Source organism: Mustelus asterias, unplaced genomic scaffold (assembly GCF_964213995.1).
Source record: "Mustelus asterias unplaced genomic scaffold, sMusAst1.hap1.1 HAP1_SCAFFOLD_145, whole genome shotgun sequence".
NCBI lineage: Eukaryota > Metazoa > Chordata > Chondrichthyes > Carcharhiniformes > Triakidae > Mustelus > Mustelus asterias.
In genome coordinates, this window is record NW_027590170.1 from 191,227 (window position 1) to 263,315 (window position 72,089).

Below are 72,089 nucleotides of genomic sequence, written 5' to 3' on the forward strand. Positions count from 1 at the left end.
TAGCCAAGCGTTCAATTGTATTAACTCCCTATTCCTAGCCTCACTGGCACGAGACATTGGGAGCAGCCCAGCTATTGCCACCCTGGAGGCCCTACCTTTTCGCCTATTTCCCAACTCCCTGAATTGCTCTCGTACGATCCCCCTGCTCTTCCTATCTACGTCATTTGCACCAATGTGTACAACGACATCCGTTTCTTTATCTTCCCCTTTTAATATGCCTCCTATCCGCTCGGAGACATCCAGTACCCCAACACCAGGTAGGCAGACTACCATCCTGGAGTCCCGTTCGCACCCACAGAATCGCCTGTCCATGCCTCGAACCGACGCATCCCCCACCACTATTGCTCTCCGAATTCCTCTCTTTCCTTTCCGGGCCACAGAACCTGATTCTGTGCCAGTGACCTGGTCACTGTGGCTAACCCCTGGAGAGTCATCCTCCTCCACACTATCCAAAGCAATATACTTGTTTTGGAGGGGGACAACCACAGGTGACCCCTCCATTAATTGCTCACTAAGAGCCAAGCCTTTCCTGCTATGAGAGACTTTAAAAAATAAATTGGCTCCAATTGGCGGGATCTGCCATGGGGAGTTGGTATCCTCATGATGGGCTCAGTGGCCTCCATTTGTGCTGCGCGACTACAAGAGCTCTCTGTCAACCAAACCAAATGCATGTCTTCCCATTGCGTTAACAAAGAGACAGAAGACACCCTTCATTAAAGACTGCAAATTTATTCAATATTATAAGCGATGCATATGAAAAAATAACAAGGTGACAGATATGCACAAAGGTGTGATTAACGAACCAGAAGAGCATAAGACGGAGGAGTAGAAGTAGACCATTCGGCCCACAGGAGCTGCTTCGCCTTTCAATGAAATCATGGTTGGTTTGATATTATCCTCAACTCCACTTTACCACCTTAGCCCCATAACTCTCGCTTCCCCTGACTAACCGGATGATCTTAAATGTGTACGAATGTCCCATCTGTAAAATAACCTGAGAGCAATAACCTGATTTTAGGCTAAGCTCATGGCGAGATGTTCAAAAACTCTTGTTCATCTTACTTGTGAAATGCCGTGTCATGATAAAGCTCTGCACGGTGGCAAGTGGTGGCTCGATTATCTCTAAGGGCCCAGATGTACAGGCTGGGGTTTGGTGCCTCCGTGGCACTGGGAGGAAAATCTGGAGTCCAAGATTAAGTACGGGAGAGAGAATATCACCTTGGCAACAATCTAAAAGTTTGATGAAAATCCAGTCAGACCCTTGCTGATTCAATGTATCTTACGCTCTTAAATTGCATGCATTAAAGTACAATGTTTAAAATAACTACCAGAGTAAAACAACCAAAAGGAACATGTGAGGTGCCATTACCTAGATTGCCCTGTAAAGGGCTGCCATTGTCACTATGGGCTGAGTGGCTGCTTTCTCCGGAATAGGATTCTACTATTCTAAGCAAAGAATATAAAAATCGAAGTTCTATACGTCCTAAAATTGAAAATGCTGTTTTCAAAAATGTCTCCGACACTAATGCAAGCAGACACCATGTCAATGCTAGCTCCACGCTGTTGCTGAAATGCATAATTGAAATGTTTATGTAGCATAAGCAGTAGAATTCACGCAGAACCACGAATTTCAAATCAAAATAACAGTGGAAAAAAGTGACCGAAAAGAGGATCTTTTAAAGTTAAGTCGCCATTTAAAACAAGCGAGATTGAATTGCTTGAAGCGGAACTTCTGATCAGGAAGCCTCTGGATTTTGATACCCCAGTCAATGAGTTCACACCTGAATCCATTTCATCGTCCAATGCAGTTCTGTTTGGAATGGAAGGAGCAACAGTAGTAGCACATCAAAGAGTCAGCAAGCAAAGAACACCTTGTATCTTTAGGGTCTCCATTAACATTCTCCAATAATATTCTCAGAAGCCACTGCAATTGCACAAGAACCCCGACAGTGCAGAAGGATGCGATTTGGCCCATAGAGTCTGCACCGACTCTCCGAAAGAGCCACGCAGCTCAAGACCAAGGGATGGGCGGAAAAGGTTAGGCTAGTCAGTGACACCCATAATTAAACAAAAATCTGGAGAGGTTTAAGAAGTCAAGGCTGCGATTGGGAACGGGGGTTGGCGGGCGGGGGCGGGGGGGGGGGGGGGCGGCGGGGGCGGGGGGGGGGCGGTGGTGCGGTGGCAAGGGAGGGATGAAAAGCGATGAGGATGGGGCACTGGAGTAAGAGTTCGTTTGTCTAAATGCATCCAAGTTAATGCTCACTCCACGGGTTAGTTTCAGCGTCTGCCTTAACAGTGGCCTCGCGAGATCCCGTCAATGGTCATTGTTCATCACAGTTTGTCTTTCTTGGCACGCATTCAGGTGACCGACCTTACCTCAAAATAGCCACACCCTGGCCGTCATCATGACATTGAAGACAATGCTCTTGAAAAACAAAATTCTTAGCCCCATCACCGTCAAAGACAAAAAGTTCACCCTCAGTCGATCTGCCAAAATAAGAGAAACAAATGATAGATCTGGTTTAATGGATATATGATTTGGTATTGAAAAACAACTGTATACCTCTAATGTGATATTTTTTCCATTATCTAACAGCTTGACTTTCGTCCGTCTGTCCATCCCTGTCCGTCCGTCCGTCTGTCCATCTCTGTCCGTCCGTCCGTCTGTCCATCCCTGTCCGTCCGTCCGTCTGTCCATCTCTGTCTGTCCGTCCGTCTGTCCATCTCTGTCAGTCCGTCCGTCCGCCCGTCTGCCTGCCTGTCTATCTATCTTCATCTCTCTTTCACTCTGAGTTTCTCTCTCTCTCCCCGCCTCTCCTCCACTCTCGCTATCCCGCTCGATTGATATATCTCTCTCCCTCACTCTGTGTGACAATCTATCTTTTTCCCCATCTCACTATATGTTTATCATTCAATCTCCGGGTCTGTATCCGTGCCTATTTGTCCACTTATCAATCCGTCTATTTGCAAGTATTTTACTTTGATAAATGTTGAATAAAGCACATACCGTTTTCCGTGTCACTTGATTCTGTCAAGGAATCACTTCGACCTGTAGGGCATTTAGGTTTATCTGGAAGGGCAAAAATGACATTTGACTTATTAAGTGAGCAAGTGACATTACTGTAACCATGTTTGTTCTCAATATCACTTTGAATAATGTTGTTGTCATAACCAAAAGCCACGAAGAAAGTAAGAATCAAACAGCACGATTGGACTTGTTCACTTGATTATTCACAACGGAGAAACATTGGTAGCTCTGCCATTTAGTTCGGCCCAATTCTGAGTTCAAAGAGTGCAGGATCGATTCCCCATCAGGGATTAAAACCCAGGATCCAGAGCCGTTCCATCAGTGCAGTATTTCACTGTCTTCCGAAAACGTCGTGAAACCGAGGCCTGATTTCAGCTCTGCAGTGGATTGAATGATATCAGGGCATTTCTCCAGAGGAACGGGATTCTCCAGTACCCTGGTGAGTATTTAATACGTTCCTAAATTCGGTGATGTACCAGCAGTTACGGGCCCTGCACACTGCCCTGAATTATAATAGTTAGCTCTTATTATTTTTATTCATTTACGGAATGTGGACATCGCTGGCAGGTCAGCATTTATTGCCAATCCCTAACTGCCCCCTTCAGAAGATGGTTGTGAGTCTCCTGCTTGAACCTCTGCAGTCTGTCAGGGGTACGTACACACACAGTGCTGTTAGGGAAGAAGTTCCACCATTTTGACTCAGCGACAGTGAAGGAACTGCCGAAACATTTCCAAGTCAGGATGCTGAGTGACATGGAGGGTAACGTCCAGATGATGGTGTTCCCAGGTATCTGCTGCCCTTGTTCTCCGAGATGATAACGGTCGTGAGTTTGGAAGATTCAGCGGAAGGAGACTTGGAGAGTTACTGCTGTGTATCTTGTGGATGGCACACACTGCTGCCATTGTGCTTCGGTGGTGGAAGAAGTGGATGTTTGTGAATAGAGTACTTAATGCTTGAGCCGCACAGAGGCACAGTGGTTAGTACTGCTGCACCGCCACCCCCCCCCCCACGCCCCGCCACTCCCCTCCGCCCCCCGCCCCCCCGCCTCTCCCCCCCCCCCCCCCCAAAGTGTCAGGGACCTGTGTTCGATTCCCGGGCTTGGGTGGCTGTCTGTGCAGAGTCTGCACGTTTTCCTCGTGTCAGCGTGGGTTTGATCCGGGCGCTCCGGTTTCCTCCCACAGTCCGAAAGACGTGCTGATTAGATGCATTGGCCATGCTAAATTCTCCCTCAGTGTACCCGAACAGGCACAGAGTGTGGCGACTATGGGATTGTCACAATAAATTCATTGCAGTTTTAATGTAAGCCGACTTGTGACACTCATAAACACACTGTTAATCAAGCGGAGCTGCTTTGTCCTGGGTCGTGTCAAATGTCTGAGTGTTATTGGAGCTGCATTCATCGAGGCAAGTGGCGAATACACTACCACAGTCATGATTATGTCTTGTGGATGGGGCAGAGGATTTGGGGGATGAGGAGATACGTTACTCACCACAGGATTCCCAATCTCCGACATTCTCTTGCAGCCACAGCACTTATATGGATAGTCCAGTTCAGTTTCTGAGCAACGTTAACCATCAGGATGTTGATAGTGGGGGTTGACCTGATAGAAGTCTCAGGATTATGAGAGGCATGGACAGAGTGGATAGTTAGAAGCTTTTTCCCAGGGTGGAAGAGTCAATTACTCGGGGGCATAGATTTAAGGTGCGAGGGGCAAGGTTTAAAGGAGACGTACGAGGCAGAGTTTTTACACAGAAGGTGGGTGTCTGGAACTCGTTGCCGGGGGAGGTAGTGGAAGGAGATATGATAGTGAGTTTTAAGGGACATCTGGACAAATACATGAATAAGATGGGAATAGAGCGATATGGTCCCCGGAAGGGAAAGGGGTTTTAGTTAAGTCGGGCAGCATCGTCGGTGCAGGCTTGGAGGGCCGAAGGGCCTGTTCCTGTGCTGTAATTTTCTTTGTTCTTTGTTTCAGTCATGGTAATGCCATTAAATGTCAAGAGCCGGTTGTTAGCTTCTTTCCTGTTGGAGTTGGTCATTGCCTGGAACATGTGTGGCGCAAATGTTACTTGCAGCTTGTCAGTCAAAGCCTAGGTATTGTCCAGCTATTGGTGCATTTGTAATGCACTACTTCAAGATCTGAGGTGTCATGAATGGTGCTGAAAATTGTTCAGTCATCAGCGAACATCCCAACTTCTGACCTTACAATGGATTGAAGGTGATTGATGAAGCAACTGAAGCTGGTTAGGCCTGAGACACTGAGGAACTCCTGCAGTGAAGTCCCCAGACTAGGATAATTGACCGTCAATCATTAGTCAGCTAATCTTTCAAAAAGACTACACTTTGAGTGACGATGACACCGAGAGTCCTTAGGTCGTTAAGAGGATGGATAATATTTAGTGCAAGTTCTTCCTGTCATAAAACATTCTGAGAGGAGGCAGTGGCGCAGTGGCATTGTCACTGGACTGGTAATCCAACGACCCAGAATGCTGACCTGGGGATGGCAGCTGCGAAATTTGAACATTTTTTTTAAAATTGGAATTAAAAGTTTCATGATGACCCTGAAACCATTGTCGATTATCATTAAAACTCATCTGGTTCACTAACTTCCTTCAGCGAACGAAATCTGCCGTCCTTACATGGTCTGGCCGGCAAGTGACCCTTAAATGTCCTCTGCTGAAGGGCAATTTAGGACGGGCAATAAATGTTGGCCAAGCCAACGACACCCACATCACGGGAACGAAAATAAAATAAACTTACCAATTTCAGCTGTGGGCGGGATGTTTACTGAGTAATTTCGATTATCGTGAAATGCCTTGCACGTGATGTTTGGCGATTTCTCGGATTGGCGGAAAGAGAGAAAACCCGAGCTCCTGTAATTCCCGCTCTCCAATAGGACACTGGGTCTTGTCACATTGGCCTCCTGGCCCGATCCCGTGTACAGGGAGAGCATGATTGCGTTGGGCGAGAAGTCCGAGGCCAAGCAAACTGCAGCTGTGTCGATGCCGGTGGCTCCCCGTGGCACTGGCGGGTAAAAGACGCTCAATGTAGGCTCCACCGGGCCTTTCGCCTCTGAAAATTTAATAAATAAAAGGAAATAATCAGAATCCAACAGAGTGACCTCCTCCAACCTGCTGAGCCATTCGATTCGACCCGCATTTTTTCTATGTCTTAACCCTATGTGAGTTTCTCCATGAATTTACCGAATGCTGAGACTGGATAATTAGGGCTTTTTCGCTTGGCACAGAGAAGGCTGAGGAGTGACGCCTCTCTTTCTCTCTCCCTCTCTCTCTCTCACACACACACACACCTTCACACACTCACGTGCACACGCACACATGCCCAGGCATATAAGCAGATAGACGGACATGCATAGACACATATGCCCACAAACACACACACACACGCACACATATACATACACACACACACGGGTGAACATAGAAACATAGAACAGTACAGCACAGAACAGGCCCTTCGGCCCACGATGTTGTGCCGAGCTTTATCTGAAACCAAGATCAAGCTATCCCACTCCCTATCATCCTGGTGTGCTCCATCTGCCTATCCATTAACCGCTTAAATGTTCCTAAAGTGTCTGACTCCACTATCACTGCAGGCAGTCCATTCCACACCCCAACTACTCTCTGCGTAAAGAACCTACCTCTGATATCCTTCCTATATCTCCCACCATGAACCCTATAGTTATGCCCCCTTGTAATAGCTCCATCCACCCGAGGAAATAGTCTTTGAACGTTCACTCTATCTATCCCCTTCATCATTTTATCAACCTCTATTAAGTCTCCCCTCAGCCTCCTCCGCTCCAGAGAGAACAGCCCCAGCTCCCTCAACCTTTCCTCATAAGACCTACCCTCCAAACCAGGCAGCATCCTGGTAAATCTCCTCTGCACTCTTTCCAGCGCTTCCACATCCTTCTTATAGTGAGGTGACCAGAACTGCACACAATATTCCAAATGTGGTCTCACCAAGGTCCTGTACAGTTGCAGCATAACCCCACGGCTCTTAAACTCCACACACTATAGGCCTTCTTCACAGCTCTATCCACTTGAGTGGCAACCTTTAGAGATCTGTGGATATGGACCCCAAGATCTCTCTGTTCCTCCACAGTCTTCAGAACCGTACCTTTGACCCCGTAATCCACATTTAAATTAGTCCTACCAAAATGAATCACCTCACATTTATCAGGTGAGATCCTAAATGAATATTTCTCATCAGTCTTTACTGTTGAGAAAAGCATGGATGTTAGGGAACTTGGGGAAATAAATAGTGATGTCTTAAGGAGTGTACATATAACAGAGAAAGAGGTGCTGGAAGTCTTAAAGCGCATTGAGGTAGATAAATCCCCGGGAACTGATGAAGTGTATCCCAGGATATTGTGGGAGGCTAGGGAGGAATTTGCGGGTTCCCGAGCAGAGATATTTAAATCATTGTTAGTCATAGGTGAGGTGCCTGAAGATTGGAGGGTGGCAAATGTTGTGCCTTTGTTTAAAAAGGGCTGCAGGCCAAAGCCTGGGAACTACAGGCCAGTGAGTCTCACATCTGTGGTGGGTAAGTTGTTGGAACGTATTTTGAGAGACAGGATCTACAGGCATTTAGAAATGCAAGGACTGATTCGGGACAGTCAGCATGGCCTTGTGAGTTTGAGTTTTTGAAGGGATAGTCAAGAAGGCAGTTGATGTTGTCTACATGGAAGTTGGCAAGGCCTTTGACAAGTTTCCTCATGGTAGGTTGATTGTAAAGTAAAATCTCACAGGATCCAGCGTGAGGAAGCCAAATGGATACAAAATTGGCTTGATCACAGAAGCCAGAGGGTGGTTGTAGACGTTGTTTTTCAAACTGGAGGCCTGTGACCAGCGGAGTGCCTCAGGGATCAGTGTTGGGTCCAATGTTATTTGTCATCTATATTAATGATTTGGATGAAAATATAGGAGGCATGGTTGGTACGTTTGCAGGTGACACCAAGATTTGTGGCATAGTGGACAGTGCGGAAGGTTATTTCGGTTTGCAATGGGATCTTGATCAATTGGGCCAGTGGGCTGACGAGTGGCAGACAGAGTTTAATTTAGACAAATGCGAGGTGAGGCATTTTGGTAGATTGAACCAGGGCAGGACTCACTCAGTTAATGGTAGGGCGTTGGGGAGACATACAGAACAAAGAGATCTAGGGGTGCACGTTCATAGCTCCTTGAAAGTGGCGTCACAGGTGGACAGATTGGTGAAGACGGCATTCAGCATGCTTGGTTTCAATGGATATCGGAGTTGGAACGTCTTGTTGAAGTTGTACAAGACATTGTTAAGGCCACACTTTGAATACTGTGTACAGTTCTGATCACCCTATTATAGAAATGATATGATTAAACTAGAAAGAGTGCAGAAAAGATTTTCCAGGATGCTACTGGGACTTGATGGTTTGAGTTATAAGGAGAGGCTGGATAGACTGGGACTTTTTTCTCTGAGGGGGCTGAGAGGTGATCTCATAGAGGTCTATAAAATAATGAGGGGCATAGATCAGTCAGATAGTCAAAGGTAGGGGAGTCTGCAACTAGAGGGCATAGGTTTAAGGTGAGAGGGAGAGATACAAAAGTGTCCACAGGGGCATTTCTTTCACACAGAGGGTGGTGAGTGTCCGGAACAAGCTGCCAGAGGTAGTAGTAGAGGCAGGTACAATTTTGTCTTTTAAAAAGCATTTGGACAGTTACATGGGTACGATGGGTTTAGAGGGATATGGGCCAAATGCAGGCAATTGGGGCTAGCTTAGGGTTTATGAAAAAGGCGCCATGAAAAAGTTGGGCCAAAGGGCCTGTTTCCAAGTTGTAAACCTCTATGATTCTATGACACTATGACACACACATGCATCTGGAAGCATGCATACCCTCCCCCTCCCCCCCCCCAACACACACACACAGAGACACACACTGAGACATTGAGAGACACACACACCCAGCAGCACACACAAACACAGAGAGACTGGATTTGGGGACCAAATAAAATATTTCTGATGAGCACAACTAATGGTGAGGAGGATGCAAGGAGGACTTGAAGGGAATTGGGACAGGCTGAGTCAATGGGCAAGAACATGGCAGATGGAATAAAACTGAATATGTGTGAAGTTATCCATTCTGGCAGAAAAAAAAAGACATCAGAAAGGCAGAGTATTTCCTAAACAGTGCGAGATTGGACAGGGTTGTTGCCAGAGAGAGCTGGATGTCCTTGTTCATCGGTCAGTAAAAATTAGCATGTAGGCACAGCAAGACACATGGAAGGCAAATGCTACATATTTGTCCAATCAAATAGGAGCGCGAGAACGCGACAGAGCGCGCGTGTGTGTGTGTGTGTGTGTACCATGATCTGTTTGAATGTTGGAGCATTATTTTTGGGCCAAATGGCCTACTCCTGCTCTTATGTTCCTTTGAGACTGAAATACTTTTGCACGCCGCAGACACTCACACAGGCAAGAATTGACGTGCAGGCACACAGGCATACACACACACAAACATACACACACACACACATAGATCGAGAGACAATCAGACTGAGGTATTGAGAGACAGATATGCCCAGAAACAAACACAGAGACTGGAACACACTCAGAAACTTGATGTGGGGACCAAATAAAATAGTTCAAACCTTGCTGATGGCACTGGCATAATGGAGAGGAGGATGCAATGGGGGCTTCAGGAGATTTGGACAGGCTGAGTGAATGCGCAAAGACATGGCAGATCGGATAAAAAGTAACTAAGTATGAAGTTATCCACTATGGTTGGAGGGTAAAAAACAGAAATATAGAATATGTCCCACATGGTGCGAGGTTGAAAAGAGTTGACTTCCAGAGAGACCTGTTCACTAAAAGCTAGCATTCAGGTGCAGCAAACAGTGAGGAAGGCAAATGCTACGTTCGCGTGTCACAAAATATTAATGTGAGTGTGCGTGTGTTTGTGTGAGTGTTTGTGTGCATCTGTGTGACTGTTTTTGTGTGTGCTTTTGTATGGGTGGGTGCGTGTGTGCACGTCTGTGAACGTGTGTGCACGTCTGTGAACGTGTGTGAATGTGCCATGATCAGTTTGAATGTTCGATCAGTATTGATGGGCCAAATGGCCTATACCTGCTCCTATGTTGATTCGAGATTTGAATACATACACACGCCGCAGACACTCACACAGACAGGTATGGACATACAGACGTACAAACACACTCACGCATAAACAGACACACACACACACACACGCGCACACGCACACATGCACAAATACGCACACACATATATATCTATATAGAATGATATGCAGTATAGTTGTATTTATTAAGACAATGTGATAAAATGTGATAGAATGCTGAATATGCAAATGACACAATAAACAGCATTGTAAGCAGCGTAGCTGGAAGCATCAAATTGCAAAGAAATATTAATATTTTGTGAATGGATAAAACTAATGGATGTTTTCAGTGCAGGGAAATGTAAGTTAACGCACCTTAGAATTAAAAATCAAGGAACCATGTTGTTTATAATTGTCCATATGCTAAGACTAAGCATTGATCAACGAATGTCTTTATTCAAATTCTTTAGACAGGTAAAGAAGACAGAATGCATAAACACTGAGAGACCGAAAAATATATTCGAAGCTTAATATTCATGTTTGAATGTGAAGATCTGAGATCAGGATTGAAATAAAGAAGAGTCCGCAATCAGAACCGGCAACATTTTTGTTCTGGTTTTCATAAAATTAAAAATCAGCATTTAAGAATTCCTTGAACAGAGCAGGAGGAGAAGAAATTTTACTCTGTAAGCTGTATGTTCAGAGTACCCGATTAACAGTGTAGATGATGTTTAACTCTAAAACGCTGGAATTTAGTTAAGGAGTGACTTAATCATTCCCAAACGGAGAGGGTTGATAAACAGGAACATTTGCTGCTGGTTGGGGAGTTCAAGATTCAAGCAAATTGGATTTTAGACGATGTTTAATGTTTAAGACTTTCAGGAGCGAAATCAGGAAACATTTTTCAACTTAATACCTCACTTTCCTCCATTAAGACATTTCCTAAATCCAATCCTTTTTTGATGAAATCTAATATCGTGTGCAGTTTTGGTCCCCTTTCGAAGAAAAAATACACTTGCAATAGAAAGAGTGCAGAAAAAGTACACCAGACTGATTATTAGGATGGCAGGTTGTCGTTTCAGGAGAGGCGACTGCATCTGTATTCACTTGGAGTTTAGAACATGAGAGGCGATGTCATTGAAATATACAGAATTTTAGCAGGGATGAGCAGACTGGATGCAGGGATGTTGTTTCCTTTGACGGGGTGGGGTCTAGAAAAAGGGAGCAAAGTTTCAGTGTTCAGGCTTGGACATTTAATTCTGAGATGAGGACATTTTGTCTTGACTCAGAGGCTGGTAAAACTGTAATTCTCTACCACAGAAGTTTGTGGATGCGCAATCAGTGAATATATTTTAAAATGATATATATTTCTATACTCTAAAGGTGTCAAGAATTATGAGGAGAGGGCTAGTATGGTGTTGAGTTACAGGGTCAGCCACGTTCGTATCGAATGGCAGAGCAGGGTTTAAGTGTCGACTGATCCACTCGTGCTCCTATTTTCTATCTTTCTCTATATTATATATGTCCATGAAGGAAAGTGCTGGGTGATAGCGCTGAATATTAATTCTTTCATAAAACTCACAAGACGAAATTAATCACAGTGATATCTGACTCTGTAACAAACTTTTGATTGAAACTATCACTAAACATTCTTCATGCAACATCGTGGGATGGTTGCAGCGAAATGGCAATGTCATTGGATTAGTAGCGCAGAACCCCGGGCTCATTTCTCTGAAGGAATGGGTTCAATTCCCACCCCAGCACTCGGAGTAATTTCAAATAAATTGATCGAAGTGTAGCCTCCAGTAAAAACTCCGGCAACTATCGACGATTGCCGTAAAAAAACATTGCCGTTCAATGGTTGGCATCTTATCTTTGCAGAAAAAAGCTTTGAATAAGATCTCGGCCAGAGGGCTAATTCAGAGTTTATGAGTTTTGGGGTAATATATTCGCATGGAAAGAGGATTCGCCAATCGATAGGATACAGAGAGTTGGGATAAGAGGAGCATTTTCAGGATGACAATCTGTTACAAGTGGAGTGCCTCAGCGATCAATGCTCGGGCTACAATTATTTACAATATACATAATGACTTGGACGAGGGAAGTGAATTTATTATTGCCAAGTTTGCGAATGAAAACAGGACTTCTGCCATGGGTTGTAAATGCCCATTTAGATCAACAATGTCCTTTAGAGAAGGAAATATGTCGTCCAGTGGTTTGGATCCAAGAAGCGATGTCATGGAACCTGAAATTGCCCAGAGGGCAATTCGGATTTGATTTGATTTGATTTGATTTAATTCCCACATCCAAGAAGTAAAAGTAAAATTATGATATTTTTAGTCCAATATGACATTAATAAGGACTGGAGCTAAAAAAAGACTGGACACTGCAATTTAGGACGAGCTGAGGTGGATATTCAGCTGCGCAAATTCATTATATCAGTGCAATGTCCTCAATTACCTTCCCACATGATGCTGGCTCCCTGTCTATCACACAGCAGATAATGACATTAAGTAAGCTTATCCTTACTGGTCACATATTTCACTGCTGAATGTGGGTGTCTCACTGTGATTAATAAATATGCAGGAAGAATTTCCAAGACAGAAACTTCGCATTGCAGCAGCTGAGTCATATTTACCTCACAGAGGACAGAAGAAAAACATTTAATTTGCATTATTTCGGGAGCGCTGTATACAAATTTCACACAAAGTCAAGCCAAGGATGCACACATGTTTTTCGTGTGAGGTTAAGTGTCACTGACTTGCAAAGATTACAGGACGATATGGGCGAGCTGGCCAGACAGGTAGAGCAGTGCCAAACGGAATTTAAACCTGAAAAGTGTGAGGTGATGCATTTTGCGAGGGGTAAGAAGGCACGGGAATACGCCATGAACTGCAGGACGCGAGAAAGTGCAGAGGACCAGAGGGACCTTGGCATGCAAGTCCAAAGATCATTTATGCCGTAGCATTCAAGGCTGCAACCAAGTGCTGAAAAATGCGATTGGAATAGATATGGTTATAATGGCTGGAGCAGGCACAATGGGCCGCAGGACCTCTTCCTGTTCTGTAAAATTCAATGACGATGATTCTACTGTCCCCAAAGCAAGAGCGATGGGCTTAATGGTCTCCTCCATCGTTGCAGGAGTCTAATAATTTGCTGTTTGTAAATTCTAACACAGAGTTGTCAGAGGACGTTTTAATTTTTCACTCCACCCTCTCGCCTCCTGCTCCTCCTAATCAACTCAACAGCAGCAATTACAGGATAAAGATTCTTTACAGGTGTATGAGAATCGGACATTACTTTCGTAAACTATAACCAGACACAAAATGCAGAGAATAGTTTCACTTACTGGGTTCTACAGTGAGTTTGGTTCCACTGCCAAAGATAAGCTTTCTGGTTGCATAGTTTGCACAGTGATTCCAGATGGTACAAAATCGACATAACCCACATGAATAGCAATGTAAGGATTGCTTTTCATGCTAAAGGTTTTTGAGATTCGATTTGCTTCCACAGCTGGTTCATTATTTCGTCCAGAACAAAATGCAAAACAATATCCAAGAAAGGATGTTCTGGCTAAAGAGGGAGTGCACCGAAGGTTCACCGGACAGATAATGGAGTGGCAGGACTGACATATGAGGGGAGATTGAGTCGGCTAGGATTTTATTGTCTGGGGTTCAGAAGAAGGGAGGCAGGAGCAGAAGATCTCATTAAAGCCCATAATGCAGGATTAGACACGGTAAATGCAGGATGGCAGCAGGGTCCAGAACCGGGGTTCATAGTCAAAGAATATGGGACTGATATGAGGAGAATTTATTTTTCAACAAGAAAATGAAAAGCCTGTGTAATTCACAATTACAAAGTTTTAAACAGAACAGTTGTGCTTATTCGTCTCCCCTCTATCTTTTTGATCAATTCTCTGGGTGGAATCTTTCTATCCCGTTCACAGTACACAAATCTGCTTCTCAGTTCAATACCATATTACCAATTACCAATACCATATTATCCCAACTCCTATCCCATGTACCTCTAATGACTGGGTAGGCAGGGCTAGATCAAAACTGACTCAAAATTGTGCAATCTCTTCGCCTGCATGCCACATATTATATTGGCACTCTGCCCAACTTGACTAGACTACTTACAACAGAAAACTAGATCACAGAGGAGATGTGGGGTGAAAGAATAGAAACACACTGACTTTACACTCACTTGGTACAACTGTCACCTGGGTGCCATTGCCGAACGTTAGCTTATCGTAGCACAGTAACAATTCCTCAGACAGAAACCTTCTATTGAGATAACTGTTTCAGATTTCAGACAATTCACGGCAAAGACAAAGCTGGAACAGTCACTGATTCGCTGCAGGAAACAGATATTGCATATCTTCCCCCTCCCCACCATCACAGGCTAAATGGGCCGAATAGCCTCCTTGGATGCTCTAAGATTCTATCAATGTGAAGAATTTCTGAGCCAAGGCAGCCACTGGTCAAATATAGCCATCCACGTCCTCTCCCTGCAACAAGTATATTTTGCCTCTGAAACTTTGTTAGGTAACATAGGAACAAGGTTCTGCCTGCACTGCCAATCTCTGAAATGGCTTAACAGAAATTTGCAATATGGCTTTGCCAGTGACGCCTCAAAACCTGGCAGAAAAGAAATACAATTCAACGGATAGTCTTTAATTTGTTAGCTAAGCTTTCTCTCCTTACAGATGCTGCCTGATCTGCTGTGGTTTTTCCCAGCATTATCTGTTCTTATTGTCATAATCCTGTTATATTTCGAAGAGGTAAACAGACATGTTGAGTCTGAAAGATGCGTTTATGTTTACTTGAATCAACAGTTACTCGGGCTCATTTTCCAAAAGAGAGATATTTTTTATTCATTCGCGGGGCATGGGCACCGTTGGCTGGCCAGAATTTATTATCCATTCCCAATTGCCCTTGAGTGTCAACCAAATTGCACATGTAGGCCAGATCTAATAAGAATGGCAGATTTCTTTCTCTAAGGGACATTACTCAACGAGATGGGTTTTTCCAACACTGGTTTTCATCGTCAACAGTAGATTCTTAATTCCAGATTATTGAATTCAAATTCCACCACCTGCCGTGGCGGGATTTGAATGCAGGGTCCCCAAACCACTAGTTGATTTCCTGGATTAATAATTTAGCGACAACACCACTGGGCCATCGCCTCCCCCCAGTTTCACCACCTCACAATACTGCAAGGTCACCCAATGAAACTAATGTGCCAGCTGGTTGGGAAATGATGTAAGGAGTCAGAGAAGGAGGGAACAAGGATAAAATCAAGAGGTGGAAAAGGGAATACGAAAAATGATATACAGAGAAACCAAGGACAAAATTCAAAAACGAGACAATTAATGTTAAAAAGATAAACTGAAAGGCTCTGTGCCTTAATGCGCAGAGCATTGGCAATAAAGTGGATGTACTAATCTTGCAGATAGATGTAAATGGGCATGCTATAATTGGAATTACGGAGACGTGACTGCAGGGTTCCCAAGAATGGGAACTGAATGTTCCAGGGTATTCCGTATTTAGGATGGACAGGCATAAAGGAAAAGGTGGTGGAGCGGCACTGCTGGTTAAAGAGGAAATTAACAAACTGGTGAGAAACGATATTAGCTCTGATAATGTGGAGTCTATACGGATAGAGTTGAGAGATACCAAGGGGCAGAAAACATCAGTGGGTGTCATGTACAGACCGCGAAACTGCAGTGGTGATGTTGGAAATGGCATTAAACATGAAATTAGAGATACATGTGATGAGGGAATATCGGTGATCAAGGGTGATTTTAATCCGCACATTGATTAAGTAAATCAAATTAGCCACAATGCTGTAGAAAAGGATTTCCTGGACCGGATACGGGATAGTTTCCCTGACCAATATGTAAAGGAACCAACGAGGGAACAGGTCACCTTAGACTGGGTACTGTGTCGTCAGAAGGTAATAATTGCCAATCTAGCTGTGCAAGGCCCCTTGGGGATGAGTGAACATAACATGAGAGAATTTTTTATCAAGGTGGAGAGTGAAGTAGTTGACTCGGACACGACTGTGCTGAATCTTAATAAAGGAGACCATGAAGATATGAGGCGCGATTTGGCCTTCATAGATTAGAGAGACTTACCTAAAGGGATGACAATGGATCTCATAGAGACTTATAAAATTCGAACAGGACGAGACATAGTAGATGAAGAGAGGATATTCCCGATGGTGGGGCAGTCCAGAACCAGGGGTCTGAGGATTCCAGATGGACCATTTAGGACGGAGGTGAGGAGACATTTCTTCACCCAAAGAGTGGTGAGCCTGTGAAATTCATTACCACAGGAAGTAGCTGTTGCCAAAAGATTGAATGTATTCAAGAAGCGGCTGGATATAGCACTTGGGCGAATGGGATCAAAGGTTATGGGGAGAAAGCAGGATTAGGCTTTTGAGTGGATGATCAACCATGATCATAATAAATGGCAGATCATGCTTGAAAGGCAAAACGCCCCTTCCTGCTCCCATCTTCAATGTTCCTATCTTTCCTTCCCGAGAGGAAATTAATGAACCAGATGGGTTTTTCCGACAATCGACAATGGTTTTCCTGGTCACCAGTAGATTTTTAATTCCAGATTATTGAATTCAAATTCCACTATCTGCCATGACGGGATTCGAACCCAGGTCCCTCACATATTCGCTGAGTTTCGGGGTTAATCATTTTGCGATAATACGAGCAGGACATCGCTTCCCTCCAGTTACATAACTTCTCCATGATGCAAGGTCACCCAGTGAGTCGCACATCCATATCTGTCACATTGCTGAGGCCCAGAGATTGGTCTGCCACCTGCGGCATGTCTAACTAAGCATTAAGATCTGAGTTCGCTATCCATCTATCTAGGGTAATGACTAAGGAATGACGAGGGTAAGATTAGGGCCAGTCAAGGACAGTAGTGGGAAGTTGTGCGTGGAGCCTGAAGAGATAGGAGAGGCGCTAAATGAATATTTTTCGTCAGTATTCACGCAGGAAAAAGACAATGTTGTCGAGGAGAATACTGAGATACAGGCTATTGGACTAGATGGGATTGAGGTTTATAAGGAGGAGGTATTAGCAATTCTGGACAGTGTGAAAATAGATAAGTCCCCTGGGCCGGATGGGATTCATCCCAGGATTCTCTGGGAGGCTAGGGAGGAGATTGCAGAGCCTTTGCCTTTGACCTTTATGTCGTCATTGACAACAGGAATAGTGCCAGAAGACTGGAGGATAGCAAATGTTGTCCCCTTGTTCAAGAAGGGGAGTAGAGACAACCCTGGCAATTATAGACCAGTGAGCCTTACTTCTGTTGTGGGCAAAGTTTTGGAAAGGATTATAAGAGATAGGATTTATAATCATCTAGAATGGAATAATTTGATTAGGGATAGTCAACACGGTTTTATGAAGGGTAGGTCGTGCCTCACAAACCTTATTGAGTTTTTTGAGAAGGTGACCAAAAAGGTGGATGAGGGTAAAGCAGTTGATGTGGTGTATATGGATTTCAGTAATGCGTTTGATAAGGTTCCCCACGGTAAGCTATTGCAGAAGATACGGAGGCATGGGATTGAGGGTGATTTAGCCGTTTGGATCAGGAATTTGCTAGCTGTAAGAAGACAGAGGGTGGTGGTTGATGGGAAATGTTCATCCTGGAGTTCAGTTACTAGTGGTGTACCGAAAGGATCTGTTTTGGGGCCACTGCTGTTTGTATTTTTATAAATGACCGGGATGAGGGCGTAGAAGGATGGGTTAGTAAATTTGCGGACGACACTAAAGTCGGTGGAGTTGTGGACAGTGCAGAAGGTTGTTGCAGGTTACAGAGGGACATAGATAAGCTGCAGTGTTGGGCTGAGAGGTGGCAAATGGAGTTTAATGCGGACAAGTGTGAGGTGATTCACTTTGGAAGGAGTAACAGGATTACAGAGTACTGGGCTAATGGTAAATACTTGGTAGTGTGGATGAACAGAGAGATCTCGGTGTCCATGTGCATAGATCCCTGAAAGTTAGCACCCAGGTTGATAGTGTTGTTAAGGAGGTGTATGGAGTGTTAGCTTTTATTGGTAGAGGGATTGAGTTTCGGATCCAGGAGGTCATGTTGCAGCTGTACAAAACTCTGATGCATCCGCACTTGGAGTATTGTGTACAGTTCTGGTCGCCGCATTGTAGGAGGGATGTGGAAGCATTGGAAAGGGTGCAGAGGAGATTTACTAGGATGTTGCCTGGTATGGTGGGAAGGTCTTACGAGGAAAGGCTGAGGGACTTGAGGTTGTATTCGTTAGAGAGAAGAAGGTTAAGAGGTGAGTTAATAGAGGCGTACAAGATGATCAGAGGATTAGATAGGGTGGATAGTGAGAGCCTTTTTCCTTGCATGGTGATAGCTAGCACGAGGGGACATAGCTTTAAATGGAGGGGTGATAGATTTAGGACGGATGTCAGAGGTAGGTTCTTCACTCAGAGATTAGTAAGGGCGTGGAATGCCCTGCCTGCAGCAGTAGTGGACTCGCCAACATTAAGGGCATGTAAATGGTCATTGGATAAACATATGGATGATTTTGGAATAGTGGAGGTTAGATTGGCTTTAGATTGGTTTCACTGGTCGGCGCAACATCGAGGGCCGAAGGGCCTGTACTGCGCTGTAATGTTCCATGTTCTATCTTTCTGAAGTTCATTTTACGGACAGAATGCCTTCACTTGTATTTCATGTAATACTTTGTATCGTTGCCCCGGTTGCTATTTGTCAGACACAATATAGCGAAAAAATAATCGACATGAAACAGAATGAGAGTAACTTCCAATCGTACTCACTTGGCACAACTGTCAACTGGGTGCCGCAGCTTCACAGTGTAGTCATAATGTATAGTATAAAGGGCACAGACATAGACCTTCCATTGGAGTGAAGTTGCAGATGTCGTTTAGTAATGATGAAGCATACTCAATAATTCGGAGGCAGGGGAATATACAAAGTTCACATGAGGAAGAGCCCTTGAGAACCTTTAAGGAAAGGTCAATTACTTATGTTCCAACCAGATCCAAACTGACGTTTTCAAATGTCTTATTGGGTCGCAAAGTGAATTTGTTGCCTCTGCCAAAGACAAGTTACAAAGTTCTGGTGCCAGCAGATCTGTACACAATGGGACAAAAAACTAAACCCAACCACATGAGCAGAAGAATGATTTATTTATATTCTATTTCTCCTAAGTTTGAGTTTGAATTCAATTTTAGATTTTGCTGACTTCAATAGCCAGGGCAGGTTATATCCAGGTAAAAATATAAATGTCTCCCCCCTCACTTCCCACCCATTTGAACGTAATAGGTCAATAAATTATTTACTTGCATCGTGTAAAAAGGAACTTTGAGGGAAAGAATGGTCAGAAACTTAATGCACTTGCTAACTTCAAGTCGCCATTGGCCACCACACTCCCCACAATCTCTGCACAGAATGGAAATGTTTTGTAGGCAGGAATGGAATAATACACACAACACATGGACCAGTGCAGCAGGTTCAAGAAGGCAGCTCACTGCCTTCCACATTTAGGGACGGGCTATGTAAGTGCTGGCCTAGCCAGCGATGCCCATTTCCTACGCAATAAAAAAACGAGGTAACTTCAGTTACTCACACTCTAACCAGGTCCAAACTGAAAATTTAAAACCACTTATTGGGTTGCGCAGTGAATTTGTTTCCTCTGCCAAAGATAAGATTCAAAGTTCTGGTGCTAGTACATGTGTACATAATGCGGCAAAAAGTACAAACACCTGAGCAGAAATATAAGATTTATTTATATTTCATTTATCCTGAGTTTGAGTTTGAGTTCAATTTCAGATTCTGCTGACTTCAATAGCCAGGGCAGGTTATATCCTGAAATAAATATGTTCGCCCCATCCACCAATTTACATTTAATTCCCACTCCTTGCCTGTTAGCTCCATATGTCATATATTTCTATCCACTTTACAATCTCAGCAAATATGGTTCAGATTTTCTGTAAATGCAGGGTGAGACCATTGCACTTTGTGAGGATGCGTGCGAGGTTCCACAGTGAGTTTTGTTCAAGTACCAAGGATCGGACTTTCAGTTGTGGGGATGACACAATCATAGAGTCATAGAGTCATAGAGGTTTACAGCATGGAAACAGGCCCTTCGGCCTAACTTGTCTATGAAGCCTTTTTTAAAACCCCTAACCTAATCACAATTGCCTGCATTTGGCCCATATCCCTCTCTACCCATCTTACCAATATAACTGTCTAAATGCTTTCAAAAAGACAAAATTGTACCCGCCTCTACTACTACCTCTGGCAGCTTGTTCCAGACATTCACCACCCTCTGCGTGAAATAATTGCCGCTCTGGACACATTTGTATCTCGCCCCTCTCACCATAAACCTATGCCCTCTAGTTTTAGACGTCCCTACCTTTGGGGAAAGATACTGACTATCGAGCTGATCTATACCCCTCATTATTTTATAAACCGCTAAAGATCACACCTCAATCTTCTACACTCCAGATAAAAAAGTCCCAGTCTATCCAGCCTCAAACCATCAAGTCCCGGTCGCATCCTAGTAAATCTTTTCTGCACTCTTTCTAGTTTAATAATATCCTTTCTATAATCGGGTGACCAGAATTGTACACAGTATTCCAAATGTGGCCTTACCAATGTCTTGTACAATTTCAACAAAACGTCCCAACTCCTGTATTCAATGTTCTGGCCAATCATGGAAGATGCTACACAAATCCGTAACTCCCGTGCTGACAGTATTGCAAGAGGTTGTTTTTGACCTGCTTGACCTGGTGATTTGACCATAGATTGGGATTCAAATTGTAATGCCAGGTGATCTCCAAAGCAAAAATGCAACTATTCCTCTCCCTGAAATCCATCCCCATTTAACCCTTTTGCTTTATTTGCTTTACTCTATTTCAAAAAGTACAAGACATAGCTAGCAGTTTAACTTTCCTTCCATGCAGTTTCAATTAACTTCTGTATATTCCCTGGCCCTGTTAGTCCTCCCAAAATACATCAGCTTACACTTTTTAGAGTTAAATTTCAATTTTCCACTGCTCTGCCCATTTGACCAGTCCTTCAATATCGACCTGTAATGTAAGGCTTTCCTCCTCGCTATTTACCACACCACCAATTTGTGTATCATCTACGAATTTACTGATTATATCCTCTGGATCTCTATCGTTCTAATTAATTATCTAATGATACATAAATCCATCTAACAGCTTGTTTTTAATTTTAAGCGTTACTTTCCCTCTTTGTCACCATTCGCCAGACATGGATTCTGCAAAAATATCCATCGAAGGGTAAAGAGAAATCACCTGGCATTATTTGGCACAACATTCAGTTGTTTCCCGTAGCCAAAGATGAGTTTATAAGTACCGTCATAGTAATGAGCACCGTGAATAGTGGCCAGCAGAAAGCTACCAGTGCATCAGCTTATTCAGATTCCATCCAGTATACACAGCAACACTGGCATAATCACTGATGTCAGTGGGAAACTCGACAACTGCCATGGTGTGCGAATGGTAAATCTTAAAAATTATCTATCCCAAGAGATGAACAATGCATCTGATAACATTCTACAAAGCTAAGCACATCCAAGGCCAAATTTAAAGCCAAGTTGCCTCTCTGCACCGACTGGTGCATTTAGGCAGAATTCTTCTGCCTTCAGTGATAGCTATTTCTGGAACACGTCGCTCGACTTTTGTGAAGGGCTTAGAGCTTGAGAGAGCCATACTACATATCAAGCATTGCTGAGCAGGAGTCTCCCTCTCACTGCCAATCTTTGGCAGCGTTGCTTCTCACCTTCCTTGTTCAAGTCCAAGGGTAGGGACTCGGACCCGGTGTTTCTAGCTCAGAGGTAGGGATTCTAGCCCATTGCACCACAAGACCTCCCCAAGTTATGAATGGCCATTATATTGCATCTCCTCCCTTTAAGCCTGTACTGATTTTTTTTAAAAACACGACTTGGTGATATGTTTGGAACTGTAAATATTGATTGTCATCCTACTGTAAATAGATCATGGTGGAAGATAGTTGAGGACTTACTGGGCTCCACAGTGAGTTTGGTCCCTTTGTCAAAGGCAAGCTTCTCAGTTCAGTAGTAACAGCTACTACAAAATATGGACCCAGCCATATGAACACAGGGCTAGCTCACATTCAGTTTGTATCATGTCACTTCTTTTAATTAGCTTCTCTCCTGAAGCAAATATAACCATTCCCTCCCTCTCCCTCACACTTAGCTCCCACTGTTTTTTTGACTATATCAGGGAACAATATTTGGATAATGAATTGACTGTGTTTCACAATTTCCATCTTCACCGGTACTTCTCCCTGAACACCCAGGAGACACAAATCCTAGGAAAATAGTTTGACATCAACACATACGAACATGCAAAGTGGGAGCCGGAGTAAGGCACTGGGCCACTCCAGCCTAACCGCTATTCAGTAAGATCATGACTGATTGTAACCTCACCCCCAGATTCCTGCCTACCCCCGATAACCGTTTATCCCTTGTTAATCAAGAATCTATCGAGCTGTCTTTAAAATAATCAAAGACCCTGTTCCCCCTGATGTTTGAAGAAGAGAGATGACGAGACTCACTACTCTTTAAGAGAGAAAAAAGTCTCCTCATATCTGTCTTTAAAGGAGTGACCCTTTAATTTGAACTATAACACCTCGTTCAAAACATTAACCTGTTGTTGATAATCGTTGACCAACACTTCACTTTGAGGCCTCATTTCAAGCATGCATTCGTGTCAGCAGTTTAACAAAGACTGGAGACCATAGGACGATGGGGCAGAAGGATGCCATTTGGCCCATCGGTCATTCAATGAGATCATGAATTATCTGACGTGATAATTCTGAATACCTCTTTCCTGTTGTATCCTCGTAACCCTCGATTGCCTTGTGGGTTAAAAATCTGAACATTCAACCTGTATAGCTCTCTGCGGTAAATGATTCCACAGATTCACTGCTGGCTTGAAAGAAGAAAATCTTCATCATATAAATGGGCAACCTCATACTTTGGGATTATGACCTCTGGTCCTCGACTCACCCACAAGAGGTAATAACGTCTCAGCATCGAACCTTGTCATGTCCCCTGAGAATCCAATAAGTCTCAATAAGGTCACATCTCATGCTTCTAAACTCCACTAAGTAGAGGCCCAACATACTCAAACTCTCCGAAAAAACATATCCATACCTGGGATCAAAGTAGTGGCCTTCCCTGAACTGCCTCCAATACCAGTATCGGTTTCCTAATGTTAGGGGACAGTGTTCCAGATGTGGTCTAAATCGTACCTTGTATAGTTTTAGCAAGATTATTAGTTTTAACAAAGACAAGCTTGAAAATGAAATATATGTAGACAATTGTTCAAATCAGTGGGCATTTGACTCAACCTGCTAAATGGACATTTTCTATCTTATTCGTAACCCAATTTCAGTTCGATGTCACATCACTGATGCCTAATGTTTCAACTGCTGTTGATGACACGGCTTAATAAACAGTGAGCTGAACTCGATACTCGGTGCCTAATAGCTTAATTGATTGGTGCAATGGCTTCTACTTCATTCCAAGCACTGCCTTGGCTCTTTACCGGCCTTTCACCCGACACCATTCAGCAGAAATCTGTATCTAATGGGAGAAAATGAAGGTGGACTCGCACTTACTTGGCACAACCTGCAGTCGGGTGCCGCTGCCGAATATCAGTTTTTCAGTATCAGCATTATACACACAGTGACTATTGCCCAAGCAGAAAGCTTCCACTGGGGCGGGCCACAGAGACTTCAGCTATTTCAAAACCCTGGGGAGTACATGCTCACTTAGCATAATTTTATGATCTATCTGCCCTCAAAACAGGTGCGACCGATTAAATAGCAAATTAGAAAGAGACAATTCTGGATAAACTGTGTACGTCTGGCAGCACGTGTAGAGAGAGAAACAAAGCTAATAATCCTGCTATCCCGGGAATCAGTCTGGCATTAGGAAATATTGTTTTCTTTTTAAAAAATAAGTTGGATCACTATTCTTTGAAGCATTGTGGTATCAATAGTTGACTGGTAACCCTTGGTAAGTGTGAGATACTTAGTTGTGTGAGGAACTTCTTTATGTGCAAGTGGAAAAGGACACATTCCTTCATCACTGTATAATTCATCAGGTTCGTTTGTCACAATGGCAAATTTTTTCCCCACTTTTGCAATGAGGCCAAAAACTTCTGAGTGCAAAATGAATCTTCTCAAATTCATAGATCATAGAATCCCTAGTGTAGAAGGAGGCCATTCGGCCCATCGAGTCTGCACCGACAACAATCCCACCCCAGGACCTATTCCCACAAATTTACCCCACTAATCCCTCTAACCTACACATTCCCTGACACTAATGGGCAATTCAGCATGACCAATAAACATAGCCCGCACATCTTTGGACTGAGAGAGGAACCAGAGAATCTGGCGGAAACCCACGCAGACACGGGGAGAACGTGCAACCTCCACACAGACAGTAACCCAAGCCTGGATTCGAACCTGGATTGCTGGAGCTGTGACGCAGCAGTGCTAACCACTGTGCCACCGTGCCACCCGTAATTGATGCCAATAGATTCTACTCACTTGGCTCCACGCTCAATTTGGTTCCACCACCGCATATTAATGGTCTGTAAGAAGCACGAGCGTACACTGCGATTACTCTCCATGTCAGAACCCAAAGACAGGGAGCATGCATGCCAAAATTCAAAAAGGGCTTTAGTCATTGCTCAGGGCAGTTAAGTAGGTCTCGCTACAGAATACTATTTCCTGCAGTTTGTTTGGATCAAAAGTTAATCAGAAACTTTTACAATCTTCCAAGTCATCCATCTCTTAATTTCCCAGGAAAATAAGTCAGAGCGTGACTGGCTGGGAGTTCTCAATGTACACATCCAAGCGAGGTAACACGTGTAGAGAATTCCATGGCTCACTTTCGAACGAAATTTTCAAATCCATACAAAAATGCTGCTTTTGGGATTTCGTTCAGAATTGGAACTAAAGTAAATCTACACCACTAAGCCCCAACCCACCCCCTCCTCCCAATCCAACTCACCCCATCTTTATAAGTGTAACTTAGAACTGCGATTTTGATGCCAGAAGGCTGCATAGATGATTGTAGTCCTGATTCTGGGTTCCATTGAAATAAGTAACAGAAACATGACTTTGCATTTCGGGCAGGTTCCCTACCACTAGAATTCATACACAATAATGGATTCATTTACACACTGAAGTGATATTTGAAATATTCTTTGTTCATAGTCTGAGGGCAAAGATTCATAAAGTCAAAGAAGTCCACTGTACAGAAAAGACCCTTCGGCCTATCATGTCTCCGCCAGTCAAAGACAAACCAAATAACTGTTCTAATCCCATTTTCCAGTTCTTGGCCCATTGCCGTGTATGATATGACATCACAAATGTATATCTAAATACTTCTTAAACGTTGTTAATGTCTCGGCCTCCATCACCATTTCAGGCAGTGAGTCCCAGACGCCCATCACCCTTTGGGTCAAAATGTTTTCTTCACATCCCCGCCAAATCTCCTGCCCCTACCTTAAATCTATGCCCCTGGCTGCTCTCTGCTGTCTCAAGTAACGGGAAAAGTATCTTCCTGTCTTCTCTATCTATGCCCCTCATTACGCTGAAGGACTTTTTCCAGTGCTGTCTCCTTCTATGACCCTATGACTCTATCGGGATGAGTCTCTTCCAGCTATTTATCGAGGTGTCACTTAATTGCACTACATACAGCCAGATCATTGACATATCTCCCTGTTGGCAGCACACTTGTGTTGTCATGATAGAGGCCAGTTAAATGTTTAAAGGAAATACTTCGGAAAATCTCAGTGCCCAGTCAAGCTACGCTTCCAATTCCCAAAGATCCCTGCTCATCCATAAAACAACAGTGATCATTAAAATAATTGTATGTCTCAATTAAGTCACAGGGGACAAAATAACATGTTGAGAGATCATTATCCAGGATTAGTTACTTACTGGGTTCCACAATCAGCCTGGTCCCGTTGCCAAAGATGAGCTTAGCCTTTTCATATGTTGCACAGGGTTTGATCCAATAACAAGCCCATTGCGGTCCCGTTCACCACCCTTTCTCTCTGTCGTGTGTCTGACTGATTTGATTAGGGTTGGGTCAGACCAGTAATATGATAAACTCGGTGAACATCACGGTGGGGATGGGGGTCAGCGGCGGGGAGTGGGCTGCGACGGGTGCTGTTGAGAGAGGTTGGTGCACTCCTGTGAGGCTGGGAGGTTATTGTACGGGCGTTAAGGGAGATTCAGCTACTGTGGCTCCACCGTACCCCCCACTGCTGTATCACAGTGACAGACACTCGCACAAAAACTGCACTCACTCTCTGTTCAGTACTGCCGCTCAATATGTACTTCAAATAGACCATTATTTCGATGTAATTTACAATTTATGCAGCAGTTTACAAAACACAATCTAGAAACACCTCCTCCAAGTCTCAGAAATAATAAAGCGAGAGTTATATCCAGGTGTGTAATTGCAGAAACTGTTAACACTAAATATAAACAGAGTGAAAAGCTCAGCCCGTTATGTCTGTGTGTTTTCTTGGTTTAATGTTTAATTTTCACTAAGTTAGGTTTGTCAGAAGCAGTTTGTGTTTTGGTTCTGGTCACTGTCGTTAATACTACATTTAAAACAAGCACTGACCTTCAGGTTATGATGGAAGTTGTTGAATTCCCTCTCGAGCTGTTCTTGTCCGGGTCCAACCCTGGTTCCTCTCGCTGTGGTCTCTTGCACAGTAATAGATGGCGGTGTCTTCGGTCTTCAGCCTCGTCATTTCCAAAGAGAAGATGTTGCGTGAAGTGTCTTTGGACGCAGTAAATCGATCCTTAATTGCTGGGGCGTAGCTGTTGCTAGATGAAGAGTAGTAGTAAAGCAACCACTCCAGCCCCTGTCCGGGAACCTGTCGGATCCAGTACATGTAGTAGCTGCCAAGATCGAAGCCGCTGGTTTTACAGGTCAGTGTCAGGGAGCCTCCGGGACGCCCGGTCTCTGCCTCTGGCTGAGTCAACACAACCTCCGACTGGACACCTGTAAAAATAGATCAAAGGATTAATTTTGGTGACATGATTGCTGACTCTGGAACATTCCAGAGACAGACTAACATTTTGATACAGTGACAATGAGGAATTGGACAATAAAAAATACTACTTACCGGATAAGAAACTCAACAACAAACTGAGAGAAATCGCCGACCTCATCTTTCTGGTGATTTGGGGGAAATGGTTGTGTCAGGAACTCAGTGAACAAACCAGCTCCCGGACTGTTGGATTCCGGTCCCAGTGAGCGGCATTTAAATACCCGGCAGAAGGGGGCGGCTTTCCAGGCGCCGCCTGTTGATTCCCTGCTGGAGGCGGCGACTGGATCCAGGTCCCACCTTCCACACCCCAACAGAATGGACTCCCAGATTTACAATAGATTAATATTAAAATGGACATTTTATCAGCGTCGGGATATTTGTTTGGCTGAATATGTTCAATGTATTGTCTCCATAATTGCTGATGGTGATATTGCAGTTCATCATTTCTTTATTTAAAAATCTAATTCCATTGTAAATATGGTGTTTTTATTACCACGCCCCCAAGAAGAACACAAATCTAAAAATGATTAAATAACATTTTGGGAAAATAAGGAGACCGTCAGTCTGTGTTGCAACAATTCCGGGTCTCTGTCACATTACAATAATAAAGCATCATTTATCAGAAGAATTGTTGTCGATTTCTGTAACTGAATGCGGAGTATGAACAAAGTGATTCTATTTACAGTGCGGATGGCTATCACTGGACATTTTGGGTTTGGAGATGAGAAGAAACTCTCACACAATACAATGTTTCTCCTTATATTTGTCAAACTGCCCCAATCTCGAAGACAGCCCTTTGAAAATACTGAGAATCCCGCCCTCCTGATAATTAAATAGTGAGTTGACAGAGAATCATAAATTTAACATCGACTTTTGACAGAGAAGTTAATGAATGAACGGACACGGAGATCATTAAAGTTCTCCTTCAGCATCCAAATCATTGCAGCTCACTCTATTGGCCACCGGCTGTCGAACATTCTCTGGTATTGGGAACACAAGATATCAGGTCTTTGCTGCACATTGCACAATATCACAAGAATAAATGTTTTATCTTCCATTGAATCAGGTTATGACCTGATCATTTCTCCGCTCATTGGCAGCTATGATTGGAACTCTTCAATAATGGATATCTGATTATACTGTACAATAGAACACGGTGTAAATCAGGTACAAGAGACGCTGCTGTTTAAATAGGGTGCAAAACTTTCAGAATATTCCAGGAATCCGTGTTGTTCATGTCAGTTTGATGATGTTCTTTTAATATTATTTCGATGCATTTTTGCCATTGCTCTGATCTCAATTGACTGGGGAATTGGAACCATCAACATCTCTCTCGCATTTCATGAAGTGGTTAATAAACAGACTTTAATTATTGGAATGACATTTACTTGGAAGTTATACAAATGAAAAAACATCTGGTCACTTTACTGTTTTGCGATGCTATTTACTCACATAATGAACAGGACATTGAATGAAAATATTTGATTAGAATGATTACTATTTAAAATGTGTCTTTCTTGTGGGAATGAAACATTTACTGTTCAAATGGCTGAATCCCATTTTGTCCATTCAGGTTCACGCTAATCTGTCCCACACAGTATTTGGCAGCAATCCAGCCTGCTGTCAAATGCTCAAAGTTATTGACAGGAAGCATCTGGGGGTGTTTGTGCAGTAGATCTGCTTCCTCAGTACTGACCGCTTGGCTGCAAGCCAACTTCAAACCCTTCACATTGTCAATGAGCCCTATTTATAAAGAAATCTACCCAGCAACAGTACTGGAGGCAATTTAATGTTTTAAGTTGTAAGTCTATATGGATTTTACCCATCTCTCAAGAAAGACAATTTATGCAGCTTCTCTGACACCCTGTTAGCAACAATGATGATTTTTCCAGCACATCAGGATATTGTCATGGATGGATCGAAAGAATTACAGGCAGACTGAGAGATGACTCAGGGAGACGATACATGTTGTAATACATGAACATGTATGTTTGTGTATTCTTTCCCTATCTCGTTCCATGAGATGTTTGAGTTGGTGGAACGACGAGCACATTATGCCTGTCCCAAATGCCCTTGAACTGAATGGTTTTCTATGCCACTTCTGAAGAGTCAGCCATTTTGTGTCCGTCTGGAGTCACATTCTTGTGAGTCCAGGTAGCGATGGCAGATTTCCCTCATTGGGGGATCAGAGAGGGTTCTATGGTCGCCATTAGAATGTATTCCATATTTATTAATTGAATTCAAATTCCACCAGCTGCAATGCTCCGATTTAAATCCCTGTCCCTGTCCCATCATTGTCCTGGGCCTCTGGGTCACTGGGCCAATTAAATTAATATTACGTCACCATCTGCGCAAACAATAAATGAATGACTGTCTTGATGCAGGAATTAATGACAGTTGAATGAATGATAGTTGGATGAATCACAGTTGGATGCCTGAATATTTTGATTGAGGAATCAGTGAATGGATTGATGGATGTGTTGCGAGATGGCATTGAAAAATGCTGTTCTACATTCCCATATTTGTGCTTGATTATTTCATAAATTGAATCAGCTCCTTTATTCCATTTGTGTCAGTCTAATACCTTCAACTCTTCCAGAGTCTCTGGGTGAAATCCATCCCGAGTTTATCGGGAGTTAGCAAGCTAATCCTCACGAAGAGAAGGACGAGATATTCCTGCCGCTCGGATGGTTCATTTCTCTGCTGATGCTGAATCTTCATATCCAAGATAAAAAGAGTGAACATGATTAGGTTGAGGAGGGAGGATTGTAATATTTGAAACATGTGGTTCTTTGACGTACAGCAAATCACTCAACATGCCCTCACCTAAATTAGTGAAGGTAACAGGGTGAAAAGTAAATAAGGTACCAACAGAAATATTGTGAGACTCACTGGACAATAACAATTGTTACATTACTTCCCAAAACAGTGTAATACTGAATCGGGATTTAAAGATTCAGTAACTTCACATGAGGTACAGGTAGTTTCATTTATATCATCACTTTGAAAATCATCACACACTCTAGCTATGTATCAGGACATTCTGTGTGATGATGAGGTGATTACTTGTCAATGAAGAACAGAGGCTGCTGGGTCGCTGTTCATTATGCACGGTCTGAATTAATTTCATTCCCCACTGAATTCTGGGACAGATTATATTCCTTGGTGACAAAAAGGCCAACATGATGCCAATAAATGTTAATATCAATACATCCTACGAAGCAAATTACAATTGTATGTTGTATAGAATGAAATACTGAAAACAAACAGAAAATGCTGGAAAATCGCAGCAGGTCTGACAGCTTCTGTGGAGACAGAATGGAGCCAACGTTTCGTGTCTGGATGGCGCTTCGACAGAGTATTCCTGATGCGTTGGAGAGATCATCATTGTTTCTAACAAGGTGTCAGAGAAGCTGCATCACTTTCCTGTGAGATGGGAATAGTTTAAGTAGTTACTGTTTAATGATATACACTATGTCGACCCGCACACAAGTTACACCAATTCAGATATCGATCCCAAATATCATATTCAACTTCTCCATCCTAACTAACCTAATCAACGCCTCAATCACTAACTATATTCTAAAAAAAACTTCCTAATCCCTATCCAACCGTATCATTTCCCAATTTCATCATCCACTTCAATTTCCTCCAAATAAAAATTGGTCATCCTGACTCAAAATGTTGGCTCTATTCTCTCTCCCCAGATGCTGTCAGACCTGTTGAGATTTTCCAGAATTTATTGTTTTTGTTTCAGTTTCCAGAATCCGTAGTAGTTTGCTTTTATCAAAATGCTGAATATAATTGGTGAAATAATTGTTTATCTGTATGACTTGATGATAATTGATGAAATGGAATAACCCCGCCTGGAAATACCGCACCCCCCCCCTCCCCAAGACACTCATCAACCCCACTTGAACATATATTACCATTCCTATACTGTCGCTGGGTCGGAATCCATGAGCACCCTCCCGAACAGCACTATAGAACATAGAACATAGAACATTACAGCGCAGAACAGGCCCTTCGGCCCACGATGTTGCACCGACCAGTTAAAAAAAAAACTGTGACCCTCCAACCTAAACCAATTTCTTTTCGTCCATGAACCTATCTACGGATCTCTTAAACGCCCCCAAACTAGGCGCATTTACTACTGATGCTGGCAGGGCATTCCAATCCCTCACCACCCTCTGGGTAAAGAACCTACCCCTGACATCGGTTCTATAACTACCCCCCCTCAATTTAAAGCCATGCCCCCTCGTGCTGGATTTCTCCATCAGAGGAAAAAGGCTATCACTATCCACCCTATCTAAACCTCTAATCATCTTATATGTTTCAATAAGATCCCCTCTTAGCCGCCGCCTTTCCAGCGAAAACAATCCCAAATCCCTCAGCCTCTCCTCATAGGATCTCCCCTCCATACCAGGCAACATCCTGGTAAACCTCCTCTGCACCCTCTCCAAAGCCTCCACATCCTTCCTGTAATGTGGGGACCAGAACTGCACACAGTACTCCAAGTGCGGCCGCACCAGAGTTGTGTACAGTTGCAACATAACGCTACGACTCCTAAATTCAATCCCCCTACCAATAAACGCCAAGACACCATATGCCTTCTTAACAACCTTATCTACTTGATTCCCAACTTTCAGGGATCTATGCACACATATACCTAGATCCCTCTGCTCCTCCACACTATTCAAAGTCCTCCCGTTAGCCCTATACTCAATACATCTGTTATTCCTACCAAAGTGAATTACCTCACACTTCTCCGCATTAAACTCCATCCGCCACCTCTCGGCCCAACTTTGCAACCTGTCTAAGTCTTCCTGCAAACTACGACACCCTTCCTCACTGTCTACCACACCACCGACTTTGGTGTCATCAGCAAATTTGCTAATCCACCCAACTATACCCTCATCCAGATCATTAATAAATATTACAAACAGCAGTGGCCCCAAAACAGATCCCTGAGGTACACCACTTGTAACCGCACTCCATGATGAATATTTACTATCAACCACCACCCTCTGTTTCCTATCCGCTAGCCAATTCCTGATCCAATTTCCTAGATCACCCCCAATCCCATACATCTGCATTTTCTGCAGAAGCCTACCATGGTGAACCTTATCAAACGCCTTACTAAAATCCATATATACCACGTCCACTGCCCTGCCCCCATCCACCTCCTTGGTCACTTTCTCAAAAAACTCAATAAGGTTAGTAAGGCACGACCTACCTGCCACAAAACCATGCTGACTATCACCTATCAATTCATTACTCTCCAAATAACTATAAATCCTATCCCTTATAATTTTTTCCAACATCTTGCCGACAACAGAAGTGAGACTCACCGGTCTATAATTCCCGGGGAAGTCTCTGTTCCCCTTCTTAAACAATGGGACAACATTCGCTAACCTCCAATCTTCTGGTACTATACCAGAGGCCAACGACGACCTGAAGATCAGAGCCAGAGGCTCTGCAATCACTTCTCTTGCCTCCCAGAGAATCCTTGGATAAATCCCATCCGGACCAGGGGATTTATCTATTTTCAGACCCTCCAGAATATCCTGCACATCCTCCTTATCAACTGTAATACTGTCTATTCTACTCCCTTGCAACCCAGTGTCCTCCTCAGCTATATTCATGTCCCCTTGCGTGAACACCGAAGAGAAATATTGGTTCAATGCTTCACCAATCTCCTCCGGTTCCACACATAACTTCCCTCTGCCATCTATAACTGGCCCTAAACTTGCCCTAACCAACCTTCTGTTCTTGACATACCTATAGAACGCCTTAGGATTCTCCTTAACCCTATCCGCCAAAGTCTTCTCATGTCCCCTTTTAGCCCTTCTAAGCTCGCTCTTCAACTCCCTCTTAGCCAATCTAAAGCTTTCTAGTGCACTACCCGAGTGCTCACGTCTCATCCGAACATAAGCCTCCTTTTTCTTTTTAACCAACAAAGAAACTTTTTTGGTGCACCACGGTTCCCTAGCCCTACCAATTCCTCCTTGCCTGACAGGGACATACCTATCACAGACTCGCAGTAGCTGCTCCTTGAAAAAACTCCACATGTCGGACGTTCCCAGTCCCTGTAATCTCCTAGTCCAACCTATGTTTCCTAATTCTCTCCTAATAGCCTCATAATTACCCTTCCCCCAGCTAAAACCACTGGCCCGAGGTTCATGCCTATCCCTTTCCATCACTAAGGTGAACGTAACCGAATTGTGGTCACTATCACCAAAATGCACACCAACTTCCAAGTCTAGCACCTGGTCTGGCTCATTTCCCAGCACCAGATCCAATATAGCCTCACCTCTAGTTGGCCTGTCTACATACTGAGTCAAAAAACCTTCCTGCACGCTTTGAACAAAAACTGACCCCTCTAACGAGCTAGAGCTATAACAATTCCAGTCAATATTAGTCAAGTTAAAATCCCCCATAACAATTGCCCTATTACTATCACACCTAAGCAGGATTGACTCCGCAATCCTTTCCTCAACCTCTCTAGAACTTTTAGGAGGTCTATAAAAGACTCCCAACAGGGTGACCTCTCCTCTCCTATTTCTAATCTCCGCCCATACTACCTCAACAGATAAGTCCTCATCAAACCTCCTCTCTGACACTGTGATACAATCTCTGACCAATAATGCTACCCCTCCCCCTCTTCTACCTCCTTCCCTACTTCGACTAAAACATTTGAACCCCGGGACCTGCAGCATCCATTCCTGCCCCTGCTCTATCCATGTCTCTGAAATAGCCACAACATCGAAGTCCCAGGTACTGATCCACGCTGCAAGTTCACCCACTTTATTGCGAATACTCCTGGCATTGAAGTATACACATTTCAAACCCTGCTCCACCCCACCTCTGCAATGCCGTGCATTGCAGTCCCCATCCATGCATCCCTCACTTTCAGCCCCACTACTCAGGATCCCTCCCCCCCCCCGAATCAGTTTAAACCTCCCTGCATGGCCTTAGCAAATTTACCCCCCAGGATATTGGTCCCCTTCTGATTAAGGTGTAGACCATCCTTCTCATAGAGGTCACACCTTCCCCAGTACGAGCCCCAATTGCTTAAGTACCTGAACCCCTCCCTCCTGCACCATCCCCTCAGCCATGAATTCAAACCTTCCCTCTCCCTATTCCTCTCTAAACTATCCCGTGGGAGTACCTACTCTGCAGGTTTTGCAGCGGTTCAACAAGGCAGGTCACCACCACTTTACTGAATGCAATTAGCAATGGGGAACAAATGCTGGCCTAGAAAGTGTCGCCCACCTCCCATAAAGTAATGTTAAATATACTAATCTTTATGAATGAATGAGAACTGGTGAATGCATTTTTAAAAATTGTGAATGGATGGTCGTTGGTGAAAATAATTACTATTCTTCTGAACATTTATGACATTCTCCTTATCTGCTGGAAGATTTAAGGTTTGACGTTTATTTATTAATGTCACAAGTAGGCTTACATTAACACTTCAATGAAGTTACTGTGAAAATCCCCGAGTCGCCACGTTGCGGCGTCTGTTCGGGTACACCGAGGGAGAATTTAGCCGGGCCAGTGCACCCTGCCTGCATGCATTTTCGGACTGTGGGAGGAGCACCCAGAGGAAATCCACGCATACACGGGAAGAATGTGCAGATACCGCACAGACACCGACCCAAGCTGGGAACCAATCCTGTGGCCCTGGCACTGTGAGGCAACAGAGCTAACCACTGTGCCATCCTGGCACCCACCATTCCACAAGAGATGCATGATTCAAATTCATCACACTTTTTGCAAAGTAAGCCAATGGAAGAGACTGCTCCAGCTACAGACATATCTCAGTCATGGCATCACGGGAAAGATCTTTGCTAGGGTCACACTTGAAATACATCATCTACTTGCAGACCGGGTGTTCCTGATGTATAGTGTAGTGATTGTGTTGGAAGATTTACTCCAGCCAACAACTTCTCCATGTTCCATATGTCCATATCTTTAACGTACTTTGGTCAATCTCGCTAAGACATTCAACACCGTCAGCACGGCAAGGACTATAGGATTTTGGTGATAACTGGCTCTACACCAAAATATCCATTCATGATACAAAAACGATAACAAACTATGACAAATGGTAGCTTAATGGGCAGCACTTGTGGCAGAACTCACCTTTCAAAAATTGTCCTCTTCAATCATCAGAAAAGGTGACATATGTAAAAGAAGCCAATCTGAATTGGATGTATTGTAAATGGAAGGATGCAAGTGAACATTTTGAAATTAATTTCTGTCAAACATGATATATTTCACAAAACACACGCAAACCAAGATGCCCAATTTTTGTTCCGCCAGGATCACTCGATTCCAGAAATGATTTAAAATGAGTCCAAATATAGACACAAATTTTAAATTAAAAGGTGAAGAGAGGTTGCGTGCCCTTGACATCGACGCAACATTTGACCGTTTGTCGCATCAAGGAGCCCGAGCGAAACTGCAGTTAATGGGAATCAGGGGGAAACAGTCCACTGGCTGGAACACAAAGGAAGATGGTTGTGGTTCTTAATGGTCAGTCCTCTCAGTCACACGGCTTTGCAGGAACTCTTCAGGTTAGTGACAAAGCCCCAAGCTTCAGCCATCATCAAAGTTCATATGTGGGATGTTCACTGATGATTGAACAAAGTTCAGCACCAGTTCCGACTCCTCAGGTACTGACACAGTCTGTGTCAATATGAAGCAAGACTTAGAAAACATTCAGACTTGGGCTATTGAGTGACAAGTAACATTAATGCCACACAAGTGACAGGCAATGACCCTCTCCAGTAAGGGAGATTCCAACCTTCTCCCCCTGACACTAAGTAGCATTACTAGCGCAGAATCCCTCACTATCAACATCCTGGGCATTATACTTCGTGAAAATCTGAACTGGAGCAGGCATTTAAATCATGTGGCTACAAGAGCAGGTGAGATGCCAGGGGTTCTTCGGCGAACAGCTCACCTCCTGAATTTCCAAACCCTCTCCATCATCTACCAGGCAAAAGGCAGGAATATGAACAAAGAACAGTACAGCACATGAACAGGCCCTTCTGCCCATCAAGTCTGTTCCAACATAAATGATTGAATATTCTCTACTTACCTAACTTGTGACACTCAAAAAGCTCAATGCCATTCTGGAAAAAGTAGCTGTCTCGAAGAACACCCCACCCACCAGCTTCCCAAAGCTTGCCAACATATTCTCAAAGGAAATTATGATTTGGCAACAAAAGTTGACTGTCAGTGACGTCAGAATCCCATGAAGTAATGTTAAAAATATCATATCTCTGCTTATATTCAACTCACCTCTGACTCTGTCCGCGTTACACTAGGTTCTGCCTGGATCACATTCCAGGAGGTCCTATCTACGTTTTTTTGCTGCACTCGGCTCAATATCAGCTGTTCATGTACAGGCCCTGTTAATATTATAATTTCTAAGTTACGGTTGCACTTAGCCATGTCTCTGCTAATCTGACAAGAGGCCGTGTCTTAATTCTTACTGCCTCAGAACATTTATCTCTGTGTACTAAACTGGAAATACTGTCTTCATGCATTACACATGGTTCTGTCACAGTTATTTTGCTAGTCGTTCATTAGATTTTAATAATCCAAGTCCTTTTTAAGTTAATGCAGCACCAGTCCATGTATTTGGTTATTTAAGACTATGTCTTGTCTCAGTTTTATTGTACTTTGCAATACCTCCTAATTGCTGCATTGTCCGAATCTCAGTGTGCATCAGTCTAGTTCCTTTATCAACAACTACTACGAATGAAGTGGGCTCTGTCTAAGTTTATATCAGTCAAGGTACTATATCAGTAATTATCACTAACACACTGGACTTTGTTTCAGTTTAAACCTGTCTCAGTCCTGTATCAGTAATTACTCGGCGCTGTCTCAGTTCATGTCGCATAAGCTCCTATATCAGTAAAACTGAGCTAGACACTGTCTCAGTTTTCTTTTCCTTGGCAATGTCATTTTTAAAAATGTTTCTTTCATGGGATGTGGCTGTCATTGGAATTTGGCATTTGACCATTCCCACATGGCACTCGGCACTAACTCATTTCTATTTTGTTGGATCTGGCCCCTGTTTATATTAAAATACAGTCTGGTTCTGTTAATACTCTGCTAGATCGAAATTCAGTTTATATTGCACGAGGCATTCTCTCTGGATATGTAATATTTGATACCGACACTGTATATATTTCACTAGACTGTGTTATTCCTGCACTTAACTATAGCTGTTTGAATTATGCCTGCGAGAAGAAGAGATAATATGTCTGCGAGAAGAAGAGATAATATGTTGGGATAAAAACATTGTTATCAGGCAGGATCCAGAAACGGGCAGTATTGGATCGACAGTATTTGGTTGGTGCAGTCTTGGAGGGCCGATAGGCCTTTCCCTGTGCGGTGATTTTCTTTGTTTTTTGTTCTTTATTGACAACGCATGCTACACAGGGCTTGGTATCCATTTTCCATGCAGTCAGCAGAAGTAGATTTCAGATATCGCTTCTTCTTTTCCCGTGCCCAAAACCTCATAAAGTTTGCAGAGAATTGTATTCCCCCAACCACTTCCCTCATTACTGGCATTGTCCAGTGCAGTAAAAACTGAGACCATGTCCAATACAATATAAACGTGGACAGGGTCAATTGCAGAAATAAGACTGCATCTAGTTAAATGCAAATAGAGATAGGTCTATATTAATATAAACAGAGACAACGTCTCGCTTAATATGAACAGAAACATGGTAACGTATAATATAACGTATAACAGCGTCTAATTTAGTATAAACAGATACAACATCCAGTTTCATATGAGTAGAGACAGGCAATATAATATTGTACGTGCAATATAAAAATAGTTAGGGTCCAGTGAAAAATCAACAAAGGCATGGCCTCATAATATAAGCTGACAGAGGGTAAATTTACTGTAATATAAAGAGACTGGTTCAATCCCCATGAAATTTGTAGAGACGGCCGACTATCCCATCAAAAGCTTACAGGACAGGAGTAACATGGTGTTAGCTGAAGAATGCAAAGTTCCCTCTGCATTGCCAAATTAAACCCTCCCAAGGCAGGAATAGCATGAGTTACATACAAAGTGAATCTCGCTCTATACTATCCAAATCAAACATTCCCAGAACAGTATACTGTCTCGAAAGAGAGTGAAACTCCCTCTACAAAGTCTGCTCAAACAAAATGAAGGCAGAAAGAGCAGTAACTCTCTTCTACGTAAAACCTCTTCTGCACTCTTCCTTCAGAGATTCGGGAGGCAGATTTAAATTAGTGTTAGGTACAGGGAAAAGAGCTGTCTACATAGTGCCATAAAACACACCCAGGTCAGGTACAGCAGAGATGAGATACGGATTAAATCTTCCTTGACAAAGTCATTTGAAACATTCAAAAGGAAGGTACAGTGAGTTTAGATGCAGAGTAAATATTCCAAAGACAGGGACAGCAGCGGCTAAATATGGGGACAGATCCTTTGGTACTGCCACATTGAATCCTTATCACCAGGTACAGCCGAGGTTAGATACAGAGGAAAATGTATCAAATATACCAAGATTAAAGAATGCTCAAGAGATCTTTTAGAGTCAAGCTCTTTCACAGATTCCAATTCATTGAATTAAATTCTTTTAGAAGTCTATAACTTTGGCTGAGAGAACACATTGGGTAGACATTGACTTCATGTTGTGGAGTGAAGGTGACGAACCATTGTGGGGAGATCAGACACTGAAACAGACAGGAGAAAGACAGAGAGATGAAACAGGAAATTTCAATGAATACATTTGCCGTGTCATTATATTTCGGGATCAGTGGGATGTTTTCCTAATTCTGGACATAGATATCATCATGACGTTTTTCCTCATGTAATTTAAAATCATAGCTTTCAATAATATTGAAAAACAATCGTTACTGGAATCCGTTGATCGATTTGCATGTTTGTCTCTATTTCTGTGCTGTGTTGGTGGGGAAATATTTGTTGTGTTTTTGTCAGTCAACAATCTAATCTGGGATTTCTATTTCTGTGTTTATTTACATAAACACCTCACTGTTTACAATGAAATGTTCATGGCAGCAAAACCATAAACCGTCACTTATTGATCTGTTTCAAATCAAAATAGCGTTTATTTTAAGAATATTAACAGTTGATTCAAAATTAATAGAAACTTTTTGAACATTCATTACACAAGATACAAAGTAGCAAAGATTAGTGGGAAAATAGAGCATTTGGAAATCTTTAAAGGTCAACAGAAAGCCACGAAGAAAGCTATAAGGAAAAGTAAGATGGATGATGAAAGTAAACTAGCTTAGAATATAAAAACAGATATCAAATGTTTCTACAAATATATAAAGCAAAAAGAAAGAGTGGCTAAAGTAAACATTGGTCCTTTAGATGATGACAAGGGGGATGTAATAACTGGAAATGAAGAAATTCAGAGATTTTGAACATATAGTCATTGGAATTCAGAAGAGTGCCGGGAGAATCTTATAGAAGCATATAAGATTAGGAAGGGAATTAATAAGATAGAAGCGGGGAAGTTGTTTCCACTGGCAGGTGAAACCAGAACTAGAGGGCATAGCCTCAAAATAAGGAGGAGCAGATTTAGCACTCAGTTGAGGAGGAAATTCTTCACACAAAGGATTGTGAATCTGTGGAATTCCCTGCCCAGTGAAGCAGTGGAGGCTACCTCATTGAATGTTTTTAAGGCAAGGAAAAATACATTTCTGAACAGTAAAGTAATTAAGGGTTATGGTGTGCAGGCTGATAAGTGGAGCCGAGTCCACAAAAAGGTAGGCCATGATCTTATTCAATGGCGGAGCAGGATCGAGGCGCCAGTTGGCCTACTTCAGCTCCTAGTTCTTACATTCCTAAGATACTACAAACACTGTCCAGGGACCTGTCTGACCCAGACACCCAGTTGCTGCCATGGGTAAAGCCACGCGATGGCTTTCCAGGTCAGTCTCCGGGAGCCTCAGGGACGCCCGGTTTCTGCCTCTGGCTGAGCCAACACAATATCTGATTAGACACTTTTACAAATATGAAAGAAAAACATGTAAAAACAACGCCACGCACCCCGGACATACTCTCTCGCCTTTTTCCATCGCGATGATGCAAAAGCTTGAGGACATTTATAAACCGAGTCAAAAACAGTTTCTTTCCTGCTGCATTCAGACTTTTGAATGGACCTACCTCGCATGAAGTTGATCTTTTTCTACACCCTAGCTATGACTGTAACATTACATTCTATACTCTCTCCCTTTCTTCCCTATGTACAGTATGCTCTGTCTATATAGTGAACACGAAACAATAACTTTCACTGTGTAGTAATATGTGTGATAATAATAAATCAAATAAAATCAAATAAAATTTATCAAATATACCGAGGATTACTCCCGGTGAATTGATTGCTGACACTGGAACATTCCAGAAACAGACTAATACTGAGGCAGTAAGATTGAGATCCATTGTAATGTCTCTGTAAGTCCAAGGGGTGAAATTGCATTTGATTATCTGTTATATAAAAGAAACAATTTCATTGTAAATTAAATACCTTCATTTCTGCACCCCTTCACAAGGGAATAGACATAAATAAGGTGACATTATCTTATCAGGGTAAAGACGTCAGTCAGATTTGCAATAATTCTGTGTCTCTAACACATTGCAGCAAAATAATAATTCATGAGAGGAATTATTATCGATTTATGTAACTACATGCTGGGATGATTGTATTTCAGGTGTGGATAGCTATCCGTGTAATTTGGGACTGGATATAAGCAAAAAGGGAAGCAATGGCTTAGTGTTATTATCGCTATACAATTAATCCACAAACTCAACTAATGTTCTCAGGATCTGGCTTCGAATCCCGCCACGGCAGATGGTGGAATTTAAATTCAGTAAAAACGTCTGGACTTAGGAATCTACTTATGACCATGATATCATTGTCGATTGTCTTCAGTAATGTCCTTTAGAGAAGGAAATCTGCTGTCCTTACCTGGCTGGCCTACATGTGATTCCAGAGCCACAGCAATGTGGTTGGCTCTCAACTGCCCTCGGACAAGGAGTGGCCAATAAATGCTGACCATCCAGTGGCATCCATGTCCATAGAATCCCTACAGAGCAGAAGGAGGCCATTTGGCCCATTCGGCCTGCACCGACAACATTCCCACTGAGGCCCTATCCCCATCACCCCACGTATATTCGCTGCTAATTCCCTTGGCATCATGGAAGAATTTATCATCGCCAATCAACCTAAGCGGCGCATCTTCGGACCGTGTGAGTAAATAGGCAGACAATTGGAGGACGTGCAGACTCCACACAGACAGAGACTCCACGCAGATCCAAACCGGGAATTGAATCCGGGTCCCTTGCGTTGTGCGGCAGCAGTGCTAACAACTATGCCACCGTGCCGTCCATGAATGAATTGAAAAAAGAAACTCCTCATATGATACAATGTTACACCTCATATTTCCCCAACAGCTCCTTCACCCTGTGAAAATTAACAGTGAAAGAAACATGGTTGACTTATAATTAACTGAGTTGACAGAGATACATAAAATTGAAATCGATTTGGACAGAGAAATTAATGAATCAGAACCAACACGGCGATCAGGAAAGTTCTCCTTCAGCATCCCAATCATTACAGCTCATTTTATTGGCCACCGCTGTCTAACATTCATTCGTCGTGGGAACACAGGATATCAGGACTTTGCGGCATTTTGCACAATATCACAAGAGTAAATGTTTTATCTTCCACTGAACCAGGTTATGAACTGGTCATTTCTTCACTCATTGGCAGCTATGAGAGGGACTGTTAAATAATCGAAATCAGGTTATGCTGCACAACAGAACATGGTGCCAATCACGTATAATTGACGTTGTCTTTTTAAAGAGGTGTAGAACACTGAGAATATTCCAGGAATCCGCGCTGTTCAAGGCAGTTATATGACTTTCTTTTACTTTTAATTATTTTAATTTTGGGCCATTACACTGATCTCGTTGGACTGAGGGATTGGGGACATCAAAATCTCTTTCGTGCACTTCATGAAGTTGCTCACAACGTGGATTTAATTGTTGGAACGACATTTATTTGGAAGTTATACAAATGAAATAGCACCGAGCCAATTTACTAGTTTCCGATACTGTTTAATCACATAATGAACAGTGCATTCATTTCAAATATTTGCTGAGAATACCATTTAAAACGTGTCTTTCTTGTGGGAATCAAACATTTATTATAGAACTGGCTAAGTCCCATTTTATTCTTACAGATTCACGTTAATCTGTCCCACGCAGTATTTGGCAGCAGTCCAACCTGCTGCCAAATACCCGAAGATATTTACAGGAAGCATCTGAGGGTGTTTGTTCAGAAACTCAAAGATCTGTTTCCTCAGCACTGAGCGCTTGGCTGCAAGCCAACTTCAAACTCTTAACTTTGTTAATAGGGCCTATTTATAAACAAATCTGCCCAGCAACAGTACTGGAGGCAACTTAATTATTGTTTAAGTTGTAAACCTATATAAATGCTTCCCATTTCTTTGGAAAAGAAAGTTTCCAGCTTCTCTGGCACCTTGTTCGCAACAATGATGATCTCTCCAACACAACAAAATACTGTGAACGATGGATAAAAATAAACACAGGCAGATTGTGAGAGTTGATTCAGAGAGGTGATACATTTTATAATACATAAACATGTATGCTTGTGTTTTATTTCACTTTTTTCTTCCATGGGACGTGGGAGTCTCTGGAAAGACCAACATTTGTTTCCTGTGCTTAATTTATTTTGAACTGAGTGGTGTGTTAGGACATTTCAGAAGGCATTGCCCAGTTACGCATACTGCTGTCCGTCTGGAGTCACACCCTGGTGAGACTAAGTAGGGATGGCAGATTTCCTTGATTGGGGAATCAGAGTGGTTCATCTGGTCGCTGCAAATATGAATCCAGATTTATTGATTGAAATCAAATTCCACCAGCTGCCATGGTCGGATTTAATCTCGCGTTCACACATCACTGGCCTGGGCCTCTGGATTACTGCTCCACTGGCATTAATATTACGCCACCATCGACACAAGAAATAAATAAATGCCTGTGTTGATGCAGGGATGAACGATAGTTGGCTGCCTGAATGTTTTCATCGAGAAATCAGTGAATGGACTGATGGATGTGATGATAGCTGGTCCTGACATTTGTTGTTCCACATTCGCACACTTGTGTTTTACTACTTCAAAAATCGAGGCTGGTCCTTTATTACAATTGTGTCAGTCCACAACCTTTAATCCTTCCAGATTTTCTGGGTGAATTCCATCCCAGGGACATGCGGAACAAATGAATTGAACGTCACTAAGAGTAGTCTGATTCCCCCCCCCCCCCCCCCCCCCCCCCCGCTGATGGTGAATCTCCAAATGCAAGATGGAAAGAGGGAACATGATTAGGTTGATGAGGGAAGATTGTAATATTTGGAACATGTGGCCTTCCTAGTGCAACAAAATCACTCAACAGATCATCACCCAAATTAGTGAAGATAATACGCTAAAAAATAAACGATGTGGCAACTACAATATTGTGAAACTCACTGGACAGCTTGAAGTTTTAAATTACTTGCCAGAACTTTGTAAAAATGAATCGGGATTTTAAGCGTCTATAAATTCACATTAGATACAGATACTTTCAGTTGTACAGTCATTTTTAAAATGGTCACACACTCCAGTTATATATCAGGAGTTTCTGTGTGATGATGAGGTCATTACTTGTTAATAAAGCGCAGAGGCTGCTGGGTAGCTGCTACTATTTGGCTGATTTAATTCAATTTCCCGCTGAATTCTGGGGCAGATTTGTTTCTTTCGTGACAGAAAGGCCAATGTTATCTCAATACATTTGAATCTGCAGTTTCATAAACTGCAATTATATTTGCATCAAATAAAATACTGACAATAATTGGTGAAATATTAATATATTTTTGTGAATTGAAGGTTGTTGGTAATATTGACGCCAGGCAATGATCATCTCCAAAAAGGGAGAACCGACCCATTGCCCCTTGTCACTCAATGATATTATGGTACTGAATCACCCACTATAAACATCGGCGGGGTTACCATTGGCTAATAAGAACATAAGAACATAAGAAATAGGAGCAGGAGTAGGCCATCAAGCCCCTCGAGCCTGCCCCGCCATTCAATAAGACCATGGCTGATCTGATAGTGGTTTAGTTCCACTTACCTGCCCGCTCCCCATAACCCTTAATTCCCTTATTGATCAGAGATCTATCTACCTGTGACTTCAGCATATTTAACGAGGTAGCCTCCACTGCTTCAATGGGCAGAGAATTCCAGAGATTCACTACCCTCTGAGAGAAGAAGTTGCCCCTCAACTCTGTTCTAAACTGACTCCCCCTTATTTTGAGACTGTGTCCTCTAGTTCTTGTTTCCTTTCTAAGTGGAAAGAATCTCTCTGCCTCTACCCTGTCTAGCCACTTCATTATCTTATATGTCTCTATAAGATCTCCCCTCAGCCTTCTAAACTCCAACGAGTACAGGCCCAATCTACACAATCTCTCCTCATAAGCTAACCCCCTCATCTCTGGTATCAACCTGGTGAACCTTCTCTGTACTCCCTCCAAAGCCAATATATCCTTCCGCAAATAAGGGGAATAAAATTGCACACAGTACTCTAGTTGCGGCCTCACCAGTACCTTGTACAACTTCAGCAAGACCTCCCTGCTTTTATACTCCATCCCCTTCGCAATAAAGGCCAACATTCCATTTGCCTTCTTGATCACCTGCTGCACCTGCAAACTGAGTTTTTGCGATTCATGCACAAGGACCCCCAGGTCCCTCTGTACAGGAGCATGTTGTAATTTTTCACCATATAAATAATAGTCCATTTTACTATTATTCCTTCCAAAGCGGATAACCTCACACTTGTCAACGTTATACTCCATCTGCTGCATTATAATCGCTGCATTAACTAGGTATATAAATGCTCCGGCTAGAATATCAGGTCAGCCTGCTTTGAGTAACCCACCTCCTGACTCCCCAAACCTGTGCACCACCTACACGACACAAGTCAGGAGAGTAAAAGGGTTCTCTCCACTTGCTTGAGTAAGTGCAGCTCAAACAAAATTCAAGAATCTTCATACCATTCAGGACAAAGCCGCCGGCTGGACTGGCACAGCATTTGCAAATGCTCAGTCCCTCCACCACAGAGAGCAGCATTATGTACCATCTACAAGTTTCACTTCCGAAACTCACCGAAACTCCTTACGCAACACCTTCCAACCACACGACACCTACCATCTGGAAGGACAGGGGTAACAATTACCAGGGAATATCATCTATAAATTCCCCTCCAAGTCAGTCATATACCTGACTTGGAAATATATCGTCCTTCCTTCACTATCGCTGGATCGAAATCCTAGAAGTCCCTCTGCAACAGCACAGTGTGGGTACCAGCACCACCGGTTCTGCAGCAATTCAAGAAGGTAGCTCACCACCAGCTCACTAAGGGCAATTAGGTATGGGCAACAAATGCTGACTGAGCCAGCAACGCACGTATCCATTAAATTAAAACTTAAACGATTAATGTTTATGAATGGATGATAACTTATGAACAAAATTGTGTAACTTTGTGAATGGATGGCAATTGGTGAAAATAAATACCAACTTTCTGAACATTTATGACCTTCTCTTTCTCTGCCAGAAGATAGGTTCCGTTCCACAGGAGACTCATAATTCAAAAGCATCACACTATCCGAAGACAAGGTCGACAGAAGAGGCGGCAACATCTGCAGCTGTATCTCAATCATAGCATCATGGGAAAGGCCTTTGATAGGATGACAATTTGGTTACTCATCTGCTTGAAGACCGGGATTAACCTGAAGCACAGTGTTGTGTTGGTGTTGGAAGATATACGTATCATAACCATACCTTCCTGAATCTAAATAAGACATTCGACACTAGCATCAGAGCAGAGACTACAAGATTTGGGGGAACTAGGCTCTCCAACAAAAATTCCTCGGTCTCATTCATGACACAGAAAACGACAATATACAACCACAACTAATAGCTTCATGGGCAACACTTGCCGTTGATTCAACCTCTCAAAAATTGCCCATCGAGTCTGCACCGAATCTCTGACAGAGTATCTGAGCCAAACCCTTTCCCCTACCCATGCCCCATAGCCCCACACATTTACCATGACCAATCCACCTAATCTGAACATCTTTGGATACTAAGGGGCAATTTAGCATGGCCATTAGAATGTATTCCATATTTATTAATTGAATTCAAATTCCATCAGCTGCAATGCTCCGATTTAAATCCCTATCCCCACATCATTGTCCTGGGCCTCTGGATCACTGGGCCAATTAAATTGATATTACGTCACCATCTGCACAAACAAAAAATGAATGACTGTCTTGATGCAGGAATGAATGACAGTTGAATGAATGATAGTTGGACGAATGACAGTTGGATGCCTGAATATTTTGATTGAGGAATCAGTGAATGGATTGATAGATGCATTGTTAAATGGTACTGAAATATGTTGTTCTACATTCCCATATTTGTACTTCACTGGTCCATAAATTGAAACAGCTCCTTTATCCCATTTCTGTCAGTCTAATAACGTCAATACTTCCAGAGGTTCTGGGAGAAATACAACCCTAGTTTCTAGGGAGCGAGCAAGCTGATCCTCACGAAAAGAAGAGGGGATTTTCCTGCCGCACGGATGGTTCATTTCTCTGCTGATGCTGAATATTCATATCCAAGATCGAAAGAGAGAACATGATTTGGCTGAGGAGGGAGGATTGTAATATTTGAAACATGTGCAGCAAATCACTCACCATGCCCTCCCCCAAATTAGTGAAGGTAACAGGCTGTAAAATAAATAATGTGGCAACAGATATATTGTGAAACTCACTGGACAACTACAAGTGTTACATTATTTCCCAAAACGGTGTAATAATGGATCGGGATTTAAAGATTCAGTAAAATCATATTTGGTGCAGGTAGTTTAATTTGTATGATTACTTTGGAAATCATCACACCAGTTATGATTCAGGAGTTTAAAGCGCAGAGACTGCTGGGTAGCTACTCATGATCCTCGGTCTGTATTCATTCAATTTCCAATTGAATTCTGGGACAGATTTTATCCTTGGTGACAAAAAGGTGTCAATAAATGTTAATATCAATAAATTATTCAAAGCAAAGTTGTATAGAAGGAAATACTGGAAACAAACAGAAAATGCTGGAAAATCTCAGCAGGTCTGACAGCATCTGTGGAGACAGAATAGAGCCAACGTTTCGAGTCTGGATGACGCTTCGGCAGAGTATTCCTGATGCGTTGGAGAGATCATCATTGTTTCTAACAAGGTGTCAGAGAAGCTGCATAACTTTCCTGTGAAATGGGAATAGTTCAAATAGATACTGTTTAATTATATGCACGATTTCGAGCCACACACAAGTTGCATCAATTTACATACCGATCCCGAAAATCATCAACTTCTCCATGCTAACTAACCTAATCAACATCTCAATCGCTAACTATATCCTAATCCCTTTCCAGCTCATCATTTCCCAATGTCCTCACCCTCTTCAATTTCCCCCAAATAAAAAAAAAGGGTCATCCCGACTCGAAACTTTGACTCTATTAAATTATAGCTTAGACAGTCGCCCACCTTCCATCAAGTAATTTTAAATAGACTAACCTTTGTGAATGAATGAGAATTGGTGAATGCATTTATTAAATTGCGAATGGATGGTCATTGGTGAAAATAATTACTATCTTTCTGAACATTTATGACATTCTCCTTATTTGCTGGAAGATTTAAGGTTTGTAGTTCATTTATTAATGTCACAAGTAGGCTTACATTAACACTGCAATGAAGTCACTGTAAAATCCCTGAGTCGCCACACTATACCGTCTGTTCGGGGACACTGAGGGAGAATTTAGCCTGGCCAGTGCACATTACCGGCATGCCTTTTCGGACTGTGCAGGAAACTGGACCACCCAGCAGAAATCCACGCATAAACGGGGAGAAAGTACAGACTCCGCACAGACACTGACCCAAGCCGGAACCAAACAAGTGGCCCTAGCACTGTGAGGCAACAGAGCTAAGCACTGTGCCACCATGGCACCCATCATTCCATAAGACAGGCATGATTCAAATTCATCACACTTTTTGCAAAGTAAACCGATGGAAGAGACTATTACAACTACAGACATATCTCAGTCATAACATCACGGGTAAGATCTTTGCTGGGGTCACACTTGAAATACATCATCTGCTTGCAGACCGGGTGTTCCTGATGTGCAGTGTAGTGACTGTGTTGGAACATTTACTCCAGCCAACAACTTCTCCATGTTCCATATGTGTCCATATCTTTAACGTACTTCGGCCAATCTCGCGAAGACATTCAACACCGTCAGCAGGGCAAGGAATACAGGATTTTGGTGATAACTGGCTCTACACCAAAGCTCCGAATCTCCATTCATGATACAAAAACGATAACACACAATGACGAATGGTAGCTTAATGGGCAGCACTTGTGGCAGAACTAACTTTTCAAAAATTGGCCTCCTCAATCATTAGAAAAGGTGACATATGTAAAGGAAGCCAATCTGAATTGGATGTGTTTATTGTGTGTCCATCATGTAGTGTAAATGGAAGGATGCACGTGATCATTGTGGAATTAATTTGTATCAAACACGATGTATTTCACACAACACACACACACACCAAGATGCTCAATGTGGGTCCCGCACGGAGCACTCGATTCCAGAAATGATTTGGAAAGAGTCCAAATATAGATTTTAAAACATAAATTAAAAAGGTGAATAGAGAGTGCCTGCCCTTGACATCGACGCAGCGTCTGACCGTTTGTGGCATCAAGGAGCCCGAGCGAAACTGCAGTCAATGGGAATCAGGGGGAACAGAGTCCACTGCCTGAGTCATGCTGAGCACAAAGGAAGATGGTTGTTGATGGTCAATCATGCCAGTCACACGCATTGCTGCAGGAATTCTTCAGGTTAGTGACCTAGCCCCAAGCTTCAGCCTTCATCAAAGTTCAGAAGTGGGATTTTCACAGGTGATTGCACAAAGTTCCGCACCAGTTGCGACTCCTCAGTTACTGACACAGTCTGTGCCCATATGCAGTAAGACTTAGAAAACATTCAGTCTTTGGATAATGAATGACAAGGAACATTCATGCACCACAAGTGGCAGGCAATGACAGTCTCCAATGAGGGAGATTCCAAACCACTCCCCATGACATTAAATGGCATTACCCATCGCTGAATTCGCCCACTATCAACATCCTGGGAATTATAATTCGTGAAAATCTGAACGGAGACAGACGTTTAAATCATGTGGCCACAGGAGCAGGTCAGACGCTCGGAGTTCTGCAGTGAACAACGCACCTCCTGAATTCCCAACTCCTATCCATCATCTACAAGGCAAAAGGCTGGAGTGTGAACAAATATCACAGAATAGTAAAGCACAGGAACAGGCCCTTCGGCCCACCAAGTCTGTGCCGACACAAATGATTGAATATTCTCTACTTGCCTGACTTGTGCCACTCAAAATCTCAATGCCATTCTAGACAAAGTAGCTGCCTCGAAGAACACCCCACCCACCAGCTTCCCAAAGCTTGCCACCACATTCTCAAAGGAATTCATGGTTTGACAACAAAAGCTGACTTTCCCAGTGACATTAAAATCACATGAAACGATTTTAAACATACCATATATCTGCCTATATTCAGCTAGCCTCTGCGTCTGTCTATGTTACAGTAGGCTGCGCCTGGATCCCATTCCAGGAGGTCATGTCTAAGCTTTTTCCTGCACTTGGCTCAATATCAGGTGTTCGTATATGAGACACAGGCCCTGTTTATATTATAATTTCTAAGTTATGGCTGTACTGAGCCATGCTTCTGCTGATCCGACAGGAGGCCGTGTCTCGATTCTTGCTGCCTCAGAACATTTGCCACTGCATACTAAACTGGAGCAACTGCTTCATACATGACACATGTATCTGTCACAGTTATTATGCTAATAGTTCATTAGATTTTGATAAACTCGATCCTGTTTGCGTCAATGCTGCACCAGTCCATGTATTTATTTATTTAAGACTATGTCACGTCTCAGCTATAATTGCATTTTGCAATACCTCCTACTTGCTGCATTGTCCGTATCTCTGTGTGTATCAGTCTAGGCCCTGTACCAGTAATTATTACAAATAAACTGGGCTCTGTCTCAGTTTACATCAGTCTAGGTGCTGTATCAGTAATCATTACTAATACACTGGACTCTGTCTCAGTTTACATCTGTCACTGTCCTGTATCTATTAGTAATTATTACTAATGCACTTGACTCCGTCTCACTCTAAAGAAATTTAGGTCCTGTGTCATTAATTACTGGGCTCTGTCTCAGTTTATATGCATAAGCTCCTATGTCCAGTAAAACTGCACTGGACACTGTCTCAGTTTTATATTCCTCGACATTGTCATATATATTTGTAATGTTTGTTTCATGGGATGTGGGTGTCACTGAAAAGATCAGCATTTGGCCTTTGACCATCCCCACATGGCACTCGGAAAGAAACCCATTTCTATTTTGGTGGATCAGGACCCAGTTTATGTTAAATTAGAGTCTGTCTCTGTTAATACACTGCTAGACTAGAAATCAGTTTATATTGCACTAGCCATACTCTCTGGTTCAGTAATATTTGATCCTGACCCTGTACATATTTCACTAGACTGTGTTAGTGTTATGCCTGCACTTAATGTTGCCTCTATTTGAATGATGTCTGCATTTCTCCGCGGTTCTACGAGAAGAAGAGATATTATGTTGGATGAAAAACAGTGGTCTCTGGCAGGATTCTGAAACAGGCAGTATTGGATCGACAGTATTTGGTCGGTGCGGGCTTCCAGTGCCGAAGGGCCTGTTCCTCTGCAGTAATTTTCTTGTTCTTTGTTCTGTGTTGACAGTGCATGCTATACAGGTCTTAGTAACCATTTTCAATGCAGTCAGCAGCAGTAGATTTCAGATAACACTGCTTCTTTTCCTTGTTTAAGAGGATGCAGAGAATTGTGTCCCCCTAAACACTTTCCTCATTACTGGCATTGTCCAGTGCAGTAAAAACTGAGACCATGTCCAATTCAATATAAACGTGGATAGGGTCAAGTGCAGAAATAAGACTCCATCTAGTTTAATACAGACAGACAGGTCTAAATTAATACAAACCGATACACCGTCTAGTTTGATATAAACTGAAACATGTTGATGCATAATATAAACAGGGACAAGGTCTAATTTAGTATAGTCAGAGAAAGCATCTCGTTTAATATGTGAAGAGATAGGGTCTCGTGCAGCATAAACCGAGGCATGACCTTATATAATAGAAGCTGACACAGGGTAAATTGACTGTCTAATAAAGAGACTGGTTCAATCTCCATGAAATTTGGAGAGACGGCCTACTGCCCCATCAAAAATTCACAGGAAAGGAGTAATATGGGGTTAACAGTAAAGTTCCCCCATGCATTGCCAAATTTAACACTCCCAAGTCAGGAATAGCATGATTTAGATACAAAGTGAACCTCCCTCTCACTATCAAAATAAAACATCCCTGGAAAAGGGAGACTGTCTAGAAACAGAGTGAAACTCCCTCTACAAAGTCTGCTCAAATACAATGAAGGCATACAGACCAGGGATTCTCTTCTAGGTAAAACAACTTCTGCATTTTTCCTTCAGAGAATCGGGAGGCAAGTTTGAATTGGTGTTCGGTAGAAGGGGAAGATCCCTCGACACAGTCCCATAAAATACACCCAAGTCAGGTACAGCAGAGATTAGATACGGATTAAATCTCCCTTTACAAGTAATATCAAACATTCAAAGGGCAGGTACGTGAGTTTAGATGCAGGTTAAATATTCCTCTACACTGTCCAGTCAAACAGTCCAAGGGCAGGGATAAATACAGGGAAAATTTCTTTGGTACTGCCACATCGAATCCTTGTTACGGGGTACAACACAGATGAGATACAGAGGGAAATGTATAAAATATCCCAAGATAATAGAATGCTCAAGAGATCTTTTAGAGTAAATCTCCCTCATGGATTCCAATTCATTGCGTTGCATTCCTTACTACTCTGGCTGAGGGAATACATTGGGCAACATTGAATTCAGATTGTGGAGTGAAGACGATGAACTATCGTGAAGAGACAAGACTTAGAACCAGAAGGAGAAAGACAGAGAGAGAGATGAAACACAGGGAATTTCCATGAACACATTTGCCGTGTTATCACATTTCGGGATCAGAGGATTTTTTGCGAATTCTTAACATAGATATTGTCATGATATTATTTCTTCATATAATTGATGAATAACTAATGTATAAAAACAATCATTTCTGGAATCCGTTGATCAATTTGCATGTTTGTCTCTATTTCTGTGCTGTGCTGGTGGGGAAATATTTGTTGTCTCTTTGTCAGTCAACAATCTAACCTGGGATTTCTATTTCTGTGTTTATTTACATAAGCACCTCACTGTTTACAATGAAAAGTTCATGGCAGCAAAAACAGATAAACCGTCATTTATTCATTCATTTCAACTCAAAATAGCGGTTATTTTAAGAATATTAACAGTTGGTTCAAAATGAATAGAAACCTTTTTAACATACATTACACCAGATGCTATTTAATTAAATGAATAAATACATTCTATTTAAGAATTTGTTCTGAAAATTCTGATGTCACAATAAATAAAGTATCTGTGAACAGGCTGGTATTCCATTGAATGTTAATTTGATTGATGATCTAAATTGCTTCAACTAGACAAGTTAAAACAAAGAGAACTGATGTGTGAAATATTCCTGTCATAATTCGTGATCAGACTCACACGAGGGAAGAATAAAAAATCCAGTGTGGTTATCACTAAGTGATACAAGTAGCATTGCAGCCTCACAGTGACAGGGAAGCGGGTTCGATTCCACCCTTGGGTGATTGTGTGTGGTTTTTCACATTCTACCATGTCCATGTGAGTTTCCTCCGGTGCTCCGGTTTCCTTCCACAGTCCAAGGGTGTACGGGTTAGGTGGATTGGTACGATAAATTGCTCCTTTGAGTCCAAGGATGAGCAACGGAGAATCACAGAATCCCTACAGTGCAGAAGGAGACCATCGCTTTATCAAGTCTGAACGAGCTGTCCAGCAGGGCATCATTCCCAGGCCCAAGGTGGAATGGCGATTCTAAATTGCCCCTTAGTGTGCAACGATGTGTAGGTTAGAGACATTAGCCTCTGAATATGTGAGGTTGTCGGGATAGGGTGAAGGCTGGGCCTGGATAGGATGCTCTGCTGGAGAGCAGCTGCAGACTTGATGGACCGAATGGCCTCCCACTGCACTGCACTGGATTCGATGATTCTATGCTGCTATGATCAGCAGAGGAATGAATATATTCGCATTAATCTCTCAGCACTTCCAACGTATTACAACTTTCATTTTGGTAGAGCTTACATTTATAGAACCCTTTACCCGACTTCATGTCGTCCCAAAGTTCTTAAAACTCACTGATGTACCTTTGCTGAATTTAGTCACTGCTATCATGTTGCAAATACAAGAGGTAATGTACGTACAACAAACTCCCACAAACCGAGATGTGATAAATTGCCAGTAAATTTGTGATTTTGTTTGAAGAATCAGTATTAAGGTAGGATATTGGGGAGAACAGCCTTGCTCTTTCGAATATATCAATGAGATTTTGCATCCTGGCATCGATTTTAAATGTGAATCTGGTTCTCTATCTGCTGATGTACACTGACCTGCTGAGTAGCATTTGTGTTACTTTAGTTTTAGATTTCCAGAATCGGCAGCACTTGACACTGTTGTTATTGATCCTCTGGATGTGAGCATCACTGACAAAGCCAACATTTAGTTGTCCCTGCTGAGAAGGCGGGTGTGAACCACCTTGTTGAAACCTGCCCTCTGGATGATTTTATTATTTGTTTTTCCATAGCAGCTTTGATACAACTGACTGGCCTGCTCGGCAATTTCAGTAGTGGCTAAGAGTCATTTTCATCATAGTGGAATTGGAGTCTATGCAGAACAGACAGGGTAAAGATAGGAATCTTCGGTTTTCAGTTATTTCCAAAGAGACGACGTCGTTTGAAGTATAAAAGCAAATTACTACGGATTCTGGAATTGAAACCAAAAGAGATATTGCTGGAAAATCTCAGCAGGCCTGGCAATATCTGGGAGGAGAGAAAATAGCTGACATTTGGAATCCAGATGACCTTTTGACAAAGCTTTGACAAAAGGGTCATCTGGAATCGAAAAGTCAGCTCTTCTCTCTCCTTACAGATGCTGCCAGACTTGATGAGATTTTCCAGCATTTTCTCTTTACGTTGTTTGAAGTGTCTTTGGGCGGAGTAAATTGATTCTGAATCCTGGGGCGGAGGAATTGTAGGTTGACCCAAGACTATCGTGCTGAAGAAGACACTGTAAACACTGTTCAGGGACCTGTCGGACTCAGACCATCCAGTTTCTGCCAACATTGAATATGTTGGCTTTGCAGGTCAGTCTCAAAGAGTTTCAGGGGCGCCCACTTTCTGCCTCTCGCTGACTCAACACAACCTCCGATTCAACACTTGTAAAAATATCTAAAATCCTATGAAAATAAAACTCCACGCACTCCGGACATACTCTCTCACCTTATTACATCGGGAACAAGATACAAAAGTCTGAGGACACGTATAAACCGAATGAAATACAATTTATTTCCTGCTGCTATCAGACGTTTGAATGGACCTCCGTCGCATTAAGTTCATTTTTCTCTACACAACAGCTATGACTGCAAAATTACATTATTCACTCTCTCCCTTCCTTCCCTATATACGTTATGCTCTGACTGTATAGTGCGCAAGAAACTATAATTTGCACTGTGTACTAATATATGCGATAATAATAAGTCAAATGAAATCAAATAAAATATATCAAAAACACCAAGGACTATTCCCGGTGAATTGATTGCGGACAATGGAACATTCCAGAGACAGACTAACACCGAGGGAGTGACAGTGAAATCCAGTGTCATGTCTCTGCTCGTCCAAGAGGTGAAATTGCATTTGAGCATCTGTTAGAGAAAATAAACAATTTCATTGTAAATTAAGTGCCTTTATTTCTGCAGCTCTTCACAAGGGAATGGACATAAACAGATGCCATTACATTATCAGGGTAAAAACGTCAGTCTGATTTACAATAATTCTGTGTCTCTGACACATTAAAGCGAAATACAATTCATTAGAAGAATTAATATCGATTTATGTAAATTATTGCTGGGATGATTGTGTTTCAGGTGTGGATAGCTATCACTGTAATTTGGGACTGGATATAAGAAGAAGGGAAGCAGTGGCCGAGCGTTATTATCGCTAGACAATTAATCCACAAACTCAACTAATGTTCTCAGGACCCGGCTTCGAATCCCGCCATGGCAGATGGTGGAATTTAAATTCAGTAAAAACGTCCGGAATTAAGAATCTACTTATGACCATGATATCATTGTCGATTGTGTAAAAATCTATCTGGTTCATTAATGTCCTTTCGAGCAGGAAATATGCCGTCCTTACCTCATCTAGCCTACATGTGATTGCAGAGCCACAGCAATGTGTTTAGCTCTCAACTGCCCTCGACAATGGGTGGGCAATAAATGCTGATCAGCCAGCGGCACCCATGTCCATAGAATCCCTGCAGTGCAGAAGGAGCATGTCGGGCCCGCACCGACAACGCTCTTCCCCAGGCCCTATTCCCATCCCTGCTAATTCACTTGATTCGATGGGACAATTCATCATCGCCAAACAACCTAATTGGCATATCTTTGGACAATGGGAGGAAACAGGCAGACAATTGGAGAATGTGCAGACTACACACAGACAGTGACCCATTCCGGGAATTGAACCACGGTCCCTGATGCTGTGAAGCAGCAATGGTAACCACTATGCCACCGTGCCGCCCACGAATAAATTAACAAAATAAACTCCTTATCTGATACAATGTTACACCTTATATTTCCCAAACAGCTCCTTAACCCTGTGAAAATTAACGGTGAAAGGAAACTTCTTGACTTACAATTAAGCATTGAGTTGACAGAGAAACATAAAATTGACATTGACTTTTGACAAAGAAACTAATGAATGAGAACGGACACGGCAATCAGGAAAGTTCTCCTTCAGCATCCAAGTCATGACAGTTCATTTTATTGGCGAGCAGCTGGTATTTGGAACACAGGACATCAGGACTTTGCGGCATAATGCACAATATCACAAGAATAAATATTTTATCTTTCACTGAACCAGGTTATGAACTGGTCATTTCTTCACTCATTGGCAGTTATGAGAGGGACTGTTAAATAATCGAAACCAGATTATGCTGGACAACAGAACACGTTGTATATCAGGTATAAGTTTTTAATGAGGAGCAGAACATTGAGAATTTTCCAGAAATCCCCGCTGTTCAAGGTAGATATATGATTTTCTTTTACTTTTAATTATTTTCATTTTTGTGCCTTTACACTGACCTCTTTGGACTGAGGGATTGGGGACATCAACATATTTTTCCTGCACTGCATGAAGTTGTTCATAAAGAGGCTTTAATTGTTGGAAGGACATTTCTTTGGAAGCTATACAAATGAAATAGCAATTGGCTAGTTTCCGATACTTTTTAATCACATAATGAAAAGTGCATTCATTTAAAATATTTGCTTAGAAGAAAAACCATTTAAAATGTGCCTTCCTTTTGGGAATAAAACATTTATTGTATAACTGACGAAGTCCCATGTTATCCTTACAGATTCACGTTAATCTGTCCTACGCAGTATTTGGCAACTGTCCAGCCTGCTGCCAAATACCCAAAAATATTTACAGGAAGCATCTGAGGGTGTTTGTTCAGTAAATCAAAAACCTGCTTCCTCAGTACTGAACACTTGGCTGCAAGCCAACTTCAAACTCTCAGCATTGTCAATGGGGCCTATTTATAAACAAATCTACCCAGCAACAGTACTGGAGGCAATTTAATTATTTTTAAGTTGCAAACATCTATGAATGTTTCCCATTTCTTCGGAAAAGAAAGTATTCAGCTTCTCCGGCACCTTGTTAGCAACAATGATGATCTCTCCAACACAACAAAACATTGCTGGATGGATATAAAAACAAATACCGGCAGATTATGAGATTGATTCAGAGAGGTGATATATTTTATACGAGATAAACATGTATGCTTGTGTTTTCTTTCACTTCATTCTTCCATGGGACGTGAGAATCTCTGGAAAGGCCAACATTTATTCCCTTTGCCTAATTTCTCTTGAACTGAGTGGTATGCTAGGGCATCTCAGAAGGCATTGCCCAGTTAGTTATATTGTGTCCGTCTGCAGTCACATCCTGATGAGACCAGGTAGGGATGGCAGATTTCCTTCACTGGGGAATCAGAGAGGATAATCTGGTCGCTGTCAGTATGTATTCCAGATTTATTGATTGAATTCAAATTCCACCAGCTGCCAGAGCCGGATTTAATCTCGTGTCTCCACATCATTGGCCTGGGCTTCTGGATTACTGGTACACTGGCATTAATATTACGCCACCATCTACCCAACAATAAAGGAATACTTGCGTTAATGCAGGGATGAACGATAGTTGGATGCCTGAATGTTTTGCTTGAGAGATCAGAGAGTGGACGGATGGATGGGACGCTAGCTGGTCCAAAAATTTGCTGTTCTACATTCGCATATTTGTGATTTACTACTTCAAAAATCGAAGCAGGTCCTTTATTCCAAGTGTGTCAGTATATAAGACCATAAGTCCATAAGACATAAGAAATAGGAGCAGAATGAGGCCACTCGGTCCATCGAGTCTGCTCCCGCCATTCAATGATGGCTGATATTTTTCTCATCTATATTCTCTTGCCTTTTCCCCATAACCACTGATCCTCTTATTAATCACGAACCCATCTATCTCTGAATTAAAAACACCCAATGACCTGGCCTCCAACCTTCTACGGCAAGAGATCCACAGATCCACCACACTCTGGCCGAAGAAATTCCTCCTCAGCTCTGTTTTAAACGATCGTCCCTTTAGTCTGAGGTTGTGCCCTCTGGTTCTAGTTGTTCCTACGAGTGGAAACATCCTCTCCACGCCCACTCTATCCAGGCCTCGCAGTATCCTGAAAGATTCAATAAGATCTCCCCTCATCTTTCAAAACTCCAACGAGTACAGATCCAGAGGACTCAACCGTTCCTCATACAGCAAGCTCTTCATTCCAGGAATCATTCTTGTGAAACTCCACTGGACCCTTTCCATGGCCAGCACATCCTTCCGAAGATATGGGGCCCAAAACTGCTCACAATACTCCAATTGGGTCTGACCAGAGCCTTGTACAGCCTCAGAAGTATATCCCCTGCTCTTGCATTCTAGCCCTCTCGACATGAATGCTAACATTGCATTTGCCTTCCTGAACCTGCACTTTAACCTTAAGAGAATCTTGAACAATGACTCCCAAGTCCCTTCGTATTTTTGATTTCCTCAGCATTTTCCCATTTAGAAAATAGTCTATGCCTCCATTCCTCCTTCCAAGAGCATAACCTCACATTTTTCCAAATTGTATTCCAGCTGCCACATCTTTGCCGACTCTGCTAACCTGTCCAAGCCCTTCTGCAGCCCCCCTGCTTCCTCAATACTACCTGTCCCTCTACATATCTTTGTATCATCTGCAACCTTAGCAACAGTGCCTTCAGTTCCTTCCTCCAAATCGTTAATGCATACTGTGAAAAGTTGTGGTCCCAGCACTGACCCCTGAGGCACACCACTAGTCACCGGCTGCCATCCTGAGAAAGACCCCTTTATTCCCACTCTCTGCCTTCTGCTAATCAACCAATCCTCTATCCATGAAAGGATCTTACCCTTAACACCATGTGCACTTAACTTATTTAACAGTCTCTTTTTCGGCACCTTGTGAAAGGCCTTCTGGAAATCTAAATAAATCATGTCCACTGGCTCTCATTTATCTAACTTCCTTGCTACCTCCTCAAATAACTCTAACAGATTTGTCAGATATTACCTCCCCTTCAGAAAACTGTGCTGACTCAGTCCTTCTTTATCATGCACTTCCATGTACTCTGCGATCTCATCTTTAATAATGGAATTTAAAGTCTTGCCAATGAACGAAGTCAGGCTAACCGGCCTATAATTTCTCGTCTGCTGCCTCCCTCCCATCTTAAACAGTGGTGTTGCATTCGCTACTTTCCAGTCCTCTGGTACATTCCCTGCCTCCAGTGATTTCTGAAAGACCACCACCAATGCTTCCACAATTTCCTCAGTTATCTCTTTTAGAACCCTGCGGTGTAGTCCTTCCGGTCCAGGTGAATTATCCACCTTCAGACCTTTCAATTTCCCCAGAACCTTCTCCTTAGTGATGGCCACTGCAGTTACCTGTGCCCCCGGACTCTCTTGGAGCTCTGGCATTCCACTGGTGTTTTCCACCGTGAAGACTGATGCAAAGTAACTATTCAGGTCCTCTGCCATTGCTTTGTTTCCTATTATTAGTTCTCCAGTCTAATTTTCCAGTGGTCCAATGTCAATGTTTGCGTCTTTCTTACCTTTTTTTATATTGAAAAGAACTCTCCCTGTCTTATTTGATATTACTAGCTAGCTTACACTCATATTTCATCTTCTCCCCCCTTATTGCTTTTTTAGTTGTCCTCTGCTCGCTTTTAAAGACGTCCCAATCCTCTGGCTTCCCACTAATCTTTGCCGCTTTGTATGCTTTAACTTTTGCTTTAATGCTGTGCTTGACCTTTATGCTGTGCGACAACCTTTAGTCCTTCCAGATTTTCTCGGTGAATCCAATCCCCGAGATATCGGGAACAAATGAACTAAGAGCAGTCTGACTTTTTTTCCATCTGCTGATGGTGACTCGAGTCATAGAGTCATAAAGGTTGAGAGCATGGACACAAGCATTTCGGCCCTACTTGTCCATACCGCCCTTTTTATTAACCGTTAAGCTTGTCCCAATTTCCCGCGTTTGACCCATAACGCTCTGTACCCATCCTACCCATGTAACTGTCTAAACCCTTTTTAAAAGACAAAATTGTACCCGCCTCTACCACTACCTCTGGCAGCCTGTTCCAGACACTTGCCACACTCTGTGTGAAACAATATCCCCTCTGAACCATTTTGTATCTCTCCACTCTCATCTTAAACCTATGCCCTCTCGTTTTAGACTCCTCTATCATTGGGAAAATATATTGAATATCGAGCTGATCTATGCACCTCATTATTTTATAGACTTCTATAAGATCCCCCCAAGCCTCCTACGCTCCGGAGAAAAAGTCCCAGTCTATCCAGCCTCTCCCTACAATTCAAACCACCAAGGTCTCGTAGCGTTCTAGTAAAACTTTTCTGCATTCTTTCTAGTTTAATAATATCCGTTCGATAATAGGGTGACCAGAACTGTACACAGCATTCCAAGTGTAGCCTCACCGATGTCTTCAAAATCTTCAAATCCAAGATGGAAAGAGGGATTAGGTTGAGGGGGGAGGATTGTAATATTTGGAACATATGGCCCTTTCTAGTGCAACAAATCACTCAACATATCATCACCTAAATTAGCGAAGGTAACAGGCTAAAAAAATAATGAGGCAATTGAAATGTTGTGAAACTCACTGGACAGATCCAAGTGGTAAATGACTTTCCAGTACTGTGTAAGTGTGCAAGGGCGGCACGGTGTCATATTGGCTAGCCCTGCTGCCTCACAACGCCAGGGACCCGGGTTCAATTCCGTCCTCAGGTCACTGTCTTTGTGGAGTTTGCAGTTTCTCTCCTTGTCTGTGTGGATTTCCTCCGGGTACTCTAGTTTCCTCCTGCAGTCCGAACATGTGCAGGTCAGGTTGATTGGCCATGTTGAATTAACCCTTGTGTCAGGGGTATTAGTGGGGTTAATATGAGGGGTCACGGGAATAGGGCCTGGGTAGGATTGAGGTCGCTCCAGACACGATGGGCTCAAAGGTCTCACTCTGCACTGTAGATTCTATGTTCCATGAATAATTAATCTGGATCTTAAGATTCTATACCGTCACATTAGACATTTTACATTATATATAACATTAGATACACGTCCTTTCAGTTATACAGTCACTTTCAAAATGGTTACACACTCCAGTTATATATCAGGGGTTTATGTGTGATGATGAGGTGATTACGTGTCAATTCAATAAAGCGCAGAGGCTGCTGGGTAGCTGCTCATTATCCTCGGTCTGATTTAATTCAACTTCCCAGTTATTTCTGGGACAGATTTGATTCTTTGGTGACAGAAAGGCCAAAGTGACCTCAATAAATTTGAATCTCAATAAACTACAATAAATGAACTGCAATTATATTTGTACCAAATAAAATGCTGAAAATAATTTGTGAAATATTTATTTGTTCTTGTGATTTGCAGATTATTAGTAATATTAGCGCCAGGAAATGACCATCTCCAAAAAGAGAGAATCTACCCATTGCTCCTTGTCATTCAATGATATTACGATACTGCATCATCCACTATAAACATCGTCGGGGTTACCATTGGCTAATCGCTGAATTAACTAGATATATAAATGCTCCGGCTGGAATATCAGGTCCGCTTGCTGTGAGTAACTCACCTTCTGACTTCCCAACCCTGTCCACCACCTACAAAAAAACAACTCAGGAGTGTAATAGAGTTCTTTCCACTTGCTAAAATGCGTGCAGCTCAAACAACATTCAAGAAGCTTTATAGCATTCAGGAAAACGCAGGCGGCTTGACCAGCATAGCATTTGCAAATGCTCACGCCCTCCACCACCGACAAACAACAGCAGCATTACACACCATCTACGGTTTCCTCCGGGTGCTCCCGTTTCCTCCCACAGTCCAAAGATGTGCGGGTTAAGTTGATTGGCCATGCTAAAAATTGCCCTTAGTGTCCCGGGATGCGTAGGTTAGAGGGATTAGTGGGTAAATATGTAGGGATATGGGGGTAGGGCCTGGGTGGGATTGTGGTCGGTGCAGACTCGATGGGCCGAATGGCCTCTTTCTGTGCTGTCGGGTTTCTAAGTTTCTAAGTTTCTAAGTATCATAGAACATAGAACATAGAACATTACAGCGCAGAACAGGCCCTTCGGCCCACGATGTTGCACCGACCAGTTAAAAAAAAACTGTGACCCTCCAACCTAAACCAATTTCTTTTCGTCCATGAACCTATCTACGGATCTCTTAAACGCCCCCAAACTAGGCGCATTTACTACTGATGCTGGCAGGGCATTCCAATCCCTCACCACCCTCTGGGTAAAGAACCTACCCCTGACATCGGTTCTATAACTACCCCCCCTCAATTTAAAGCCATGCCCCCTCGTGCTGGATTTCTCCATCAGAGGAAAAAGGCTATCACTATCCACCCTATCTAAACCTCTAATCATCTTATATGTTTCAATAAGATCCCCTCTTAGCCGCCGCCTTTCCAGCGAAAACAATCCCAAATCCCTCAGCCTCTCCTCATAGGATCTCCCCTCCATACCAGGCAACATCCTGGTAAACCTCCTCTGCACCCTCTCCAAAGCCTCCACATCCTTCCTGTAATGTGGGGACCAGAACTGCACACAGTACTCCAAGTGCGGCCGCACCAGAGTTGTGTACAGTTGCAACATAACGCTACGACTCCTAAATTCAATCCCCCTACCAATAAACGCCAAGACACCATATGCCTTCTTAACAACCTTATCTACTTGATTCCCAACTTTCAGGGATCTATGCACACATACACCTAGATCCCTCTGCTCCTCCACACTATTCAAAGTCCTCCCGTTAGCCCTATACTCAACACATCTGTTATTCCTACCAAAGTGAATTACCTCACACTTCTCCGCATTAAACTCCATCCGCCACCTCTCGGCCCAACTTTGCAACCTGTCTAAGTCTTCCTGCAAACTACGACACCCTTCCTCACTGTCTACCACACCACCGACTTTGGTGTCATCAGCAAATCAGTATCTACAAGTTTCACTTCAGGAACTCACCAAGACTCCTTAGGCAACACCTTCCAACCACAGGACTGTTACCATTTGGAAGGACAGGGGTAAGAGTTACCTGGGAATATCACCTGTAAATTCCACTCCAAGTCAGTCATATAACTGACTTGGAAAAGTATCGCCCTTCCTTCACTGTCGCTCGATTGAAATCCTGGAACACCCTCTGCAACAGCACTGTGTGAGTACATACGCCACAGGCTTCGCAGCAATTCACGAGGGTAGCTCACCACCAGCTTACTAAGGGCAATTAGAGATAGGCAGCAAATGTTGACCTAGCCAGCAACGATCACATCACTTAAATTAAAACGTAAATATATTAATGTCTATGAATGGTTGATAACTGGTGAACAAAATTATGCAACTTTGTGAATGGATGGCAATTGGTGAAAATAAATACCAATTTTGTGAACATTTATGATCTTCTCTTTCTGAATGGAAGATAGGATGCGCTCCACAGGAGATGCATGATTCAAAAGCACAACACTACCGGGGAAAAAAGCCGCCAGAGGACACTGCAACAACTATAGATATATGTACATCATTGCCAGTGACACATCTGAAAACATTCATCTGTTTGAAGATCCGGATTATCCTGAAGCACAATGTTGTGTTTTTAATGGAAGATTGACTCTGGAAAATATCTGCTTTATATGCCCTATGTACTTATCTTTACCTTCGTCAATCTCATCAAGACATTCAACACCGGTAGCAGAGCAGGGACTACCATATTTGGGAAAAAGTCGCTCTCCATCAAAACTCCTCAGTCTCATTCATGACACAGAAAACGACAACATAAAACCACAATTGGTAGCTTCATGGGCAGCACTTGTAACAGAGCCAACCTCTCAAAAATTGTCCTTCTCAGTCACCAACAAAGGTGACATTTGAAAAAGAAACCATTCTGAAATTGATGTGTTTACTCTGCGTCTATTTTTTTTATTTTAAATGGAAGGACGCCGGTTATCATTGTGAAATTGATTTGTAAACAATATGACGTTTTTCAGAAAGCGCACACACTCACACGGACACACACACATATTTTCCTTCAACTTAAGACTCCATCTTTGCTTCCTGGGGGGCTTAAGAGACAATTACCCCAACTATCTTTCAGATGGAATGAAGAACAAATACATTTTCCCCAGCACCATGTTTGCTGAGCTGAACATTAAAGGCCCCATTGTCTCCAACAGCGCCCTGGTCAGCATTCCTCCTTCTAACCAAAATGAACAAATATACATTACCGTGGATTGAGGCATTATGCTCTGATGCTGACCTGGCATCATAGGAACAGAGGAGCAGAATTTCCCCTCCAAGCCACTCACCATCCTGACTTGGAAATATATCGCCGTTCCTTCACAATCGCTCAGTCAAAATCCTTAAATTTCCTCCCTAACGGCATTGTGGGTCTACCCACAGAAAATGTACTGCAGCGATTCAAGAAGGCAAATCACCATAACCTTCTCAAGGGCAACTAGGTATGGGGAATGAATGTTGACCAGCCAGCGAAGCCCATGTCCCAAGCATGAATAAAAAAAGCAGACGCAGGCCATTCAGCTTCTCGAACTCGCCCCCCATTCATAAGATCATCGCTGATCTGTGGCCAAACCCCATGTACCTGCCCTTGGCCCATATCCCTTGATACCCCTGTTCAATAAAAAAATCGATCTCAGAGATAAATCTAACAATTGAACTAGCACCCACTGGCCTTTGCGGAAGAGAGTTCCAAAAGTCCACCACTCTCTGTGTGGAGAAATACTTTCCATCAACTCTCCTGAACGGCTTGACCCTGTTTTTTTAAAATTATGGCCCTTTATTCTAGAGCCTTCAACTTATTGATCCGCCCGATCCTACCCGTAAATATTTTGTAGATTTTTGTCAGAACACCCCTCAACCTTCTGAATTCGAGAGGAAAAGTCCCAATTTGTCTAATTTCTCCTCGCAACTTAACCCCTAAAGGCCAGGTCTAATTCTTGTGAACGTGCGTTCAACTCCCTCCAGGACCAAAATCTTTGCAAAGGTGTGGTGCCCAAACCTGTGCACAGTACTCCAGGTGGGCTCTAACTAGGATTTTGCATAATTGCAGCATAACATCTGCATCCCTATACTCCAGTCCTTTAGATACAAAGGCCAGAATTCCGTTGACCTGCTTGACTATTTTCTGCATCAGTTCGTGGCATTTTAAGAAGCTATTCATTTGAACACCCAAATCTCGCTGGGCATCCACTAAATTTTACTTTCTGCCTTCTAAAAACTACCTTTATCTATTATTTGGATTATTTGACTTTTTGTGGCATTATCTAAGCCGTTATGAATATTGTAAATAATTGAGACCTCAAGACAGATTCCTGCGGGACACAACTTAACCTGTATTATTCAGCAACGTTCATCTCATCTATAATTCGTTGCACCTTAAATTTGGGCACTTTCCGCAGAAGGGGATGTGGTCTTACATTTATGAATGTGAATTATTTGTATATTACTATCATAAATCATACCTGACAGCGATATATTTACAGTAACTGTAATTGCAGAATTTTGCCAGCAGATGGAATTGGCATCTTGATGGTTTACATTACATGAAGAAGGCACTGCCTCAATAAATACTACACTGGACCCTAACTTTGCAGTTCTGCCACATGCAGTCCTGAATGGTGATGGACATTTAAACAAGTAACTGCAGCAGGAGCCTCAAGCGAAAGGGAAAAGAAACAAGACTGAAACAATTGCTACTATGTTCAGGCAGAAGATGTTCCATCTCTGCCTTCCCCTGATGCCCCGAACATCACAGATGCCAGTCTCCAAGGAGGTCAATTCATTCAACATGCTACGAGAGGTCACAGGTTTAAGGTGCTGGGGGGTAGGTACAGGGGAAATGTTAGGGGTAAGTTTTTCACACAGAGGGTGGTGGGCGACTGGAATCGGCTGCCGTCAGTGGTGGTGGAGGCAAACTCAATAGGGTCTTTTAAGAGACTCCTGGACTCCTGTACATGGGACTTAATAGGATGGAGGGTTACAAGTAGGCCTAAAAGGTAGGGATATGTTCGGTACAACTTGTGGGGCCGAAGGGCCTGTTTTGTGCTGTAGTTTTCTATGTTTCTATGTTTCTATAACATTGAGGATAGGAACAGGAGTAGACCATTCAGCCCCTGGAGCCCGCTCCGCCATGCAATATGATCATGATTGATCTGTGGCCTAACCCTGTGCTGAAAGCATTGGATACTGCAAAGATTATGGATCCTGACAATATTTCAGCAGTAATAATAACGGTTTGTGCTCTGGAGCTAGCTGAGCCTTAGCCAATCTATTCAAGTATAGCTACATCACGGTCACATACACAACAGTGTGAAAATTGGCAGACGTGACCTGTTTCTGAAGGCAGGACAAACCCAACCCGACCAATTACCGCCCAATGCGTCCTCACTCGATCAACGTAATGGTAAGTATGAAGGATCATCTAAAAAAGTAATAATAATATAATAATATCAACACTGCTACAACTACAAATAATAGTAATCTGCTCAATGATGCTCTGTTTGGGTCCCACTCGGAGCACTCAGTTCCAGAAATCATTTAAGCTTAGTCCAAATCTAATGGAAATAGCTGCTTTAATGAGGTGAGGTGAGAGTGCCTGCCCTCGGCATCAACGCAGCACTTGACCGATTGTGGCATCAATAAGCCCGAGCAAAGCTGCAGTCAATGGGGATCCGGGGGAAAACAAAACATTCCACTGGCTTCAGTCATACCGAGCACAGAGTAAGATGGTTGTGGCTGTTGAAAGCCAATCATCTCAGTCACAGGGCATTTGCTGAAGGAACTCCTCAGGATAGTGCCCTCGGCCTAATATTCACGCTTCAATACAAGCTCAGAAGTGGGATGTTCACTGATGATTGCACGATGTTCAGCACATTTACAACATCTCAGATACTGAGGCAGCCCGTGTCCGTAAGCAAAAAGACTTAGAAAACATTCAGGCTTTGGCTGTGAAGTGGCATGTGACATTCACGCCACCGAGGTGACAGGCAATGACCCTTTCAAGTAAGAGAGATTGCAATCATCTCCGCTTGCCATTAATTGAATGACTACAGCTGAAACCCCACTATCATCATTCTGGGAATTGCCATTGATGGAAAGTTGAACTGGGACAGCCATGTCAGTAATATTGCTACAAAAACAGGTCAGAGGCTGGGAATTGTGCGTGGAGTAACTCACCTCCTGACTTCCCAAACCCTATCCATCATATAAAGGCAAAAGTCAGGATTGTGATTGAATATTCTCCATTTACCTGGCGTGTGGTATTGAAGCAACACCCAAAATGCTCGAAACCACCCAGCAAAAAGCAGGCGGCTGGATGGACACCCCACCAACAACTTTAAACATTCACTCTCTGCATCACAGATGTACAACTCTAGACGTGTGAACCATATACAACTTGTATAGCAGCAACATAATCCTTTGGTAGCAACTTCCAAACACATGGCAAGGGCAGCAGATGCAGGAGAATACAATTGCCTGAAAATGCTCATGAAACCTCCACACCGTCTTGACTGGGATCTATATCACTATTTTTTCAGTGTCAGTGGATGAAAATCTTGCAACTCCCTTCCCATCAGCACTGTATGTGTACTTGCTCATAGAGAATGCAATGATTTAAGAAGAGGGCTCACTGGCACATTCTCAAAGGAAAAATTAGAAGGGGCAACAAATCCTACGTTACCAGTGACAGCAAAACCTCATTAAATGATTTTGAACAGGTCATATATCTTATTACGTTCAACTAGCCCCCACGTCTGTTTGTATTGCAACAGGCCATGTCCCAGCCACATTACAGCATGTCCTAGAACATAGAAGATAGAAAAACAACAGCACAGACAGGCCCTTCGGCCCACAAGTTGTGCCGAACACGTCCCTACCTTCTAGACCTACCTATGACCCTCCATCCTATTAAGCTCCATGTACTCATCCAGGAGTCTCTTAAAAGACCCTATTGAGTTCGCCTCCACCACCACTGACGGCAGCCGTTTTCACTCGCCCACCACCCTCTGTGTGAAAAACTTACCCCCAACATCTCCCCTGTACCTATCCCCCAGCACCTTAAACCTGTGTCCTCTCGTAGCAGACATTTCCACCCTGGGAAAAAGCCTCTGAGAGTCCACCCGATCTATGCCTCTCAACATCTTATACACCTCTATTCGGTCTGCTCTCATCCTTCGTCTCTCCAAGGAGAAAAGACCGAGCTCCCTCAGCCTATCCTCATAAGGCATGCCACTCAATCCAGGCAACATCCTTGTAAATCTCCTCTGCACCCTTTCAATCTTTTCCACATCCTTCCTATAGTGAGGCGACCAGAACTGAGCACAGTATTCCAAGTGGGGTCTGATGAGGGTCTTATATAGCTGCATCATTATCCCCGGACTCCTAAACTCAATTCCTTGATTGATAAAGGCCAGCACACCATACGCCTTCTTAACCACCTCCTCCACCAGCGGGGCCGATTTTAGAGTCCTATGGACCCGGACCCCAAGGTCCTTCTGATCCTCTGCCGTACTAAGAGTCTTTCCCTTTATATTGTACTCCTTCATCCCATTTGACCTATCAAAATGGACCACGACGCATTTATCTGGGTTGAAGTCCATCTGCCACTTGTCCGCCCAGTCTTGCATCCTATCTATGTCCCTCTGTAACTTCTGGCATCCCTCCAGACTATCCACATCCCCACCAACCTTTGCGTCGTCGGCAAACTTACCAACCCATCCCTCCGCTTCCTCATCTGTGTCATTTCTGAAAATTACAAACAGCAAGGGTCCCAGAACAGATCCCTGGGGCACACCACTGGTGACCAACCTCCAATTAGAAAAAGACCCATCTATTCACACTATCTGCCTCCTTTGGGCAAGCCAGTTCTGGATCCACCGGGCAGCAGCCCCTTGGATCCCATGCCATCTCCCTTTTTCTAGAAGCCTTGCATGGGGGACCTTATCGAATGCCTTGCTAAAATCCATATAAACCATATAATCCATATGTCCTGTCTCTGTTAGTTCTCTACTCGGCTCATTATCAGTTGTTCATAAGTGAAGTCAAAGCCTGTTTACACGATGGTTTCTGAATTATGACTGTGCTGAAATATGTTTCAGTTAATCTGGGCGGCACGGTGGCACAGTGCCAGGGACCCGGGTTCAATTCCCAACATGGGTGACTGTCTGTGTGGAGTCGGCACGTTTTCCTTATGTCTGCGTGAGTTTTCTCCGGGTGCTCCGGTTTCCACTCACCGTCCGAAAGAGGTGCTGGTTTGGTGCATTTTGGCCATGCTAAATTCTCCCTCGGTGTACTCAAACAGGCACCGGAGTGTGACCACTCGGGGTTCTTCACAGTAACTTCATTGCAGTGTGAACGAAAGCCGACTTATGACACTAATAAATAAGCTTTAAATCTTTAATCTGGGAAGAGACTGTGTCTCAATTCCTACTGCAACAGAACCTTTATCTGTGACTCCCATACTGGAGCAACATCCTTCTTGCGTTACACAAGTTTCGGTCACTGTCATTACTCTAATGGTTCATTAGATCTAATAAAGTCGACACTGTTTTAGTTAATGCTGCACAAGTGCATGTATTTGTTTATTCAACACTGTGCCCTGCCTCTGTTATTATTGCATCATGTGATCCCTCTAATTTGCTGCATTGTCCATATCTCAGTGTATGCCAGTCTAGATCACATATTAGTAATTATTCCCAATGCGCTAGACTCTTTCTGAGTTTATATCAGTCTAAATATCGTATCTCTAGTCATTAATAACACACTAAATCCTGTCTCAGTTTTTATCAGTCTAGGTCCTGCATCAGTAATGACCACTAACACACTGGACTCTGTCTCAGTTTATGTCAGTCCAGATTCTGTATCAGTAATTACTGCTAATGCGCTAAGCTCTGCCTCAGTTAATATCGGTTTAGGCCTGTATCAGTAATTGACACGATATGTCTCAGTTTATATCGCGCAAGTAACTGCATTCAGTTAAATTGCACTCGACACCATCTCAGTTTTTCTTGTATTCGTTGATGTCATTCATATTTTTAAAATATTTATTTAATGGGATGTGGGTGTCTCTGGTAAGGCCAGTATTTCGCATTTAACTTCCCACAAGGCACTCGGCACGACCTCATTTCTATTTCACTGCATCAGACCACTGTTTATATTAAAATAGATCCTGTCTCTGTTAATACTCCGCTTGACCAGAGCTTAGTTTATGATGCACTAGACCCAATCCCTGTTTATATGACATTTGATCCTGACTCTGTCTATAATTCATGAGACCAGGTCACTGTTATTACTGCACTATAGTATTCCTCTGTCTGAACATTACTCAACGGTTCTGTGAGGTAGAGAGATAATATAATGCATAAATATGCTGGGCTATAAACATCTGTATTCAGCAGGATCTTGAAACGGAAAATATTGGATCGACAGTGTATGCTGCGCAGGGTTTGATATCTATTTTCAATGCATCAGTAGAATGAGCTTTCAAATATCACTTCTTCTTTTCCAGTTCCCAACACTTGTCTCCATCCGTCAGAGTTGTATCTGTAGGAGGATGCAGAGAATCGTGTTCCCATAGCCACTTTTCACATTATTGCACATTGTCCAGTGCAGTAATAACTGAGTCCGTGCCCAATATAAAATGAACATGGACATGGTCAAGTGCATCCAGTTTAGTACAGAGACAGGTCTACATTAATAAAAGCAGAGTCATTGTCGATCTCAATATGAACAGAGACATGGTGATGTGTAATATAAACAGAGACAGCATCTAGTTTATTATAAACAGAAAGTACGTCCAGTGTAATATGAACAGAGACAAAATCTTCTTTAATATAAACCGAAACAGGGATTAGTTAATTTAACATCAGCAGAGACAGGTCACAGATGAGTGCAATATAGAGACAGGGCCTAGTGTCCCATCAAACATTCCAAGGGCAGGTGTAGCATGTGTTTAGGCACCGAATGTAAAGCTCCCTCCACAGTGCAACATTAAACACTCCCAAGCAGGTGTAGCACGGGATAGATAAAAAGTGAAACTCCATCCACACTATCTCAATCAAGCATTTCCAGCAAATGAAGACTGTTTAGAAACAGTAAAAACCTCTCTACACTGTCCATTGAAACAATTGGACGCTGGGACAGAAAGGGTTAGATACAGGGAATGATCAGGAGAAAAGCTCCCTCTGTAGATTGAATTAAATCCATTTAGTTAGAGGCCTGAAAATAGGCCTGAGAGAATACATTGCTGGAGTTTGACTTGAAGTTGTTGAGTAAAAACAATGACCCATCATGGAGAGACAAAACAAGACACAGAATCAGAGAGGAGAAAGACAAAGAGAGATAAAGCACAATAAATCGCCGCAAATATATTTGCCGTGTCCTTATATTTTGTGATTAGAGGGAATCTTTCCTAATTTTGAACATTGATAATCATAGCTTGTTTTGCGCATATAACTGATGAAAACATATGTCCAAAAACAATCACGACTGAAATCCAATGATTGATTTGCATGTTTGTCTCTATTTCTGTGCTGTGTTGATGGGGAAATATTTGTTGTGTTTTTGTCAATCAATAAATCTAATCTGGGATTGCTATTTCTGTGTTTATTTACATAAACACCTCACTGGTTACAATGAGATGTTCATGGCAGCAAAACCAGATAAACCGTCATTTATTCATTAGT

The 72,089-nt window shown here is 42.7% G+C and overlaps 1 protein-coding gene and 1 gene segment (V, D, J or C); both read right to left on the reverse strand.

The window, feature by feature from the left end:
• Positions 1–711: 711 nt before the first annotated feature.
• On the reverse strand, positions 712–23,895 carry LOC144484926 (uncharacterized). Its single transcript, XM_078203285.1, has 5 exons — positions 23,831–23,895; positions 5,791–6,102; positions 3,008–3,070; positions 2,377–2,487; positions 712–1,810 (listed from the first exon to the last, which is right to left on the reverse strand). The coding sequence occupies exons 2-4, from the start codon at positions 5,981–5,983 to the stop codon at positions 2,378–2,380; spliced, it is 366 nt and encodes a 121-aa protein (XP_078059411.1). The 5' UTR covers positions 5,984–6,102; positions 23,831–23,895; the 3' UTR covers positions 712–1,810; position 2,377.
• A 2,973-nt stretch (positions 23,896–26,868) lies between these two features.
• LOC144484935 (Ig heavy chain V region-like) lies at positions 26,869–27,481 on the reverse strand. The segment is given in 2 exon segments: positions 26,869–27,245; positions 27,370–27,481. Coding segments are annotated over 2 exon segments (423 nt in total).
• Between the last annotated feature and the right edge of the window lie 44,608 nt (positions 27,482–72,089).

Bases quoted from the DNA above. Each gene is read 5' to 3' on its own strand.
- LOC144484926 (XM_078203285.1), bottom strand. From the start codon at position 5,983: ATGCTCTCCCTGTACACGGGATCGGGCCAGGAGGCCAATGTGACAAGA. The intron at 3,071-5,790 runs GTAAGTTTATTT...TTGCCCTTCCAG, and splicing joins CCCGCCCACAGCTGAAATTG to ATAAACCTAAATGCCCTACA. The intron at 2,488-3,007 runs GTATGTGCTTTA...TTATTTTGGCAG, and splicing joins ATCAAGTGACACGGAAAACG to ATCGACTGAGGGTGAACTTT.